Source organism: Megascapheus bottae, chromosome 11, assembly GCF_031878675.1.
Source record: "Megascapheus bottae isolate mThoBot1 chromosome 11, mThoBot2.hap1, whole genome shotgun sequence".
NCBI classification, from domain to species: Eukaryota; Metazoa; Chordata; class Mammalia; order Rodentia; family Geomyidae; genus Megascapheus; species Megascapheus bottae.
The window spans coordinates 45760095-45823282 of record NC_143519.1 but is presented as its reverse complement, the minus strand read 5'-3'; the positions used below and the strand labels follow the sequence as shown (position 1 = coordinate 45823282).

The 63188-nt window shown below is 38.3% G+C and overlaps 1 protein-coding gene across 1 annotated transcript; it reads right to left on the bottom strand.

The window, feature by feature from the left end:
* Nucleotides 1-11127: 11127 nt before the first annotated feature.
* Nucleotides 11128-55841, bottom strand: Rnaseh2b (ribonuclease H2 subunit B). The gene is made up of 11 exons (XM_090341732.1): nt 55498-55841; nt 41291-41362; nt 38569-38676; nt 34823-34899; nt 31568-31682; nt 21906-21970; nt 21403-21505; nt 20058-20139; nt 17779-17821; nt 13363-13443; nt 11128-11270 (listed from the first exon to the last, which is right to left on the bottom strand). Exons 1-11 carry the CDS (start codon nt 55559-55561, stop codon nt 11154-11156), a joined length of 927 nt encoding a protein of 308 aa, XP_090197858.1. The 5' UTR covers nt 55562-55841; the 3' UTR covers nt 11128-11153.
* Between the last annotated feature and the right edge of the window lie 7347 nt (nt 55842-63188).

Below are 63188 nucleotides of genomic sequence, written 5' to 3'. Positions count from 1 at the left end.
GGTATTTCTGAAGGACTCGAATAAGATTTGACCCTCAAATAAAATGATATGGTGAATTGTATAGTGACTATTGGCTGCTTGTTAGAAAGAGGATAGAAACTGGATTGTGTAAACTTAAGGCCAATTCAGAGCTAACAGTTAGTTGCCAAGAAGAACCTGTTTGGTGCTGGGGAGAACTGTTGTGAGCTGAGTGTGGGGGTCAGGCTGGCCCTTGAATCTGCATCACTAAGATAACCACACAAAGAAATGAGCTGTCATGTATGATGCCATGCCTATGAACTTTGAGCTACATCATCAGTATTGTGAACTTCCTGGCTTTATTGATTTATTGCTTTGTCACTTTCTGCTTAACTTATCTGAGACTTGATTATCATTTGGTACAAATGTAGCTCCTGCCAGTTTCTTGGTTTTAAGAGAGTATGTAAGACTGGAACTAGAAATAAATGGGGCTACAGTCTTAAGCTTACAGCCTTAGGCTACAGTCTTGGGCTGCTGACTTGGGCTGTAGACCTCTGGACCCCATCTGTTTCTTGTCTTTTTCTTTTGTAGTCCTCATCCCCTAAATCAGGAATCCCGCCTTGCTGCCGGCTGACTCCAGCAGAGAACTACATATTACTTTTGTTTTGGCTGGTTTTTTTGGGGGGTGGGAAGGGATAGTACGTTGGTTACTTACATAAAGGAATGCTGGTTTGTTGATTTTTTGGTGGGACAGTATGTTACTTACATAAAGGAATGAAGTGAGTTCTCATAGTTTTTGATGTGCTGCGCTTGACAATTCTTCAAAGATCACAGTAAGAGATCAGGCTTCTCAGAACAACTTGGACATATCCAGTGGTTTTGGCAGAGTGTGAAAGGGGAGAAAAAGGGGACCAAGGAAGACAGAAGAGGGAGGCACTGGGCTAAAGCTGGGAATACTATGTAGAGCCAGTGACAGAGCTATGCCAACCAGGCATACAATCTGGGGATCTTCACACACTGACCAGGGAAACCAATTTCAGAGTAAGTCTTTTGCAGGAGGGAGATAGAATGGTGGGGCTTCACAAGCCACTTTGCTAATAGGCTTTCCTGCTCAGAGACAAGCTAAGAAACATAACTATGAAGTCAAGGACTTAACACCTACTCAGCAGTAGCACTCTAGTGCTAGCAATTGCTTTGTTTTAAAAGTCTGTAACAATAACATGGGGAGTTGGGGTCTGGCTGGCACCATCTTGGCCACATAGTAGATGGTAGTGGGGAAAGGTGAGCACTGGCCTCCAGATGGTGGCTGTGCCTGATTCCCTGGAGGCTCAGGTGGGAACTTGGAAGATAGGTTACTAAACTTTTCAGCCCAGTGCCAGCACGATTTCCTGTGGCCCTGCCCCTGCCCGTCCTACTATTTAGGCCGAGACCAGCTCAGGCACTGTTCTGCTATGCCACATGTTGTGTCTCTTGGTCCTCCGGTCTACATGGCATCCCGCTTCAGCTCTCTATTGGAGCAGAGCTGATTTGTTGGTGTTGTTTTTGTTCTTTCCTCTCTGGCCCTCATGGCTGGGTTTCCTAAGTGTTAAATGTATTTGCTGGATGTTGTTCTTTGAGACAAGAATCCCCCATGCAGCTGCTGGGCCTTTTAATAAAGACTCCAAATTGGATCTCTGTTTTCTCCTGACTGAATGTGTATAACATACTGACTTAATAGAGCTGGGGTTTGGGAAAATAAGATACATCTCTCGACTTCAGTAAGCATAGAAATGTTTATATTTCTCTGAGTTTATAAAAAATACTTCTACATATAAAAGCAGGTCAGAACTAGGTTCAACTTGCTTAATGAATTAACAATTTAGGAACACAGTTCTTAAAGATAATGTTGGGGATACACATGATGCAGGCAGATCAGATGAACAGCAGCCACTCCACCCAGTCCTCCTGTAGGGCTTGTAGACAACTTTCGAATCCCAGGACATGTTTACAAAAACCCCCACTGGCTCCAACAACAGTCCCCACTAAGTTAATTACTTTTTGGCGCCTACTTTCAGCATTCTTTCACAGCCTACACTCCCCCCTCTAAAAATAACAATAACACATACACTGGACAACTCTATTATAAAGAAAATGAAGCAATGTTTATAACTCTGAGAGATCATAAAATGCACATGTTAATATCATGAGGTATTATAAGCTGCCAAATTGGAGGAAAGAAGGGTCAAGTTTTTGCTACGTATTTAAAATATGGGTTGAAACTGGGTTCAGCAGAGCCTTTAATGTTAATCAAGGTCTTATGTCACCATCTGTGTGCCTAAATCATGCTTGCTTTTACCCAAATGGGAAAGTTCAACCTGGTCAGGTTTGAGTGACCCGGATTTCTCAATGAGCCTCCTCCTCTTGGTATTTTGAAATGAGGCTTTCTACTGCAAATACTCACACTATGATGTGAGACTGGGATGGGGAAGAAGGTAAGTGAATCGAATTACTCAAATCCACAGTCCTAAAATGAAACTACCTTGCCAAAGACTCCCAGTGGAAATACTCATAATTAATCAAAAAAATAAGTGGTCTAGCACTGACTCTTCAAAATACACTTTGGCAGTTGATGGTTTTCTAGAAAGTAGAGAGCGCTTTAAACTTTTGCAGAGTTTGAAGTTACCCAGGAAGCAGCCAAGCCTGGTGTGGAGCTGTGTCATGTGTCATTTGCCTCTTTTCTGTCTTTGTGTTGCCATCTAGAGATGAAAGGAGAATAGTCACCTGAAAGCCCAAGTACCATCTGTAGCTTTTGGAACAGCAAGACAAGTCTGGCAGGCTTGTCTTGAGTGTGGGCAGCTGTGCATTTACATTTCTAAGGGAGAGAGGAGAGAGGACACTGGTGCCACCAGCTTTGGCCACCTCATTCCAAGGCTAATACCAGGCTTCTGGCCAGCTAGGCAAGAAATACAATTCTTGCAGTGTCAAAAAGCCTTCTAAAAGAGTTTTTCCAATGTCCAAAAGAATTACAAAAACATCCAAACTTATGGCATGGACACCATTATTTTAGGGGAAAACCCCCCATAAAACTACAAGAAATATATGAAGACAAGTTGCTGAGATAAATTCTTGAATAATTTTGTCTTACTCTACCATTTGTTTTTGCTCTTTTTTTCCTTTAATGCATATCTTATTTTATTTTTTAATTGTATTTTATTATTGGGATAATGTATAAAGGGGTTACAATTACATTTGTCAGGTAATGGCTACATTACTTCTCCCAGCTTGATAATGTAGATCTTTTTGTTAAAAACAGGTAGACTGTGATGTAAACAAATAAACAAACAAGCACAGACTTGTAGGTAGTAGTCCCTTAAATCCTCTGGGGGAGATGGGGGGGTGGGGAGGGTGGGAAGAAAAAATGTCATTGAACAAGTTGATTTCCTACTGGACATAAGGTTTAAAAGGCTTATAACAACAACAACAACGAACCCCCCCGCCAAGTTTCTATAAATCAGATTTCTTTGGTGGAAAGCAGTGAGAAGTGAAGGTGATGAAGGATTCTCTTGACTCTTCCTCCTCCAGAGCCTGTCTCCTCACTGCTCAGCCTTTCCCATAGCCTCTCACCCTGTCTTTCTATCATGGAATATCCAGGGCACAGATTTTAGTCTTCTACACTGTCAGTTTCACATCTAGTAGCTAAATCAATGTTTGAAACATGGTGAATGTTCAGAACATTCTTAAAGGACAAAAGAATCTAAGCATATTCTTTGGCTTCATTCTTTAAGAACATGACTTTGCTTTTATTTATTTTATTTTTTAATTTTGCCAGTTCTGGGGCTTGAACTCAGGGCCCGGGAACTGTCTTTAGGCTTTCTCAAGGCTAGTGTTCTGAGCCACAGAACCACTTCTGGAATTTCTGTGTATGTGGTACTGAGGAATCAAACCCAGAGCTTCATGCATGCTAGGCAAACACTCTACCACTAGACTAAACTCCCGGCCCATGCCTTCGCTTTTATACATATCCTAACTAAAACACACACACACACACACACACACACACACACACACACACACACACACACGTTAGCAATTCCTTTAGCATCTATAAAGATTTTAAACCCTCTGTAAATATCTGGTGCTTCCTCCCTCTCCAATAGGCTTGGTTAGTATGAGACAATCAAAATATATGAGATAATCAAACCATTTACTAGTAAGAATACAGTAAATGCTAAAGGGCTGACAGTTGATTAAAGATTTGACAGGCAAATGCAGAAGCAAGTGAAAGCTTTCCTTCAATTCTGGCTTGTCCTTCTGAGAATGTTCAAGAAGTAATGTAATCTATCCACTACCTGACAAGTGTAACAGTAACCCTTCTTACCCTGACAATAAAATACAATTAAACAAAGCACAATACATTTGACTTTTCCTTTCTTAAAATAAAACTTGTAATTATAACAGAGTAGCTCAGCCTTAGTGGTTAAAAGCTGCACAGACAACACAGGGGAAAGATCTATGAGAAGCCCAAGGAAAAGGCCTGAGCTTGGGTGTAGAAAGGAGGGCATCTAGGCACTGTCATCTAGTCTATAAAACAGGGAGGCCAAGCCCTCTGGTCTTGGAGAGTTAAAAAGACAAATTTCAATTATAGCTGGGCTCCTATGGCTCAGTTCTATAATCCTAGCTATTCAGGAGGCTAAAATCTCCAGTATTGCAGTTCATAATCCTGAGAGACTCTGGCTCCAATTAATCAGTAACTAAGCTAGACTGAAGTTGAGGCTCAAGTGGTAGAATGAGTGGGGGTGGGGGGGAGGAGAGTGAGAAACAAACAAGAGCACAAGCCCTGGTACTGGCACTAAGTAAATAAATGAATAAATAAATATTGCTATGTGATCAGTGGGAAACCTGTAAAGTGCTTTTACATACAGCTGGGAAACCTCCCAGTCACTCTGGTGGGCCCCAAAGATGGTATGTAAATTGACATAAATTGACGCACATAAACAAGGTGTAAAAACTGAATCACTTGGGCCTGAGAGTTTGGCCTAGTGGTAGAGTGCTTGCTTGGCATGCATAAAGACCTGGCTTTGATTCCTCCGCATCCAGAGAAAAGGCCAAATGTGGTTCAGTGACTGAAGTGGTAAGAGTGCTAGTCTTGAGAATGTCCAAGGACAGTGCTCAGGCCCTGAGTTCAAGGCCCAGGACTGGCAAAAAAAAAAAAAAAAAAAAAAAAAGAAAATTGAATCACTTCTTCTGGTTATTCCAAGACGGCAAAGACATTGGACATCTTCCAAGCACTAATCAGAAACCCTTCTATCACCTCCTTAACTTGTCTTAACTGAGGGGAGAGCTGGGCAAACAGAGCTTGGCCATAAATTTTCTGAAGTTCATGAAAAGTATAAACTCAAAATCCTTGCTTATTTGATCCCCAAGTAAGATGAACACAAATAAAATGAACATCAATATATAAATAACTTGTAAAAAGTATTATGAAAGAAAAAAATTTTAGAAAGATGCCAAGGAGAGAATGCATTTATACAATGTGGAAGGAATATTTATTACAGATGTCACATTAGGAAATTATACAAGCCAGGAGACAATGGTTCCTTGACTGGATAAAACGAATTGATAAACTCTGCTTGTGCTAATCAAGAAAACATGAAGATACAATGTTGGCTATGTAAACAAAAGGGGGAGTATCACTATAGGTGTTTGAATAGTAAGAAGATAATACAAATATGAAATCCTATGCCAAAGAACTTGAAAGTCTAGACAAAACACAGTTAAAGATTTAAAAAATCAAACTGATCCAAAACAAAGAAGAAAACTGAAATAGCTACACAGCTACCACAAACATTGAAATTGTAACATGAATTCCTAGTCCAAATAGCTTCACTGGTGATTTCTGTCTGACTTATTTGGAAGAAACAAGATCAATCTCACAAATTCCTTCAGAACACAAGCTGTTAGATGTGTTTCCCAAGTCATATTAAAAGACAAGCTTTATTCTGACACTGAAATCAGACCCCCAAAATGAAAAGGCAACATCCCTCATGAGTTGAGATATAAAAATCTGTAACAGAATGTTAAGAAATAAAGTTTAATGCTGTATATGAAAACAATAGTACATAATGTGAAAACAGGGTTTTTCCCAAAAATTTTGCAATGACAATTGAACAGTGACAAAGCAATCACTTAGACAGAAGTGAGAAGAGGGGAGAGGGAACCAGTGGGAGGAAGAAGTGAAAGAAAAGAAGGTAATAGAGGATAACCATGACCAAAGTACATAGCATTCAAAAATGCAAATGTCACATGAAAACTCATCATTTTATACAACAAAATTTTAAATGAAAGGAAATTCAATCACTATGACTGAAGTTTTTTTTTTTTTTTTTTTTTTTTTTTTCCCCAGCCCTGGGCTTGAGCTCAGGGCCTGAGCATTGTCCTTGGACTTTCTCAAGGCTAGAGCTCTACCACTTCAGCCTCAGCACCACTTCTGGCTTTTTTCTATGTATGTGGTACCAAGGAATTGAACCCGGGTCTTCGTGCTAGGCAAAACACTGTACCACTAGGCCAAACTCCCGGTCTGACTGAAGTATTAAAAGATTCCTTTATTGAAGGAAAACTATGGTCATCTCACTAGATACAAAAATTATTTACAAAATTCAGTATTCATGATAGTCTCCTGGTGTAAAAAGAACACAAGACTATTTCTTCAACCTAAATACTGACATGCAGGTTTAGAAATTCTGATGAATATACAGTGTGTAGCTCCCTTTTCCCCCTCTCATACACACACACACACACACACACACACACACACACACACACACACTCTTAGCTTTGGATAATACTAGGTAATAACATGCCCATAGCAATGAACAAAACTACTATCTAGTTAAGGCTTTACAAAGTAACAGGGCTTCCTGGGGAAAAGACTGATCAATCCAAATAGAAGACAGGGAAAGTAAAGGGCCTTTAATATCCTGCTGCAGAAGTACGGAAATACAGAAGCAAGCTTGTAAGGTCTCCCTCTTACTGGCCCTTCTAAAATCATATGTACATCAAAGTTAATAGAGACATTATATTATAATTCACTGGATAAACATCTACAAACCTACTCTGAGCTAAATTTATAAATGCTTAAGTAAGTAGAAAAGGGAAATCTGTTCCTTACAAAAGGATGCCAACTGATAGAGAAGATACAATGAAAAGTTATGAGTAGATCATAAAACTAATGGGTTGGAGATGGAACAGGATACTTACAAAGTCTTAGAAATTTTACTCACAAGTGAACTGTTAATTTCAAAGGCAGTCTATAGTAATGTACAGTAGACACTATTTTGGGTGACTGAGGTTAATCTGATTAGCATTGGGAATACTGATCTTAATAGGGTGCACTGAGAATGGCATCACTCCCAGGGTGTCCAAAGTGTACAACTTGAATTTAATCAAGAGAAAATATTAGACAAAAAGTGAGAATCACTCCTAACAGAGGATCAAACTAGCGTAAAAGCTATGTACATAAGGCCATATAGGAGGAGGCTAAGCAAAATGAACTCCAGGATATGGAAACAGGAGGTTTATCTTTGTGATTGTTGTTTTTAATGTACTACATGAAGCTATTTCTTTTCTCTTCTTTTCCCTTAAGGTTCATCTCATGCTGTTACTGTATCTGATTTTGGTACCTGGTCTATTGTATATGTCTATTTGGTTTTTTGAAAACGGGAAAATAAGGGAAAAACAATATGAGTGGGAGGGGTTTGGGGAGGGAAAGTGAGAGGAAAATATGAGGAGTAACAATGTTCAAGAAGTAATGTACCTGCAGAAATAACTACCCCCAGACCCACCCCCTTCAATAAATCTAGAGGCTGCACAAACAGGAACTTCTGAACCCCAGTGAGCCAATGTTCACATAGGTGTCCATAAGCTCCAGGAACTAACCCATTTTGTGTCAAAATTAGAAGCATTTGTTTCCCAAACCATAAAACTACTCTCTGACAGTTGAATGGGAGCCAGCTGGCGTGAGAACTTTCCATCAGTTTCCACCAGCCAGCGAAGCTCCCTAATCCCTATCTTATCTCACTGATTGGTGAAAACCTGCGATTTTTGCCTTTAAAAAGACTGTGTAAACCCTGATTAACAAATCCTCCTTCCACCTCACTGCGTTGGGTGCGCATGGCTTGTAACTCTTGCATTTTGGACGCCTCCAACTTGGTGGTTTTCTTTGGGGACGCCGTCTCAGGACATAACAGTACCTGATAAATGTAACTGTAACCCCTCTGTACATTACCCCAACAATAAAATTTTTAAAAAAGTGATAATCATTCTGACATTAAGTGGCCTGTACTCTTTGAAATTGACAAGTAAAAGAACAGAAAACAATCTTCTCAAGTACAGAAAAAATACATCAAAATTTCACCATTCTAAATATTCTAACACATATAAAAAGATATAAAAGACAAAAAATTAAGTATAGCTATTAGAATTACATATAATTTTTTAAGACATATAACCTATTTTGAGTTGAATATTCAGGATAAGTAAAAACAAATATTTTAGACTGAGTTTAGTTAATTGATCATCTAAATATGCATATAAAAATGTAAAAATTTACCATCAAACGACCAGTTAGTGGACCTAACGAAAAAAAAAGATTCTATTAAAATAGGAAAACTGCTAAGACATTCTCCTAAAAAGAAATATCTCTGTGAGATGAACAAAATGTTAATGAAAGGAATGGTTAGAATTTGAATAAATTTAGAGAAGGATGTATTTCTGAATGAAAACAATGAATTCTGTAAAGAAAATGTTTGATTTCCCCAGAACTTATGAGCCTAAAAAAGCCATAATAAAAGTCCCCATTAGAACTTACTCTTAGAACCCAAAAGGTTAATTCCACAGAACAAACATAAAACGAAAAATGGTAAGAAAAATAACCAATCACATGTGATTTAAGTAACTAAATACAAAATAAAAAACTATCAAAACACTGAATAAAATAAAAGCAACTCTTCACTTGAGCCACAGTGCCACTTCCGCTTTTCTGGTGGTTAATTGGAGATGAGTCTCATGGACTTTCATGTCCAGGCTGACTTTGAAGCATGATCCTCAGATCTAAGCCTCCTTAGTAGCTAGGATTACATACGTGAGACACTAGTGCCCAGCCTATCAACACCTTTCTAAGTGAACATATTTCAATATCATTACTCATCAAGTAAGAATTACTACTTGAATACAATTAATATCTTTCTACGAAACATATTTCCAAATATATATACACGTACCTTTATATTATTTATTCCAGGGGTTTGAACTCAAGAGTTTTGTGCTAGGTAAATGCCCAATGATTTCAGCCATGCTCCTAGGTCTTTTTTGCTTCAGTTTATTTTTCAGGTTGGGTCTTGAACTTCTGTCTATCCCAGCCTGGGACCATGATCCTCCTGACTCTAGTACCTATATGGCTGGATTATAGTTACATAGAAACCATAAGGCTACAAATATGTAGACAAAATATTTATATATAATCTGATTCTTCAAACACTGAGCATATGTAATGATTAGGAACATTATTTAGATAATCGGCTGTCTTAAACAACTGAAAATTATATTTACTTTTATTACTCAATTTTGGTGAAACTGGGATTGAACCCAAGGCCTTAAGCATGCTAGCCTAGCAACGGTGTTTCACTGAGCTGTATCCCACCAGCCCTGAAATATCTGTATGAAGAATACCTATTATTCCACCTCATTCGAGTTAGAATGGCCAAGATCAAGAAATCCAAAAACAACAGATGCTGGAGGGGATGTGGCCAGGAGGAATCACTACTACACTGTTGGTGGAAGTGCAAACTCGTTCAACCACTATGGAAAGCAGTATGGCAGTTCCTCCAAAGACTAAACATAGAACTCCCCTATGACCCAGCAATTCTACTACTGGGCATTTACCCAATCGTCCAGAAACAAGGACATACTAAATCCACTAGCACAACAGTGTTCATTGCAGCACTATTTACCATAGCAAAGATATGGAACCAACCCAAATGTCCCTCAGTTGATGAGTGGATCAACAAGATGTAGTATTTATGCACAATGGAATTCTATGCTGCAGTCAGAAAGAACGACATCGCCCCATTTGTAAGGACATGGAAAGACTTAGAAAAAACCATATTAAGTGAAGTAAGCCAGATTCAAAGGAACATAGGCTCAATGGTTTCCCTCATTTGTAATAATCAGTAGAAACCTTGGGCTCTCCTAGCAGAGATTTACAATAGAGCAAAACCTAGATACATAAGGCCATATAGTATGACGCTAAATGTAAGGATCTCCAGGATATAGAAACAAAGCCATATAATGAGTGATTTTGTTGTCCTTAAAGTACTATGTTATCTCTCATCTCTTTTGTTATCCCTTGGTTATCTCATATTGTTACAATACTTCACCTTGTTATCTGATATATTTTATATGTGCTTAATTGGTTATTTGAAATTAGGGTGGACATCAAGATGAGCGGCGAGGGGGGGAGGGAAATGGGGACCATGACATGAAAAAGGATATCAATGTTTGCGAAGTAGTGCACCTTCTATCTGGTGAATATAATGTAACCCCTCTGTTAATTACAATAAAAAATATGGAAAAAAAGAATACCTATTAGCCTAGGAAAATGCTCAGAAAATGATATGAAGGCTACTAAAACTGCATTATAATTCCTTTGATGATTTTTTTCAACTTTTTTTTGGTAAGAATATACATCAAATTATCTCTGGGCAATGAAAAGGTAGGGGATTACAATTTTGTTTTATTCTTTTCTCTATTTTCTGAAAAATGTATTTATAGAAACAAAAAAACCTTTTAAATATAAGCTTACTAAAATGTACAGTCTTGTTTTCTATTTCTTTCAGAACTCTGAAAACCACGCTTACCGTGTAAAGGGCAAGCCATCCTCTCAAACATCTAGTTTATGAGTGATATATCCAGTTTTATGTTACCTCAGTTCACAAGCTTGCTTTTCATTCTGGCAAAGACAATGAATGCCACAATCATGAAGCTATACAACGTATTTTGCTCAGAAATGCTAAATTTAAATCCAAAACTGAAGGATGAAAGTTTTTCCCTGCCAAAGAGGTGTTTAAAGATCAGGAGGTACAACAGGGAGGAAGAATGAAAATGGAACATGTGTGAAGCAAACAATTTGTTTTGCTTTATTAGATTTTATTTCCAAAGTTTCACATTTTCCCGATTTTTTTTTTACTTTTTGCCCCAAAAAAGGCTTCAATACTTTTCATTCCGCTCTTGTCAACTTTAGCCAAAGCCTTCTGAGCTGCAGTCATTTTGCTACTTTTCTGTTGTGAAGAGAGAAAAATTGTTACAAATGTATAAAATTTGTAAATCAAACATGCAAATCAGACAAGACTGTGCATGCCTCAAGGTCCACTCAGGGAGGTAAGCATCTGTTGCTAACAGCTTCGTAAGGGAGTGAAGCAAGTTCTGATATCTATTCAGAATTCAGACTTCAGAAATGGAATATGTTAAGACAAAACTGCCACCTTCTAAGTAGGAATGGTACAAGTGGTGGTTTACTTTGGGGGAATAATTCTGGAGGGTGCATTAAGTGTAATAACACAAACAATGGGACTGCCACAGGCGGCAATTGTCAGGGGGAGGAATTACAGACTTGTATTACCACATGATGAATAATTCACAGCAATTTACTATCTGATTTTATTCACTCACTCTATGGGAAACCAAGGACAGCCCTATCATATTCAAAAGATGACCTATATTGTCAATTATCCCAGGCCAGCAGGATAGCTGTCCTGTTTTGTTTTGTTTTCTTCTATAAAGAAAAGCTTTCCATAAAGCTGCCTTCAAATACTTCTGTCCTGTACATTTCTTTCTCTTCCTGGTCACTGGGAATGTTCTGTAAAATGAACTAGAGGATGATAAATAATAGCCAAGTTTATTAGGAAGTGTCACAACTTGCTTAGAAGAAGAATTAATAATGGGGATCAGAAAAAAAATTTAACATTTGTCTCCTTAGGAGCTGTAAGACCAGTTAGTTAGTCGTCCAAGCATCCTTTAAGGACACAGGGTATGATTCTGCCATTTTGCATCTCATTCTGCCACTTGTACCTTTGGTAGCCTTAATTTGTGACTAGATGGTGAAAAGTGACATTTTCTTTCAGAAAAATGGTCCCGTGCATTTAACTATAATTCTCATCCAACCCTCTTCTAGCACTGATGTCTGGGCAAACAGAAATACTGGGAAGTGTCACTTCTCCTGAAGGCAAGGCAGAAAGATTCTCTCTGAGAAATTCTCTACAGAGAAATGGCTATTTAGGTCAGTCTTAAATTGGCTTATTCTCAGATATCACATGTCCAGATAAAACTACGTATTAATAAAAGAATGAAATTTATGAAAACATTAAACTGTTTGAAATTTAAAAGGAAGTTATCTTGAAATGGGCAAAGCATAAACACAATTAAACACACACACACATACACTCACAAACAATTCCTATATTTAACCTCAGAAAGTTTAAAATTCTTTTTAAAAAATCAATTGAAAACGCTAAAAACACCAGAAAATTATTTGTACCATAAGCAGATACAAATAACTGGGAGTAAAAAACATTTTTAAAGTATGTCAATTTTCAAAATTGAATATATATATATATATATATATTTAAATTTTGTCAAAGTTCATGATCCCTAAGTTAGTTCTAAACTGTCTCTAATGAAATCATCAAGGATGCAGGCTGTAAAAATAAAAATGTCTATCCCTTCATTAAATAAAAAGAACAGTGCAGAAATAACCTGTATGTCTAAATGTAAAGGACTGATTAAATGTCATATTCCTTGTGATGGAATAAGGTCTCATGATTGGGCATCATGAAACTATGATTCAAATTTCAAAGAATGTGTAATGTTATGTGAACATTTTTACAATATACTGATAACTAAAAGGGTCAGAACCAAAAGCTGTGTAAGAATTGCAATGCCAACACTTGTTATTTTAAAGCATGTGTAACTCAGTAAGAAATGTTATTTAACTCATATTTGTAAGGTGAATTCTGAATAGTGGAATTATTATTAATAATTTTTATTATCAAATTTCTGGGGAGTTTTGGAACAGTTGGGGTAACAAAATAGTTACCTGCAGTGAAACTTCCCACCTATCAACCAACAAACACATGGCAAAACTTCAGGACACTGTTGCTAAGCACAATGTTTTTTTCTTTGGTGTATAAAAGGTCTTAATGCTTTCACTATCATACACTATTTTGAATGAACTATTAAACAGAACTATTAAACAGAAATACAAGTGAACAGTTTTTCCTATAATCAATCATGCAACTTTTCCTAGATACGTACATTTATCACTCACTGAGGGCTGAGACAGATGCAGCAGCTACTACACTTGGATAAACATACCTTTTCAGTCTTCAAATCTTTAGTGTTAAACTTAGTGTAATCTTCTTTTGCTTCTAAAGGCTCATCTGATAACTTTGGTTTCTGCAATGTTAGAGCAGTGAAGCAGCATCAAATATCACTCTGCCACTTACACCAATCCATTGAAACAACCAACTGAATGTGCAAATTCACTCCTACACAGGGAGCACAGATCTGGCAATGATTGTACTTTTTCTAAACTCCTTTTAATTTGGACACCTCTTTAGGGAAGGAAGCCACAAATCACTTCCAGAAAGAATCCTTATGGATGGTGGGATATGATACAACCTGGCCTCAGCCCCTTAACAGTTTATATATACTAGCTACAGTGGGCATATGGGTGCTGTAGACCTTAAGGATAGTCAAAGGGTTAAATGTAAATCATTCCCGGGCAGAGAGCCAGGTGTCCAGTTGCAATCCACTCTTCATTCACCTTTGGGGCTGATTTATGCCCAAAATGAAGACAGGGCAGCGTTATTCTATTATTACCATCTTTGAATAACTTCACATCCTTCCCTCTTTTTAAATTCAGCTATCTCAATTAATCTACATGAGAATGTCAATATACAACAACCAGCCAGTAAGAGGAAATCTAAATGAATAGCTCAGGTCACCTAGTAGAGGACTTGATTGAGAAATTAATTTTTATAAAAGTGTGGTCTCAGCTGGGTGCCAGTTGCTTACACCTGCAATCCTCAGGAGGCTGATATCTGAGGATCTCGGTTCAAAGCCAACCTGGGCACTAAAGTCTGTGTGCCTCTTATCTCCAATTAACCACCAGAAAACTGGAAGTGGAGTTGTGGCTCAAGGGATAGGGTACTAGCCTTGAGCCGAGGAGTTCAGGGACAGCGCGTAGGCCCAGAGTTCAAGCCCCACAAACTAGGACAAAAGAAAAAAAATGTGGTCTCCATTAGGCTCAACGTAGCTCAGTTGAATCTCTGTATTTGAACCTTCCACTAGCGTGTTTTGCACCAATGTATGTGAGAATCCTAGAAAGCACTAGACTATGGCCTTAATAGTTATAATATAGAATGATTACACTTCATGGAAAAGGTAAGACGCAAGGCAGATGAGTCTTGTTTGACACGGAGGATTAATGGTGATTATTATAACTAGGAGTCTTAAAGATCTTCAAGCTGTTAGTGGAAATACACATGAGCCAGAATGGATTATATCCTTAGGAAACAGATTTGTCCCCAGTTTTCTTCATGCCCCTGCCTTGTTAACCAAAGCACCAGTAGAGGTGGTGCTAACAGATGTCATAGCCTCCAAGACATGTGGAGATAAAACTTTATAAAAGATTTTCAAAAGCTTTGTCACAAAAACAAAACAATACAAACAAACAAAAAAAGAGGGAATTGTCACATAGCAATCTCTAGCAAATAAATCGTTAAAAGCAAAAGACTGGTTTACCACAAATGAACTGACCCACTAGCATCGAGTGAATGGATGTATTCAATTTTCTCATAAATGCATGTTCACGTTTAAATGAAGACAGAAAATGGCAGCTAGGAGACACCTATCTTTACTAGAAAGTTACTGTAAACTAGTGAAGTGGAACTCATAGCTCATAATGCTGAAGGCCACAAGTATTTCAGAACTTAGAGAGCATGAAGACATGAGGATGTGTTCAATGAACTGTATCTCACAGATAGGTCATTATAAACACTTGGACATTATTCACTTGAATAAAATTTCAAGCTGTAAAAGTTCATGGCTAGAGCTTAAGACAAAGGTCTTTCCATATGAATATAAAATGTTTAATAAGGGCAATGAGTTGGATCAGATGTTTAAATAACACACATTCAAACAAGATACCAGTTATGAATGCACTGTTGGAAATGTTGGAAAAATGGGGTTATAATATTTATTAAGATTCTTGTTATTTAAAAGAGTGAGTCCTTGGCTTGGGAGTGTGGCCTAGTGGTAGAGTGCTAGCCTTGAGAAAGCTCAAGGACAGTGCCCAGGCCCTGAGTTCAAGCCCCTGGGGGATGGGAGGAGGGGAAGAAAGAAAGAAAAGTGTCCCCCTCTTATGGTGTGGGGGACACTTCAGCAGAAAGAGATGAGTGTTTCAGAAGCCAGTACAAAGGATGTAACCAAAGGGATACAGTTCTAGAAGAGAAAAACAGAGCACCACAGGGATTAATGTCAGGCCTGTACTTATTATCTTACAAATAGTCTGCAAGAAAGAGAATGGGAATGTCTCCAGAGCTGAATGCATTCAGCTCTGCTAGTTGACAGTGACAAATTCAAAAGACTAAAGATGGGGAAGGAAGAAGTTCAGCGTCAGAACAGGCAGCTCTGTGATAGTAAGGGACAATGAGGCAAAACAGTAAGGACAATAGGCTCCATCCAGCCATTACAAGTAGAGGCAGAGATGCCCAACAGCTGCTGTCGGAAGGAAGTTCCTGAAGATAAGCATATTGCTGTAAGAAAAATCAATCAAATCCAGGGCACACACAGGTAAAACAGTAGAAAAGATAGCTTACACTTGCTTAACCTACAGTACAACATCCAATACAATATGTACTATGTATACCAGAATACCAGGAAAACACATAGAGAAGAAAGCCTTGAAAAGTAAGTAATATAACCTAAGAGATGAGGCTGAGGTCCAGTGATAAGATGCTGAGCCAAATCAAAGAAAAAAATAAATAAAAAAACAAACTATGCCCCCATTAGCCAAATCCAGCTGGTACAAATGTAATTACAATTGTAATTTTGTTGGATATCGCCATTCTAGTTCATCTATTATGTGTTGTCTGGGATGCTTTCTCACTCCAAAAATAAGAGTTTAGCAAAGACTTATGCTTTAGGGAGCCTAAATCTAAACATGACCATGAATCTGAGATATAAATGACAAAATACAAATGACTTAAAATCTTGGAAATTAAAATAACAGAAAATGGAAAAAAGAAAAATAAACTTATGGAATGCATTACTCCAGAAAGTAACAGATGCTAAAAATTTTCAAGAATAGGTTTAGATGAATCCATGGATGATCTTTAAGTTACTTATTTGGGGAGGGAAAGAAATATTCTTAACTTTTCTGATAGAGAGAAATAAGAAACAATTTCTTTCAGAGTGCCTACCTTCTTAGAGCAAAATAGTTGTTTTTCTGTTCCCTAAGCTATTCTTCAGAAGAGTAAAAGCCAAATCTGCTTTAATAGACTTACTGTTTAGTGGCTCAAAACTAACACTAACACATGCTCAATTTCCAAGTAAAATTCAAGATAATGCATGTTTTTGGAGCTCCTACCATTATCTTCAAACAGGACATGATACAAGAAAAAGAAGAAGAAAAATCCAGAGTGTGTTGGTTATCCTGAAGCCCAAGGAATGAAGGCATTTACAGTAAAGAAAAGTTGTTCAGCACCATCAACATGGGCACTGCATGCTCTCAAAGCATCAACTCCTCAACCCAGCGGCGAACAACCACACAGAGAGGAGGGATAAATGTGTATTATCCTGTCTTGAAGCAGTAGATGAGATGAAGCCTAATCTGAGATATGCTAAGATTGCCATCAAGCAGTTCATCAATGACTGGCTCCTCTAGTCTTCCTTCCTATCTGGGAAATGAGCACAATCTGTAGAAGAGCTGTGGGTGACAGTATAAAAGTCTGGAAGAGGAAATGGATTCCCACTAACAGATCAGATTTACATACAGCTTCATTTCAAATTCAGAATAAAAACCAGATTATTTTTCTTTTTTCTTTTGCCAGTCCTGGGCTTGGACTCAGGGCCTGAACACTGTCCTTCTTCTCAAGTTTAGAGCTCTACCACTTGAGCCTCAGTACCATTTTTGGCTTTTTTCTATGTATGTGGTACCGAGGAATCGAATCCGGGTCTTTGTGCATGCTAGGCAAGCACTCTACCACTAGGCTACCCTCCCGGCAAACAAGATTATTTTTCTTCAAAGAATGCTTTGTTACAAAAATCATGTTCTGTATACCTTTGTGTTAACAATTAGATTCAGCAAACTATGTTTACATTGTGTGTAGAGGATTCTGGGTGATTACTAAAATTAATTAAGTGATCTAGCTAACTTAAGAAGATTTCAGTTAGGTGTGATGATCCATACCTAGCATGCCAGTACCAGAAAGCAGAAACAGGAAAATCATGAGTTTAAGAGCCTATCTTTAGAAAAATAAAAATTTATCTGTAATACTTTTATAGAGGTATCTTGCTAAAACGAATCTAGTTTTCAGTATTCAGGTAAATTGTAAAAAAATAAACAATATTATTGGAGAACCCAGTACAGTCTACATTCCACATTGCAATACTCCATGCAAGATGGATTTTGTATGCTTTAAAATACAGAGAACAAGCTAAATTCATGTGGTAAAACATGTTATATTTTTCCAAGCCCCTAGAGATAGCTTGGCCACACTTTCTTACCTTTGATGGAGGGTTTGGCAGTGGAGTGGAAGGCTCTGGAAGCCTAAGGAAGTTAAAAAAAAAAAAAAAGAATCACAGTTATGGTTTTTCATAAAGAAACTGGGCCAATTTAAGACATAGGTAGTCCCTATTTTCTTATAGCTTTACCTCCATGTGTCTTTTCAGAGTGAAGAATGAAATCTGTCTGTTAGGTCCGACTGGAAGAAATGACTTCTTCCCTTGGCTCTCTCCCAATGCACCCTGGAAATCCCTGCCCAGCACCTATAACCCTGGCAACTGGCATGCCTCGGGGCAGTGGGAGGTTCCCACTGAGGTATTTCCCCGTCCTCTGTGATCACATCCTTTCCGCTGTGTCTATACCCCTATATAATCTCTCACTTCCCACCCTAAGTTTTCTTGCTCATCCGACTCCATCTTGGGCGGCAGGAATCTGCTCTTTCCTCATGCAATAAACCCTCTTCTCCTGAACTGTGTGGAGTTTCCTTTCGGCAGACCTTACAGTCTAAATGAATGAATCTTTATTTTGCTCCTTAATTCCATCTAGGGGAATTGTCTAAGAAATAGAACTCATTTGTTGAAATACAGTCTTTTCTTTGTCATCCATAATTTCTCATTTTGACAATGGAGTGTTTTGTCTTCATAAATAGTTCATTTACAAATACAAATTATTCTAGTTATACTGTTCAGAAAAGCCACACAACTCTATCCCTTCTGCTATTAAACAAAAATTCCATTGCTGTTCTCTCTGTCCCTCCAAGTCTTTAATCCAAATTAAAACATTTCAGTTAAAAAGATCTAAACAAGGGCTGAGAGTATGGCCTAATGGTAGAGTGTTTGCTTAGCAAGCATGAAGACCTGAGTTTGATTCCTTGGTATCACATACATAGAAAAACAGCCAGAAGTGATGCAATGGCTCAGGTGGTAGAGCTCTAACCTTGAGAAAGCCCAAGGACTATACTCAGGCCCTGAGTTCAAGCCCCAGGACTGACCAAAAAAAAAACCCCAAATCTAAACAAATAACAAAATACCCAAAGTTTCTTTCCAAGCAGCTAAGAAATCCAGGGAAACATTTCTTTTTGGAGAATGTCACCCCTTCCTTCCCTTTCCCCCAGTTTCCTTCCTCCATCCCTGACCACAAGATACATAGGCCATTTTCCACATAGTATATACTGAATAGTATGATTTCATTTGTTCACCTTTCCTTTCCCTCTCTGCACCCTCTTTCCCACCAAAGGGGGGAAAAACAGAAAGCAAAACCAAATACTACCACTAGTATCACCAACAATAACAACAAAACCCATACAATTCCATTTCCTGGAGTTTGTTTCAATGAATAGTATTTTAAATGTTAAGAGAAGTTACTTCTTTGGGTTCCTCCCCTAAGGGTATCCTCCATTAGTCTGTATGTGAATGCCAAGGTTATCGTGCTCAGTTATACGTTATATCTAGCTTCAACATATGAGAGAAAACATGTGCTGTTTGTGTCTCTGAACTTGGCTGACCTTATTTAGCATGATTTGCTCTAGGTCCATCCATTTCACAGCAAATGACATACTCTTATTCTTTTTAATGGATGAGTAAAATTCCATTCTGTATATTTACCACATTTTAGCAATCCACTCATCTGTTGTAGGGTATCTAGGCTGTTTCCATAATTTAGCTATTATGAATAGTTGTGCCGGTTATCTTTAAGAGTCTCGTTTTGTGTCCTCTACTTTTAGGCCGTCAGTCCTAGGTGGGATAACAGGCATGTGCTACTGTGTACAGTGAAATGGAAGCCTTGAATACTTTCCTGCCTTTGCTGACCTGAGACCTCAGTTCTCACAACCTCAGCTTCCCACATAGCTTAGGACGATAGGTACATGTCACCATGTATCCTTATCAGATGAGAAGGGGCTTCACAAACTTTTCTGCTAGGACTTGCCTCTAACTGAGATCCTTTCTTTCTCAACTAGGATTATAGGTATAAGTCATTGTGATTAGCTTCTCTTACTCTCACTTTAAATTAGTGGAGTCTCATTAAGGATTAAATTTTAATGAACTTTATTCTCCACAATCATACAAAGCAATGATTCCAATTGTAACACTCACTACTACAGATTTTTCCTAGTCAATTCATTCCAGTCAACTACTATGAACTTAGAAATCAACTCTGATCCATATGATATATGAATGGCCGAACAATAATCTATCACATCCTCCTAGGAAAGCAATTGCTGGGAAAAACAAGAGGCACAAAAACTTGTTAATTACAATTAAAGATGAAAAAACACACATACTTTAAGTGTTTAGATAAGCCATTACTTAATTCTTTAGGGATGTAATCAGAGATCAGACCATGGGCATAGCGAACATAATCCTCTGAAAGAGAAAAATGATGAAAAAATTAGTAAAATTATGATGGTATTATAGTCAAATTGACCTCAGTTAAAATTCTTCCTCTATCTGGATTTAGAAAATCCATGTAAGCTCTCACTTCAGTTTCCTCACTGGTAAACTAGGGATACTAATATTTATCTGTCAGGACAGAAGAAAGATATAAAACAATTCCAAAAACGTGACATATTGCATAGTGGATGCTCACCAAATGCCAGTAAACAAAAGGAAACAAAATTATAATTTAAGGTTGCTTTCTTAGTTGAATTCTCTGAATATGAAAAGCCAATTGTAATAATACAAGGTATTTATGTATCTTTTTTCTTTTTTCCTGTGCTGATCCTAGGGCTTGAACTCAGAGCTCAGGCACCGGCCTTGAGCTTTTGTGCACAAGAGTAGCCCTCTACCATTTGACCCATTGTCCCAATTCCAGGGTTTTGGTAGTTAATTGGAAAGAGTCTCACAGACTTTCCTGCCCGGGCTGAGTTCAAACCACGATTCTGAGATCTCAGATCTCTCCTGAATAACTAAGATTACAGGTATACATCATCAGCACCTAGCATGTGTCTTTCTTTTAGAAAAAATAAAAGGACACTACACTGAAAAAAAGGCAAAATAAAGTTCCTTAGTAACCAAAAGAAAAGAATTGTCAAAGTGAATCAATTTTCACCTAAGATCAAAACATTGAGAGCTACCTAAGGAAATATGCCTTATGGGAACAAAGTGAAGCCTATGTGCTGGTTCCCTATGCTGGGGGAACAGCCCAACAAGGTAAAGAGCAGAGACAGTGAGTGCCAAAATCCACCTGCATCTCAGCTCTGTCGTTTGCTAGCAAGGCAACTCCAGAATGAGCCTCAGCTTTCCTGAGTCTTCCTGTGAGGTCAGATGAGAAATATTTGTTATATAAGCCACTTAACCAAGGGCTGGCACATCTCACACACACTCAATAAATGATAGCAAGGGTCCCTAAGCGTGTTCTCACTAGTAGTGTAAAACAGCTATTTGCTGAATGAAAGGACACAAGTACCAAGTAATAACAGTCATGATGTGAGGGGGAAATACTCCTGGATTTTGAAGTAAGGCACACACTTGTCCCAAGGCCAATGAGAGTATTGGGAAGGATAGGAAGAGTGACAATATCTTAATTCTGCAACAGTGAGATTTTTAACTCCTTAGATAAGCATTTGAAAAAACAACAACAAAAAGAACTCCAGACAAAAACAATTTCAGATGAAACAATTTACTTACCTTCTTTGTCATTAGAAACCTGGTCACCAGAGAACAGAGCTGACTGGACCCGGGCACCGACAATGACATTATTGGCTTTTAAAGCTGCCACAGTTTGATGAACCTAGAAGCAGCCACAAGGGAATCAAGGTTCTTTCACGTCTCTCCCTCCGTTTGTCCCTCCCTCCCTTCTTCCTTCCTCTTGGAAGATGAGGACAAACAGCTCTGGAGATAGCTGGGAGTTAACTACAGCCAACAAAATCAGGCCTGGCATGATGGGGCTTAAGGACTTGAGTTTGCACTAACCAACAGAAATCCTTGCATTCCATGGTAGGACCAAGGAAAAAGGAGGGTAAGGTTAAATCAACTTTCTCCTTAGTCTTAGATCTCTCTATACAGCTCTTCTCTTTTCACGGGGATATACATGGCCTTTGGACCCAGTCTTACTGCCTTAGCTAAAGATTTTGTCTAGAAACAACATTAATATTTCTTCTAATTGAAAGGCAGCAAAAGAGGTACTATACCTTTTTCTCTAGCCACTTTAATGTCTTTTCTTCACTATACTTGTAATACTTCTTCTTGTCTATTTCTAAATTAAAAGAAATACAGTGTGAGTTAAACAAAAAAAACTACATAAGATTACATTAATTATAAGTTAACAATTTAAAAATATTTTATACTGCTATGGTTCTAAAAACACTCATAAATCTGAGAAACATCATGAGACATTTAAAAAATGTCAGAAGTCATTCTACCATTAAATGAACGGGAGTGTAAGAAAACCCTCAAATTATACAAACAACTCTGTAGAAGAGGTAATTTTGAAAACTCAGCCAACTAACACACTAAGCAATCTATTTCTTCTGGAGAACTTAAGTTCACCTTAAAGTTTTCAATGAAAGACTACCTTTCTAAAATAAAAACGGAAGTCACAAGGGGGGAAAAGAAATAAAACAAAGCAGGTGCCTATGAAGTTCACTGCATATATTCAGGGGTAAAGAAATCTTATTAACTACTCAATGCTGCCCTGGTGGGATTAGTGGAGTATAAAAGATGAGATACAGCTGTCTTTTAATGTATTACCAATATAAGCATAGCTATTTCAGGGGAATTTAGATTTATGGTGGGCTCAACTGAGCCCTTTAAAGGGATTAAAGGTCCACCTCTTATAAATTATACTTCCTCTCCTCACAATGCATATAGCTTTATATGCCATGTGATTAAGCCAGGATTTCCTCTGCAATGCTTTTCATGGAGTTTCTTTTTCTTTTACTTAGCAAGGGCCATATCCCACTTTAGCTTCCTTTATGACCACATAGGAGTCACCCCTTTATGACCACTGAAAGCCAAAGGCAAATGCAATCTAACCATCTATGAAGTACACAGGACAGTACTTTCCCTTCCTCCCCTCTGTATCTTGGGAAATGGACATTACTTACTCAGGAGTAGTTTTTTGCAATCCCAAGAAAGGGACTAAAGGTCCTCAATCTTAGTTTTGGTGTATTTTGCACACACACCCTATCTCATTTGAGCCAAAGGCTGACAACAGTGGACAGGAGTAGACAGGACAGAGTGGGAACAGGACCCTAGTTCCCATCTCCTGAGGATGCTGGAGTAATGAGGAAGGATGGCTGCATACGACATCCCATTAGAAGTCTGAGAACAGCTCTTCTTTCTATAGTCAGATAGAGCAAATAGCTTACTGTAGAACCAAGGCCCAGAAGACTGGACTCCATTTCTCTGGAAACAGTGTCCCACTGTATGAATAAGTCAGAAATTTTATGGGCACAAAGCAGTCATTCAATACTTGTATACTGTTGAAAGACTTACAAGTTCCATTCCCCATCAGACTTTCCAAAAATGTCCAGAGCTTGTCTCTTTCAAGAAATCCTTCTCTATTGTTCACCTCTCTAGCACCTACCTCCAAATTTTCTGATAGAACTCCCACTCCCTGAATCTTCTGGGGGGGGGAGGGGAAGGGACTCTCCTGTCTCTCTTGGAGATGTTGTTGTTGAGGTATGAACAACAAAATGAACTATCTGCCTGAGCCTATGTGCACCCTAGCATGCATCTCCTCCAAGGGGAAGCACCCTCTTAAAACCTGTTTCCAGTTGTGTGAAGGCTCTTTTATACATGAAATGAATGGATAATCTACATAAATCCTATAGCACAGTGCCTACTACACAGAAAATACTTCATATTAACTAAGAAAAAAATGAGGACACTGCTACTTGCTAATTGCACCAGAAACTAATGCTTATTCAGGCTCTTTACATACATCTTATCTTTGAGAGTAAATCTCAAGTGAAAACCAGCTTAGAAATCCCATGTTGAACTGGCTCTGTGGCGCAATGGATAGTGCATTGGACTTCTAGAAAGAAATCCCATGTTGGAGGACTGAGTTTCTGTGACATTATAAATTGTACAGAGACAATGGCAAGTAGGCAAGAGCCTCAGCTTTTTTGCCCAAGCTGACTTCCTAGCAATGGATCTGCTGTTCATTTAAACAAGAGTAAAAAGATCTACACCTAGGTATCTCTGCCCACTCTAATCTCAATGCCACTCTTGGCTTTCTATGGTTCTGACAACTTCTCTGATTCTTTTGCCAGCTCTGATCCTCCATAACTGAACCTTTTTTTTTCCTGGGATGATAGTGTCCTGCCTCAGAATTATAAAACAAACCCAATCAGGAGTGACAAAAACATGAACTGAGGCTCTGTGTCTGTCATTAAACCACTCACCTTTATTTTGAACTAAAATCTCAGCCAGAGCTCTACACTCCCTTGCCTCAATCACTCTATAACTCAGTCCTATGGAAAACAGAATGTGTGATGAGAAAAGAAGCCCACACCATTGGCTTCCATTTTCACATATGCATATTTAATATTATTACTACCTAGAAAATCTATTACCTCCCCCCATCCCCAAAAATAACACAAAAGGCCGCATTCTTACATAATATTTGAATGGATGTGTATTTTTGTGTCTGGAAGTAGAATTACTGAATGATGAAAAAACTTGCCACATCTACCATCTTTCAGTGTCATTAGTCAGGTACATGGGTTCCACAACTTCTAATTTCCCTTCATTCTTAACAATGTCTTTCAAAAATAGCTATTTGACACTGAAAACTTTACAAGAAAAAATAGGATACACTATGTCTCCTTGCCACAGGTCAAAATTTTCTTAATAAAGACCAAGAAACACAACAAATCAGAGAAAGTCTGGATAAGTGGGACTGCATTAAACTGCAGAGCTTCTGTATGGCAAAGGACATAGCTAGCAAATTAACTAGAAAGCCTACAGAGTGGGAGAAGATCTTCACTAACTAGACAATGGACAAAGGCCTCATATCTAAAATATATCAGCAGCTCAAAAAATTGAATCACTACAAAACTAATCTCCAAAGAAACAACCAAAGACTTAAAGAGAGTCTTCTCTGAAGAAGAAATAAGAATGGCCTATAGGCACATGAAGAAATGCTCAACATCTCTGGCCATAAAAGAAATGCAAATCAAAACAACTCTAAGATTCCACCTCACTCCAGTTAGAATGGCCAGGATCAAGAAATTTAATAACAACAGATGCTGGAGGGGATGCGGCCAGAAGGAATCACTACTACACTGTTGGTGGTAGTGCAAACTCATTCAACCACTATGGAAAGCAGTATGGCAGTTCCTCAAAACACTAAACATAGAACTCCCCTATGACCCAGCAATTCCACTACTGGGCATTTACCCAATCGTCCAGAAACAAGGACATACTAAAGCCACTAGCACAACGATGTTCACTGCAGCACTATTTACCATAGCAAAGATATGGAACCAACCCAAATGCCCCTCAGTTGATGAGTGGACCAACAAGATGTGGTATTTATACACAATGGAATTCTATGCTGCAGTCAGAAAGAACGATATTGCCCCATTTGTAAGGAAATGGAAAGACTCAGAAAAAATCGTATTAAGTGAAGTAAGCCAGACTCAAAGGAACATAGGCTCAATGGTTTCTCTCATTTGTCATAATCAGTAGAAACCTTGGGCTCTCCTAGCAGAGATTTACAATAGAGCAAAACCTAGATACATAAGGCCATATAGTATGACACTAAATGAAAGGACCTCCAGGATATAGAGACAAAAGCCATGTAAGAGTGATTGTTGTCCTTAATGTACTATGTTATCTCTCATCTCTTTTGCTGTCTCTTGCTTATCCCATATTGTTACAATACTTCACCTTGTTATCTGATATATTTTATATATGCTTAATTGGTTATTTGAAATTGGATAGGGAAGGGAGGAAAAAAGATGAGGGGTAGGGGTGGGGGGAGGGAAATGGGGACAAAGACATGAGAAAGGGTATCAATGTATGTGAAGTAATGCACCTTCTATCTGGTGAATATAATGTAACCCTTCTATTAATTATAATAAAAATATATGAAAAATGAAAAAAAACAAAAATAGCTATTTGGATAAATTCAGCCGATGGTTTTTTTTAATGGACATTTTTGTCTTAGAAATTTTTGAGAGAACATTAAGAAATATTCCAAAGATTATAAAGATTTTATCCTACATTTCCTACTAGAATTTTAGAAGTTTTCGTTTAAGGGAAAGATTAATTTTGAGTTAATTTCTCTGAGAGTGAGTGTAGGGTCAATGTTCATTAGATTCCTTTTCCTTCTTCCTTACTTTTCCCTATCTATCTACCTATCTACCTACCTACTTACTTATCTATCTATCTATCTATCTATCTATCTATCTATCTATCTATCTATCTATCTATCTATCTATTTGAGTTAGGATCTTGTTATATAGCCAATGCTAGCCTCAAACTCAAAATCATCTTGCCTTGTGCATTTTTAGTACTAAGATAACCATACTTGATGGATATCCAGTTTTTCATTAACATCTGTAACAAAAATGATCCTTTTCCCACTGAATTATTTTGACAACTTTGGAAAAGGTCAATTGACTATATAAGTGTAGATCACTTCTAGATTCTCCATTCTGCTTCATTTTATATATTTATGTATTTATTTTTGTCAGTCGTGGGGCTTGAACTCTGGGCCTGGGCACTGTCCCTAAACTTTTCAGCTCAAGGCTATCACTCTACCATTGTGCCACAGTGCCATTTCTGGTTTTCTGGTGGTTACTTAGAGTTAAGAGTCTCATGAACTTTCATGCTGGTCTGGCTCTGAAGTGCAATCCTCAGATCTCAGCCTCCTGAGCAGCTAGGATTATAGGTGCTAGCCACCAGCACCTGGTTACTGCTTCATTTATTTATTTAAATTGGTTATTACAACTTTATAATAAGACTTAAAAATAGTTCATGTAAGTTCTTTATATTCATTATTTTTCTAAAGTGTTAAGCCTATATAGGTCCTTTCAAGAGTCATATAAACTGTAGAGTTAGTTTATCAATTTCTACCAAAGAAAGTCTGCTAAACATTGAATCTACTGAACAATTTGGAATCTTTCAATCTATGAATGTGTTATATTTCTCTACCTATTTAATTTTTTATTAATTTCCCTTGGCAATGTTTTGTAGTTTTCCTTATACTGATCTTACATATATACTGGGTCACATTTATTCCTTGATACTTCATAATTTTTGAAGATCATATAAATGGTATATTTTTGTTCTACCATCCAGCTGTTCACAGCTAGTAGTCATATACTGTAGAACAACATTTTAGATTATATATAAAATAATGGTCCTGTAAGATTCTAATAGAGCTGTATCATCTAATGTTCTAGGCATTATAATATAGGAATGCAAAGAATCACTCATGTCTTTCTATTAGTACTATTGTGAACAAACCTACTACACTGTTAACTGTATAAAAGTCTGGCCCACACAATTATGTACAGTAAAATGACTTAACAATGTTAAAAAAAAAAAGCAATGACATGATTGGCTTACGTCCTAAGCACACTACTTTTATTGTTATTTCAGACTGTACTCAGTGAAATAGCCTCCAGGAAGTGTTCTGTTGGGAAGCTACAGTTATCACAGGAGATAACCACACATGTGTTACACTGCCCCTGTAGTCCTTCCAGTATGCAAGTGGCACACAGTGAGTGGGATGATCCTGATTCAGTATAGGCTTGAGCTGATGAGTGTGTTTGTTAACCAACCTTTAAAGAATAAAAAAAAAGAAGAGGAAAAGTTTACAGAATAAGGATATAAAGAAATCATTTCTACATAACAGGACAATATGTTTATATTAAGTCATTTACAAGAAAGATGACATTAGGAGCTTGCCATGGATGTCCTTTAGCATATTAGAAGAGTTGTCTTCTGTTGCTGAGAATTTACTTCAAGAATGAATATTGTCTACTGCCTTTTCTATGCTATTGGATGTGACTAACTAGTTTTCTTTTGGTAATGTGTAAATTTATGAATTACTCTAATTTTCTAAGGTTCAAGCAACCTTGCATTCCTATAATAAATCCCAATAGAGCTTATATATTTAATTTTTGTAGACATGATTTTTTGTTTTGTTTTGTTCATTATTCATTTAACACACATTTAAGGTATCATGGTCTACTTTTAGTTAACACATTGGTTCAGGAAGAGTATATGAACTTTGTGACAACAAACTTCCATATATTTTTCCTGGCTTTTACTGTGAGTTGAGAAATAAGAAACTATACACTTTCTTTTCTAAAAAGAAAAGGTATTATTATTAAATCTAATAATGCCTTGCTAAGAATGTTTCAGTCTATGATAGCATAAGATATTGGCCTAGTTGACTTATTAGTAGGGCAATTCTAGTCTCATAAAATTAGTTTTACAAAATTCCTTCCTCCTCTATTTGCCAAAAGAATTAGAACAAGAACTACTGCTTTGAGTATTATTTATTCCTTAAGGTAGAATAGAATTCACTAATGAAGTCATCTGGTCCTGGAGTTTTCTTTCTAGAAAAACTTAAAATTATAACTTATCTTTAAATTAAACAGGGTCTAAATAAAGTGCTAACTGTAATCCAGAGTACTACATGAGATCCAGTGCATAAACTACAGGTTCATTTTGAAATTTATAAATTATAAATTAAAATATTCATGAGAGTACAAATTATGAAAAACACAACAGTACAGCATGTTCTAAACTTTGTACTGTAAGAGTCAGTGAGTTAGACATTATGTGTGTATTCTAGAGGGTTTTCTCCTTATGTGTCCGGTGCCTATAAAACTAGCCTCAAGCATCTGGAAAGACTGGACTTACAGAATAAAGATGAAATAAAAGTGAGTCCACAATTAAATTGCGCGTTCAGCAATTGAGTAATAGGTTCACAAACTTGAATTTCCCCAATGTATTGTTGAATAAACTGCCTAGAGCAGTTTTTCACTTCTACTTTCTCAGTGTTTTCCATAACTGAGAAACTCATATGGTCTCTTGTTTCTCTGTCTCCTGGGACAAATCTTGGCAACTGTAGTAGGGTAATTTTAATCAGGTAAGTTTTCTGGCTCTTCCTGTTAATCACATCAGACAGTTTGGTATAGCTTTGGCTTGCACCATGAAGCAGACTATTACAGGCAAGGCAAAGTTCATGACTCTTTACTAGTCTCTTCCCTGGTCACAGATTCACTAAATGTGAACTTTCTTGGCCAGAAATGTACTCTAAGCCCCAGAGTAAGCAAACTGAAGACTTTATTTATTAGTGCCCTTTCAGCACTAATAAAGAAGGCAGGGCTAAGGTCATAGCCACATTCATTCAGGTCATCCAGTGATGGTGGCTGGGCTTGTATCAGGGCGAACACAGAGAAGGCTTACACACACCTAGAGATCAGGACAGCACCCAAATTTATTGCCTTTGATGCCTTTATTGGGCTGCCTTTTATCATGGTAATTATTACAAAACTGGAGAGGGGAGGGGAAGAGTATTTCAAGTTTTACTTTTATCTGCTCAAGGGCCCATGGGAAGAAAGTTTCCCTCCCTCCAAAAAAATCCATCAGCTTTTCTTTTTATACCTTTGCTCCCTCATGGATGTATTCTGGGGCTTTTTACTGGTTAACTAAAGAGTCTCAGCAGACTTTCCTGCCTAGGCTAACTTCAAACTACAAATTCAGTTCTCCATCTCCTGAATAGGTAGGATTATTTTCAAACCCTTCTTTACTTAAACTTTATAGACTACAGTTCTTTCATGGAAATAATTTATTCTGAGAAAATTGCCAAAACTCCTAGGGCACGTTATCTTTTGCTGAATAACACTTATTCTGAATGATTTTTCTTTCACTATCATTCAAACAAAACAAAGAAAAACATCAGGCTTAGGGTTTTAGAAACCTCATTCTCTCTCTCTCTCTCTCTCTCTCTCTCTCTCTCTCTCTCTCTCTCTCTCTCACACACACACACACACACACACACACACACACACACACACAATACAACATGATACAACACACATAAAAGTTGGCAACAGCTACTTTCAAAAAGAAAGTGCAGATCTTCCAAAAGTTAGGTAATGTGGAAAAGTAAAGTAAAGGAGACCGGGACAGAAATTCACATAATGACACAACAGCTGGCTGGAAGAAAGGAAGGAATGGGAGAGAGAAGGCCTGTTCTAAGACACAGACTTGAAGCAAGCAAGCAGTGAGGCATTAGTCCTGTTTTTGGCATCTGGGTTTCTGAGTTTTATTTTAAGATGACTGTTTTTATATGGCTAATGGCAGAATTCTGGATAAGTTAACTGCATTTTCAACTCATGTTAAGTTGACAGAAATTAAAATGACTTGTAATTATTCTTCATTACTATAGCTTTCAAATGTGGTTATGGGCTATTTCATTTGTCACCCACAAAAAGATTCCTGTCTCCTAAAAACTCAGCATCAGGGAATGCCTTTAATGGGACTGCTTTGATAAGATCTTGGCGCCACGCATGCCCTAGATCCAAAGTGGAGTCCTAAGCGTGGCCAAGAAAGGATTAGTAGAGGTGAAATGCAACCAGCAAAGTTTTCCCTTTCCCACTGTAAACTTACATTTATTGGAGTCACTGCTTTGTTAGTCTCAGAACTGTCAGTTGGCCAGGCTATCTATGACCCCAAAACTACAGCTTATTGGCCTGTTCTCATTCCCATTATCCAAATTAACCCTAAAACTATTCGGGTGTTTTGGTTTTTTTTAATGATACTGATGTTGAGTTTTTTCAGGGATTCTAACCTGTCAAAATACATCCACTCACAGTGCCTCACTTCCTCCTTTCAAAATTCATACAAATAAATGCTACAATCTACTCTCCGTGACCTGTTTTTCCATGCCATTATGGGTCAAGGAGCTAACCTCTAGGTCAAGGAGCTCCTCCGGATCAAGGAGATAACCTAGAAATCACTCTTGTTCCTTGACCACATTTAACCATGCATATGGTTCATTCTGGGTCTAAACTACAGCTTGCTTCTAGCTCCATCTCTTAAGCTCAGGTCAGATCACTATAACAGTTCTCTGCTCCTGGTCCTGGCTTTTCTAGTACATTCTCTACATTGTCACATTGTCCTTATGAAACTTTCACAGGCATTCCATGACTCTTAGTCAAGACCAGACACAGTCCCCTCTCTTCTGAACCTTTGCCCAATTTTCTGGCCTCAATCCAGTGCAATCCTCTACCACCCTGTATGACATTCCTTCAAACTTCCCTTCAGGAGCACATTTGCACATGCCCATTTCTTTGTTGTGTTGTTCTGACTCATTCTTCTAGGCTCTACTCAGAGGTCATTTCTCACCAGAAAGCAACATAATACCCACCCACGCCCAGCTCAAGTCAGCCCTAGAAACACAGGGCTCACTTGTACCTGTCATGCCTGTGTCACTTGTCCCAATCAGACTCAAAGCAAAGTGAGTGAATGGATTTACTTATTCCCAAAGCCTAGACCTCAGAAGGATTTTGATACATGAAAAAACTGAGGAATAAAGCAATAAAGTCACTTGTCTAAAGTCAAAGAACTAGCCAAAGAAATACTGAAGCTAAATCCATGTTCTTTGACTCCTTTCCTGTAGATGAATAGCAGATTTCACTGTGTGCTATTCTAGAGTAGGCATTCCAAGAGGATCCACACACAGTACTGACGAGTAGAGCCACCCTGCGTGACAGCTTTCCCTACCACCAGTGAAGAATAAGCATCCTCAGGCAGCCTTCTGAAGCTGCTGTGTAATGATCTCCTAACCAGCCTCCTCTCAGAGGCCAACATACCATACCTTTTTCCTCTGTCACATGGTGAAGTGACTTCTCAAGTTCTGGCAGTTTCAGCAACAAAATGCAATTGGGAAATACATCATCCACCACAACCTGATCTAGAGGCTGAAACTTGCCCTGGAAAAAACACATCAGTCAGAATGCAAGCACTCTCATCAATTAATGACACACAGGAAAGAAAGACACATCACTTTATGGCTAGTCCCTTAAACTTAGGTCAGAGACCGCCGCGCCCCCCCCCCCCACCAGCACCACCACTTGTTCCATCCAATCATTAAAAGGGGATGAGCTTCGAAATACATTCACTCTCAACTCCTTTTAGGAAGTTCTTATAAGCAAGAGGTTGGGGTGCTAAGCAATAGGCACCAAATGAAGAAGGGAACAAAATCCCAGGTAAGCATAGGAAGCCACAAGATCTTGAGATTGCCTAGAGTGACCCAACTTTTCAATCTGAAAAAGAGCCCACTGTGGTCACAGGGGAGAAATCTTGATCAGCACAAGTCTGAGAAAACTAGGCAAGCTAAAGCAGCTTCTTCTAGGTAGGACTATAAGGCCTAGCTGTGCAAAGATGAGGTAGGTAGATCACAGAATTCATAACCATATTCTTCTCAGCATTAGCTTTTCTTAATCTTAAAAACTGCAGAGGAAACAAAGTTTGACTAAGTAAAGACATTAGTCTCCTGATTTGGTGGTGCCAGCTTGCATGATTTTGCCCAGGTTTTACTGTGATCATTGATTCCCATGACCAAACTTAGGAGACAGAAAATCGGATCCGCTTTCTTTCTGCAAGAGCTGATTTTAAGGGTGAAATCTTTTTTTTTGGTACTTATCTTAGGCTATATTTATTTATTCATGTGTGATAAACTTGATAGTAAACAGCAATCATAAGTCTTGTTGCCAATATTTTAAGGGTGAAATCTGATTCATTCAGTAGTGTGTTTGACAGCTTGCCACACTATCAGGTAAACAGGTGATAAGAAAAGTTCTCATTTTTCCTCCAATCACAGATTCCCCCAAATTTTGCTATCTATAGATTTCTACCTTAAATCTATTGTCTTCCATATCAGCCAATATCTTAAGTATTTAAGTATTCCAAGGTAATTCATATAATGGATTACCACACAATCATAATCATAGCTTCATAAGTAGTATTTCTGATTTTCTTTACTATACAACTACACACACACATACACACACGAATGCATGCATGCACACATACATACACACTGAAAATATAGTAAGCAGTTTGCAAAACTATATTGCTTTTGAACTTTTTTTGTACTGCTACTAGGGCTTTAACTCTGAGCCTAAACACTGTGCTTTAGCTTTTTTGCTCAAGGCTTTCACTATACCACTTGAGCTACAGCTCCACTTCAGCTTTTTGCTAATTAATACAAGTTAAGAGTCTCATGGACTTTCCTAACTCAGCTGTCTCCGAACTATGATCTGCAAATCTCAGACTCCTGAATAGTTAGGATTACAAGTATGAGCCACTGGTACCTAGCAAGACTGTCACCTTTTTTTTCTTTCTTTTTTAAAATGGTAATTAATAGAAGGGTTACATTATATTCACCAGATAGAAGCTGCATTACTTAACAATCATTGCTACCCCTTCTCATGTTTTTGTCCCCATTTCCCTCCTGCACCCCCCCTTATTTTGTTTCCCCCCTTCCCTATCCTATTTCAAATAAAAAAGTTTATATACAATATATCAGATAACAAGGTAAGATACTGTAACAATATGAGATAACCAAGGGACAACAAAAAGAGATGAGAAATAACATGGTACATTAAAAACAGTCACACACACAGGCTCTTGTTTTTATAACTTGAAGGTCTTTTCATTTATCCTCATCCTATACGGCCTTATGTATCTGGGTTTTGCCCTATTGTGAACATCTGCTAGGAGAGTCCACGATTTGCAGTAATTATGACAAATGAGGGAAACCATTGAACCTATGTTCCTTTGAATCTTGCTTACTTCACTTAATATGATCTTTTCTAAGTCGTTCTATTTTTACAAATGGGGCAATGTTGTTCTTTCTGATGGCAGCATAGAATTCCATTGTGTATAAATACGTCTTGTTGATCCAATCATCAACTGAGGAGCATCTGGGTTGGTTCCATATCTTTGCTATGGTAAATAGTGCTGCAATGAACATCGTTGTGCTAGTGGATTTAGTATGTCCTTGTTTCTGGATGATTGGTAAATGCCAAGTAGTGGAATTGCTGGGTCATAGGGAACTCTATGTTGAGTCATTTGAGGAACTGCCATATCAAGAAATCTAATAACAACAGATGCTGGCAGGGATGTGGCCAGAAGGGATCACTACTATACTGTTGGTGGGAGTGTAAACTTGTTCAACCACTATGGAAAACTGTTACCTTTTAAACTTCAAATACATGGTGGTAGAAAATACAGTGGCAGCTAGAACAGTTGGTGTCACTGCCCTGACCAGCTGAGGAGATAGCAGTTTAATTCTCCACAGTTTCTGAATGGTTTGTGTCACATCAACAGTCGAGATGCCACCAGTATCTTAGCATTATTTATAATAATAATAATGTTTTGAGATTGGGAATCCCAGGAAAGGGAATTAGGAACCCTCAGGGATTCATCAACACAGTATGGAATCCTTTATGTTAGCAACTGTGAATAAAAGAATTATTTGAAGTTCTTATGAGATATGATATGTTTTTTGATTGTCAAGGTTGTATATAAATACTTTTTTTTTTAATTCGAAACTATATTCTGTATCTTGTATGGGGGGCTGTTTTATTTTGTTTGGTACAGGGTTTGAACTCAAGGCCATATACTTGCTAGATAGGTACCCTACCACTTGAGTCATGACTCCAGAACTATTTGCTTTGGTTGGTTAATTTTCAAATAGGGTCTCACTTTTTGAGTGGGCCAGTTTGGACCAAGTTCCTTTTATTGGTGCTTCTTACATAGCTAGGATTACAGGTACTTGACATCATCTCAGACATGAATAGAGAAGGGAGGTCAAGCAAGATTGTTTCCTCTTATACCTCACAGGCATATATGAAAACAGAATAGTGAAGCCTGGTAAAAATTGTTTAAAAAGGATGAGAAAGAGTAATAGAGGGAGTAAATTTAATTAAAGTACATTATACGCATGTGTAGAAATATCACAATGAAACTGTTTTGTCTAGTTAGTACACACAAATAAAACAAAACAAAAATAAAAAGCAATGTCTTTTGTCACTTCATTGCCAATGCATCAAGCTGCACAGCTTACCTGTTTGTCAGCCTTTATGAGGTAATGGAGAAGCAGAAATAGAGGGTCCATAGGAGTTGCAAAGTGAAGAAGGCCTCCTGTGAATGAAAAAGAAAGAAAACTGTGATTAGAAGGAAAATTTGGCTACTGTACCTTAATCTCATTTTAACAATCATTTATTGAAAATACATGTGAAATATCAAACTGAGAAGCTCTTATACAGACCTAAGAAAATCTCATTCTATGGTTTGAGTGACAGTCTGTCACACTTCCATTAGGTTAACAAGTGGCAAAGTATTACTTCATTTAAATGCTCTCACTTTTTTTCCCCCCCAGTCCTGGGACTGCCACTTCTGGCATTTACTGTGTATGTAGTACTGAGATATGGAACCCAGGGTTTTGTGCATGCTAGGCAAGCACTCTACCACTAGGCCACTCTTCTGGCCCCTAAATGCTCTCATTTTCTTTCAAATCAGATACCTCAGGTCTCACTGTCTTTAGGTATGATAAAAATCTAGGTTCTCTCATGATCAGTAAATCTCTCTCAAAAACAACTGTGTGCTTTCTGGGATGTTACCCAAACTCATGTGGGAAAAAAGAGAACTAAAACACTAGAATACAGTTTTAACTTTCCATTTCTTCTTTAGAAATCATTTTTATAACCTCTCTTTCCCTCATTCTCCTCTAAAAAAATAAGAGGTTGGGAGAAGCAGAGAAAGAAAAATGTGAGCCACGGAACAAGAGGAATCTGTGTTAGTCTACCTAAAGTTACAGAATAATGCAACTTCATGTACCTTTGGGAATGAAGCTGACCTGGCTTTTTGTCCTATGGCCTGAGAGTCATCATTCAGTCTACTGCCTCAGCCCCCCCATCACTGTGCCTCAGCCTCTGCTCAGGAGGAAAAGGGCAAATGAGCAGTGTCTAACCACACAAACTGAGAACTCTGCTCTCTGGTCAGAAGGGAAAAAGGTGATCACAAAAACAGACTCCCAGCTCTCCTGCCTCAACCACAATCCGGGCTCCTCTCTATAGAGCTGAACCAGAGGAGGTATTTTCATTAATGAAACAATAAAAATTCATTTGCCTCAAATAGAAGATGCCCATAGAGCTGGAATCTTATTCTAGATTTGTCATTATGTAAGAATAACGGTCTCTAAGCTTCCTTGTCTATCTCAGAATTCTTGGTTGTTACTGTCATTAGAATAAATTAAATACAACGAATTTAGAGAGTGAAGAATTATAAAGTACAAGTTAAAGGTAAAAATCTTGAAAATTTGCACAACTTGTTTATGGTTTACTCTAAATCACATAAAACTTATGATATGGAAGAGGAAAAACTTAGGTCCAAGCTACCTTTCCATATAAAGTTGTATGATATTTTAAAAACTTAAAAGTAGTTCAAATTAGACCACTCTTCTGTGGTCTTTTCCTTCAAATAGTATCAATGAATTTCTTAAGCTCTGATCCAAGAATTCTGTGAGAATTCTGTCTTTATGGCATTAAGACGATCAATTACTTCTGTTTATTATTGAGTTAATAAAAACCAAATATCAATTTAAAAAATTCATTTTCCTCATCCAAACTTTATTTTGGTTTCAGGAGACACACTTATTTATTTTCTATTCTTGACCAACCTACATACACAAGTTGCCATCCTAACTCTAAATTGTTATATATGTGTACCAAGGGGGGAAAAATAACTAATTTTATATTATGATGTCTTTAAAGTATTTTTAAACATATGAACTTCATAAAAGTAATCTACCAAGAACTTTTCAAACTAATTTTACAGGAAGCATTAATATATGTAGAAATTAGGAAGATGTTTTTAGATATAACAATAATACTGTGGTGGTTATCCTTTTTTAAAATATAATTTTATCCTTATTATTAAGGTGTTATTGCACAGGGGGCTGCCATTTCATAAGCTGGGTAATGAGTACATTTCTCTTTTGAACAATACTATCCTTTCCTTCACTTTCCCCCTCCTTTCATTCTTGCCCACGAGTTCCACAGTTCATTTTTCCCATTTTGTCTATTAAATACCATGACTACATTTGTTCACCTTTGTGGTGGTGATTCTTTAAAACAGCTCTTTCTTTAGAATTAAGTTTGCCAGTGTTGTGGTTTGAATCCAGAACCTCATGCTTGCCCAGCTTGCTCTACTGTTTGAGCCACGGCACAGAACTGTGGCATGAAACCTACAACAGAAGAGAAATTAAGGTCTAAGCATGAACCTGGGCAGGAATATCTTCAAAATAATCAGTACAAAAAAGGCCTAGATATGGATCAGTGGTAGTAGACCTGCTTGGCAAGCATGAGGCCAGAGTTCACAAACCTAACACCACTAAAATATATTAATTAATTAATAAGTAATTACAAAAACAAAACTTCTCACAAGCAGTAACCCTTCATCCAGAGACAATCCAAGTGGTCTTGGTAACTTAGCATTACACATGGAGCCAACAGAGGACACAGAAAGAATTCTGCAGATGTGTTCTGCACTTGATTATATCTAAAAAGTTGAAAAACGATAGCAGACACTTTCTGACAATGCAGTGGAATAGGCAGAGGGAATGAACACTGCTTCAGATATCCACTGGCTACACAGCCCAAACCACTTCAAACATGGATAAAAACATGGCTCTCTTGATGCCCTTTCCCCCATTCACCTAGAATTTTAGAGGTGGTGGTGTTTGTGTATGGGTGTTTGTGTATATGGATGGGTAGGAGTACCATATTTTGAATCTAGAATGGCCCCTGAAGCTTTGGAATAAACCTTTAATATATAAGGATATATGGGGATATATATAGGGAATATCCCCATATAATATATATAATAATTATATATAATGGTATATTATATATATAATTATATGTATAATAATTATATATATTATATGGGGATATATTAAAGGTTTATTCCAGAGCTGTATTATAAGAAATTGTAGAACCTTTCAGAGGTAAGGGTTGGTGGGAGGTCTTCATTTATGAGGTGTGCTCTCAAAGTTGACTGTGCAGCCCCAATCTCTTTCTGTTCTTCTCTGTCTTTCATTCCTGGCCATGAGATAAGAGCAGTTTCATCACTCATTGCTAACATGACACATTGTATAATGTCATGTTACCACAGGTGGAATGAACCTTTCTAAACTGAGAACCTACCTAAATATTCTTTCTTGTATGGGTTGGTATTGTCAAGTATTTATTATCATAGTGGAAATCTGTCTAACAGAGGGGACAGTAATTTATATAACAGAGAATGTTAAATTAGTATATATTTTAGAAGCCACATTAGGATGCTTAAGGAAATATATTAAAAACTTGAAGATCTTCAGGAGAAAGAATTTCCTGTCAACTCAATATATATTCCATGGCTCAAAGGTAATCTTAGTTCTGCCTAAGGATGTATTGATGTGTTAGGAAACAAATCAAACTTGTTAAAGTTTCCTATCTGAGACACATATTGAGGCACAATGAAGACCCAAGCCCCAGTAAACAGGGATGAATTTTTCCATTTCTTTCTTTCTGTGTGTGTGATGACACTGGGGGTTGAACCCAGGGTCTTATGTTCTACTTGGCTTTTTTGCTTAATACTGGTGTTGTCTTTCATTTTTCCTGGACTAACCTCTTTTTGATGCCACTGAAAGCTCTATCATTGACCATAACCCCATGTAAGAAGCATAAAAAAGTTAAAGTATGCATTTAGTTAATGAGTATACACACATATACATATATTTATATATGTATATATGCGCCAGTCACTTACCTGATTGAACTGACTGATTTATAAACCAAGAATGATGTTTTTCCTTGAAAACTTTGATTTCAAACAGCTGCTGTAGACACATATTGAACAAGTAAATGGCTCCTTCCCCTGTAAGACAAATCTGTTTTTTATTTGTAAGCTTTCTCACACATATACACACACATCAAAAGCCTAGCCATAGTTCTGAAGAATGTTCCTAATATAAACATAAACATATATAGATATTCTCTATACAAACTGACTCCACAGAAAGCTTATGGCTATTATACCCAGATGCTTATTTTCCAGCTCCATAAACTCCACTGAACTCAAGCCATAAAAGTAAAAAGGTGCAAGTCATTTATGTTAACTGCTATAAAATCTCTCATTGAATCTGCCATCAGATCAAGAGAGAAAAATCAGACCTAAACTCCCAAACCCTAGTGGTTCAGCCAGATGTTCTGAACTGGCATATGGGTTCCTGTCTCCAGATCAACATGTGGTTTCCCCCACCCTCCACACACACATACAGGGACTATGCCAAGGACCAAGCTCTAAGATCCCAAGGTCCAAACAGGATATAGCAAGTGAGTAAGCCCCAGTAAAGACAGAGCACTTGCCTAGCATGCATGAAGCTTCAGAAGCCTCAATAAGTACCACACACACACACAAAAAGTCAGAAGTGGTACTGTGGCTCAAGTGGTAAGAGTCCGAGCCTTGAGAAAGCCCGAAGACAGTGCCCAGGTCCGTAGTTCAAGCCCCAGGACTAGCAAAAAATAAAAAATAAAATAAAATAAAAATGTGGGAAGGGATGGATTTTTCCCTTCCTCCCTCCTCCTTTCTCATCCCTCCTTTCTTTCCGTTCTTTTTTTTTGCATTGACACTGGGGCTTGAACTCAGGGTTTTACATTCTCCTTGGCTTTTTCACTCAAAGATGGTATTCTATCACTTGAGTCATATATCCATTCCTCCATTTTTTTTTAAATAAAAGGAAAGGGTAGAAGGAAGGAAGCCTGTGAACATCTTCCATTTAACCACCTCAACTCAGGAATTTTTTTCCTCAGTTATAGCACAATGTCTGGAATCAAAGCCCTAAGTTCACATCTATGTCCATCACTTGCTGAGTATGTATCACTGGGGAAGTTATATAACCTTTATGTGCCTCTGCTGCTACATTTGTATATGGGACAATATCAGACATTTTACATAGATTGATAAACTATATCCAGGTAAATTTCTTTAAAATAGTAAGTGCTTAGCTTACCCTTATGTTTTTATTAGTACAGCAAATAAAAACACACCTGTTCATGTGTTGCCTCTTCACCTCTAGATAAAACAGGAACTTTGGAAGAAGGCTTGCTTTCTTTTACACCTATATTTTTATTAAATGCTTTGGAATCTTTGCTGTTACCTAAAACTTTTCTTTCTTTCTTTCTTTTTTTAATTGTCAGGATAATGTATAGAGGAATTATAGTTACATTCGTCAGGCAGTAGGTGCATTACTTCCCACACATTGACACCTCTTCTCATGTTTTTGTCCCCATTTTCCTCTGTCCACCCTCTCCCAATCATCTTGTTTTCCCTGCTTCCCTGTTCTGTTTCAAATAAACAAATAAACTTATATACAATATACTAGGTAACAAAGTCAGATACAGTAACAATATGAGATTAACCATAAGGGCAAAAAAAGAGAAGAGAAATAACATAGTACATTAAGAAAAACAATCACTCAAGATAAAGCTCTTGTTTCCATATCCTAGAGTTCCTTTCATTTAGTTCCATCCTATGACTAAAACTTTTCTTGAAGAAATATTTCTCACCTTAATATACACTCAGACATAACTAAGAATTTCAAATAATACAAGTAAGCAATTACATTCAACTTAATTTTGGAGCAAAGAGTACTAGAGAAAGTCATGAAATTTTCTTCTCTCACTGTTTCTATTTACAGTCTTTCCAAAGGTTCCACCCATTGCTTTCTTTCACCTTCACTATTCAGTTATGTGGTCATTAAGAAACTAGAATACTTGTTAAGTATCCGGTGTCTACTCAAAACCTTATGAATTAATAGAAAAACAATTCCACATAGAAATGAATAACAACAGTAATATCACTATATAGCTCAGTACCATTTTTCTAAGAAATTAAAAGATAAAATTGAATATATACTGAATATAAAGTTAAAATTCTTTCCCAATAAACTGTAAGTCTCCTCTGTATATAATGCTTTTTGTTTTTCTTAAAAATCATTCCTAATTGGGGAAAAATGTACCCCTTTTTGGTCAGAATGAAAGGAGGCAAGTACAGCTAAAAATGAAACTAATCAAAATCTTGGCATGCCAAATAAAAACCTTCTGCTTTTATTCTAGTTGTCTATTTTACTTCCTAACATAAAGTGAACTAAGTTTAAAAAAACTACTTTAAGGAAAGCTAAAGTAGAAAAGCCAAAGAAAAGTCGATCTGTTTTCAGGGAGAATTCAAACATGCTACTTTTTTTGTTATGCCAACACTCTGATGACTGAAAAGCTCTATTAAGTAAAATTATAAGAATTTTTTTTTATAAGTTTAAGTCAATGAATAATCTGGGGATAGTATTAATGCCATTAGCTTTCATTACCTCAGGATGATACCTTAACTTTTAAACAAAGAAGAAACAGGCAAATCATATGTGTGCATTGCATAATGTTAAAAACATAACAAGAAAAAAAGGAGATGGGAAGGGACACCATGGAGGGAGACTTACCTGAACATGGGTTAATCAATTTTACAAACATAAGGCCACTTTTCATTTTCTTTGAAGAATCTTTTAAGTATTCTGAGTAAAAAAAAAAAAAGGTTGATTTGTAAAAATTAAAAGCATTTTCTTTGTTGTTCACTTTATTTACCATATTTTTATTCTCTTTCTTCAATATAACTCAATATACCACTTATAGGCTATGTAATGTGGAAGAAATGATCGGTTTCTTTGCAAATCTGCAGTGGAATTTCAAGTTGTTTTAATTTGTTTCTTTGAGAAGTGATGAAGAGCAGGGCTCTAGATTCTGATAGCTTATAATCTGTCACCCTAAACAAAGGTCATAGTCTCTTGACTCAATTGCCAGATATAAGATAGTGATAATAATAGCACATTAGGAAGGGAGCTGGGGGCTCACACCTGTAATCCTAGCTACGCAGGAGGCTGAGGTCTAAGGATCGTGGTTCAAAGCTAGCCTAGGCACAAAAGTCCACGAGACTCTTATCTCCAATTAATTACCCACAAACCAAAAGTGGCACTGTGGCTCAAAGTGGTAGAACAACTTGAGCTGAAGAGCTCAGGGACAGCACCTAGGCCTAGAGTTCAAGCTCCTCGATTGACCAAAAATGATAATAATAATTGCACATTGGCTTCATAAAGAATCGAGCAAGTTAATTTGTTGAGCACTTAGATAATCAGACAAAAAAAACTCATACATGATAGGTATCTTGAGTATTAATATTACCACTACTATTATGACATAAAACATTTTAAAAATATACACATAGGAGATACTTATATTTTTTAACCTTGGAATGTGCTGTTAACCATACTCATTGCCCCTTAATACCCCAAATAAACCCCAATTAAATATATAAAACTGCTGGTCTCAAGACTGGGCATGGAATCCCTGAAGGATGGGAATATACAAGGTGAGGCCTAGTACTCCCTAGCTTACTATCTTGACACCCATTCCAATTCAGAGCATATAGGGAACAGGGCCTGGAATCTGCTATTTATAAGAAACATGTTTAACATAAAGACACAAGTAGAGGGGAGTAAAATGAAAGGAACTTCTAAACAGTGATCAAAGGGAAGATTTAAGAGGCTCTACTCATCGCAAAGAATATCACCAGTGATAAAAGGTCATTTCATACTGATAAAAGTGAATTTACTAAGGACATACAACACTCCTAAATATTTATGCAACAAATAGAGAGCTTCAAAACATACAAAGCAAAATCTGGTTCTTATTGTCCTTCTATCTGCCCCATCCTTCACTCTGGCTATCACTAATCTGGTCTCCAAATCTATACTTCTGCCATTTTGCTAATTTTGAAAAACTTTGGATCCAATGATTCTTACACATTATCCTTCAGCCTTTCCATTATTCCAGAGCCTAAAGGAATTAAACTATTTAAATATCAGAAGTCAAAAGAATATCTATCTATAGCTATACTAGCTCTCCAAGGAAAGAAATGTTTTCATTTTTCCTATGGAAAGTAGTAAGTCCAGAGGATGAGCTGCTACTAAGTACATCAATGTATTACATTGCAAACGCCACTATTCTGTAAAACATGCTTTGGGAGATACAAATGTAGACAGAAAATGTCTATTTTGTGGGACACTGTCTCTCAGCTTTTTTGCTAAGGCCAGCTACAGTGCTACTTATCGTTTTCTGATGGTTAACTGGAGAAAAGAATGTCATGGACTTTCCTGCCCAGGCTGGCTTTAAGCAATGATCCTCAGATCTCAGCTTCTTCAGTAGCTAGTTTACAGGAGTAAGCCATCAGTGCCTGGCAGAAATCTTTCTTTATATTGTGAGGACAGGACAACTTGCTGAATGTTTCAACACATAGCTTCAAATGAGATGCTGGAATCAGGCTGTTTTCCCTCTTTACTCTGGAATATAGTTCAAGATTACTTTGTCTTTTTCACTTATTCATAAAGTATTGACTAGTAAAAATAGATCTAGCATTGTTCATATGGAGTTCATGGAAACTCCACAGAGGAGACAGATTTTAAACATTCACAAATTCATTCTGTATTCACAATGTGGAGTCAAAAAAAAGAAGTAAGTCTTATAGGATATGAAACCTTACAGTAGAAGGTGTAAACAAGGAGGTTTGGCAAAGCTTCCTAAGCCTAGAATTGCTAAGTTGTCTATTTTGATGGCTAAGAAGGTAAGGAAATATATAGTTATGGGGTATAGTATGATGTACAACATGTGACTGTATATCTGTCACCTCAAACATTTCTCTTCTATTTGGAAAAATACTGTAAATTATTAACACTAGTAACTCCACTGTGAGACATTAGAGCTTCCTTCTATCTAATTAAAATTTGTACTCCATTAATCAACCTCTCCCTTACCTCTTTCTACTCTTTCCAGCCTCTTGTAACCACACTTCTACTCTATTTCCATGAGATCATCTGTTTTAGCATCCACAGAAGTGTATCAGGCAGCCAACTGACTTGACGAGGGTGTCAAAAACATTTGTCAGAAAGGGGATAATCTTTTCAATAAATAGTGCTGGGAAAATTGAATATGCTCAAGAATATTCAGAGTGAAACTAAACTGCTATCTTTCATCATATACTAACAACAACTAAAAATAAAGACGTTAAGTGAAAAACTTGAAACTATGAACTTATCAGAAGAAAATTCAGGGGCTTGGTCTGGCTAAAGGTGATTTTTTTTTTAAAACAAAAACAAAAATAGACAAATGGGATTACATTAACTGAAGTTTCTCTGCAGGAAAGGAAACAGAATGAAGACAAAGTCTGTAGAATGGGTGGAAGGTTTTGATATGCTTATTTAAAATGTTTTCAGTTAGATGCTGATATCTGAAAGCCAAGTCATTTTACATACAGCATAAACTTCAAATATAAATATTTCCCTTATATAAAAATGTTATTGGGTAAAGATTTTGACTTTTATGATTAAAAACCTGTCAACAACAAACTCACACTAACAAGTAGCAACCACCAGAATCTAGTTCTTTTTCATTCCCTTCAGTATCTTGTGTACCCATCTTATGATTAGACTATCAAATGCCATGTCTGCCCTCCCTATGATGCCATGATTCTATGCATTCACAGTAGGACTGGTTAAATATTCAACATTAGGTGGATAAACAACTACTCAGACATAAACATCACTACCTCTTGTTGAACCTTTTTATATTACTAATTTTATGCTGACAGTTTCAGGAACTAGACTTACGTTGTGAACAAAACAAAGCTCGATGCAGGTAGAAATGGATCTCCTTTATTTTACCCTGTTTACAACTTGTTTTACTTATTTACTGTATAGATTTTTTAAATAATCACATTGTGTAAGTGTTGACCATTAGTTCTCAAAATAGTCCCCATTCTTAAGGGAAATTCCGATTGTGCATACACTGTTAGGCTTGATGGAGTCCTACAAAACTAAGCCTAGATTCAGTTTTCTCTGTTCTATTTTCTTTCTGTTCCTCATGCTACATAATCTCAATTTATTTATTTTCAGATTTTCTGAATCTTTCCTCTACCAGCTCTACCAATCCATAACTGCTGCTGGGTGCACTGGGGAATTTTTCATTTCTGATATACTTTTCAATTTCAGAATCTATATGTTCTTTGAAATTGACATTTTCTATTTTATTTCACTGTCATACTTTCGACACAGGTAGAGTCCAGAGAAAGATATAGCTCTATGGATATATTCCTAGTAGTGTATATCATCCTGCAAAGTTTCGCATCTTAAAGATTCCAGCCCTTCTGCACTACCTGGGGACAAAACATTCAACATATGAGATTACGGGGGATATTTCTTTTTTTAAAAATTTTATTGTTGGGATAATGTATAGAGGGGTTATAGTTACATTTATCAGGTAGTAGGTGCATTACTTCTCTAACATTAATACCCCTTCTCATGTTTTTGTCCTCATTTCCCTCCCCTACCTCCTCCCAATCATCTTGTTTTCCACCTTCAATGAGGAATATTTCTGTGGCAAATATGAAATGAGATTCTCCTCCCCTTAACTCACCAGAACCCTGGGATTTTTGCTTGTTTTGACAATATATTCCCTCTTATACTTCCATTATTTTTCAGATTTGGTCTTATATTTATGCCCAGGCCAGCATGGACTGTGATCCTGCTATTTATATTTCCTGCCCAGTTGTGGTTACAGACACATGCTACCACATTCAGTTTTTTTATTGGTTGAAATGAGGGATCTCAAAAACTTTGTGCTTCATGCTAGCCTCAAATCACATTACTCCTATGGCCACCTCTCAAGTAACTAGGACTATAGTCATGGGCCACCATACATGATTTGGAGGTTTTGTTGTTTTCTATTTATTTATTTGTTTGTTTGTTTGTCATTGGTCATGGGGCTCAAACTAGGTCAGGGCTTGGGCACCATCTCTAAGCTCTTTCACTCAAGGTTCATGCTCAATCACTTTGAGTCACAGTAACCACTTTCAATTTTGGAGTGATTAAATGGAGATGGGAGTGTCATGGGAATTTTTCTGCAAGAGGTGGCTCTGAACCTTGATCCTCAGATCTTAGCCTTCTGGGTAGCTAGGTTTACCGGCGTGATCCACTGGCACCCAGCCTGTTTTTTCCCTTTTTAATGTCACTGTAATTGTTGTTATTTGCTTTTTTTAGTGACTTTTCTAAACTGATTCTATAAAGTTTATATTCTCTATATTGTGGAGTCAATGATACCTACCTCTGTTCAATTATCTTTGTGGCTAACTAACGCTCCAATTGAAGTCTCTCAGCCTTTGCTAAGGAGTTAGAACATGTCTTCCATACTTACATACTTAAAACTTCCACCTTAGCTTTTATGTGCTGCTTCCCCAGAGCCTCAACATCAGTCAGCAGTGAAAGACTGAGGCTTTCACAGGTCTTTCCTGAGCATGCCCACATCCCTCCATATACATGTAGCCTACTAGCTCCCTGGGAATTTTTCAGTTTTCCAAAGACCCCTATAAGTCATTTTGTTTCACAGTATCTTTCCTTTAAGTTTCTGCCATATTATGATCTGCTAAAATGGTGTTGCTCCTCAGAAGCTGCAGTGTTAAACAATTGCCATTGTTTTTGACAATGCCCTGGGGAAAGCACTTTTCTCAAAGAGTAAGCTTTTGGCTCCAACTAAGGTCAAAAAACAACAGTGCCTTGTATGTGGGATTTTTCCAGGGAGTTGGAAGACAGGTCAAATAAGGACAATTATGTGAGAAAGGGAGTTGTTTTTTGTTTGTTTGTTTGTTTTGTTTTTTAAGAGCATCAAACCAGTCTGTCCTGTCCAGCACTTGCAAGACTGCTGGTTTTCATATGCATCAACTTTGCAAAACTGCTAAGTTTCAAGGCTACTACAGAATGGTGCAGAGGGAGACCAGAATAGTTCAAGTTACAATGCCACAAACCCTGCTGTTCCTAATGAGATTCAGCAGCTTTCCTTCAATAAACACCCTTCAGACTGTTGGAAGTCTTTGGCTAATTTCAAGAGTTGACTGTCTTGTCAGTGTTTTCATTGTGTGTATGGTTTGCCCTTGTTGCATTTTGAAAGTTTAGCATGAAAAATAAGAATTGTACTGCTATAATACCACTGATATGTTTTTTAATCTGTACCTGGTATTATTCAAACTAAAATGAGAGGTGGTCCATTTTTAAGACAAGACATTTGATTTTTGAGTGGAAAATTACTGTTAGATTGCTTGCATAGCGATTTTCAGATGCACTGGAAAGCCTGTACATAACAGACCCAATTAGAAGAGGGCCCCCACTGATTAGCCAAGGGAATAAAATGAGAAAACGGATGAAACTATAGATGCCAGAAAACACACAAGAATTCCCACCACAAAAGAATGAAGGTGAGTAAAGACAGCCAAAAGCTCCTTTCTAAATTTTAACCAAACTCACAGGAACATGTTGTATATCAAATTTTCCAGATAGAAAGTGATGCAACTTAGGAAACATCAGAGAAAGAATGTGAACCTCATATTTCTCAGGCCAATTGGGGGAAGGGACCTCTAGGCATTTGGTATAAAATTGCTGTTGTAACCTTGGAGCACACTCTGCCATCAGACAGACACTCAGTCTTGCAAGGCTACCACTTAAGTCTTTTGTTGTACTTCTTCTCATGGAGTCAGTCCTTTGAGCTTGGACAGGTGAGTATGTTTTTCACATTAGGATACAATATTACATAGAGCTTTTATTCTTTAGAAAAAGTTAAGAGTTTGATTCTTTAGAATAAGTTAACGTTTTTCACTTAAATTTAGAAAATCCTGAATTACTCCATAGGCTAGCCCTTCCACCAGCTTGGAAGCAAGCCTGGAAGCAAGCAGGCAAGCATAGAAGTAAGCAAGAAAGCAAGCAAACAAGTAAGAAGCCAGGTCAACAGGTAGCTGTTCATGCCTGTAATCCTAGCTACTTAAGGGCTGGATCTGTGCCACCCACAGGTGAGAAAGCTGAACAAGAATGAATATAAGACCTTCCCGGGTTGGAACCCCAGTATGGGGTAGCAGACAGAACACAATGGGTAAAACCAAGATAATATGTGGTGAAATTCACAGTAGAGCTCCATGGGGTATGTTCAAAAAATGAACATGTGTACTTCAATTCTAGAAAAAGCTCAATTAGAAATGATGACCAAGGCTAATCAGGAGGCTGAGATCTGGGGATCATGGTTCAAAGCCAGCCCAGGCAGGAAAGTACATGTAACACTTATCTCCAATGAACTACTCAAAAAAGCAAGAAGAGGTGCTGTGGCTCAAGTGGTACCGTGCTATCCTTGGGCACAAAGAGGCTCAGGGACAGTATGCAGACACTGAGTTCAAGCCCCAGGGCCAGACAGAAAAAAAGGAAAAAAAAAAAAAAAAGGAAAGAAATGAGAACAAATTTTGATCCTTAAAATGTCAAACTTCACTATACAGAAATTTTACTCACAAAATTGAAAATTTCTCCAAAATTGTACTAAAACTCTAGACTTCATGTTCTATTTTAAAAAGATTCAGCTTTACAATTTCTCCTTCTGACTCTTCTCTTATGTAAAAGATGACAAAAATGTTGTCAAAAGTAATATTTTTTTGGAAAAACAGAAAAAGAATTCAGCTAAATTTGAAGTAGCTATCAGCTTTATTGACCATTTCATATTCAATAAATAGTATGTTAGATGTTCCAGTTATCCCAAGCAAAGCATTCTGGTTCCTAATATGTAGCTAACTGATTTAACAGAAGTCTGCCTGTGATCTCTGCAAAGGCCAACTAAATGCTCCACTGGGTCACTAATGACTGGTAGCAAATCCTTCTAATCTATTTACTCCCTGATCTAAGTACCACAAACGAGGAAACTGCTTCTTTCCAGACATTTTAACTTGAACAAACACATACCAGTGACAAAGCAACAACTGTGTCCAAAGAATATACAATCTAAAAAAAGGGAGATAGGTAAGATGTCCTTTACCGTCTGCTAGGTACTATGTAAGTCCTCTGTATAGATTACATAATGCAATCCTCACAACATCTCTAAGAAGTAGGTACTATATTAAATTTCACTTTTTATAGGAAAGGCTTGTAGCAAAGTCACAGTGCTAGTCAAATGGAGAACCAGGACTGAAACTTAGGCAAGTATTATTGCAGAGACAACATTTTAAACTATAATACTCTAGAGATTCTCTTCATTTTAAAAAACACAAATTGCACAATGTGACTTTCTCCTATGATGCAAATGTCTCAAACTACCTCTCCTCCCCAAGTCCTTCTCAGGGAACATCTTAATCAGCTGCCCTGTTGTGACCCAGCCAGTAGAACTCAGTGCCAGGGACAGCAAAGGAAGGAAGGAGAGGGAGCCAGAAAAGGCAAGGAGAGCAAAAGAGGCAAGATCAAAAACAATGCATAAAAGGAGTAACAGAAATTTATTGTGAGATATGCAAAACAGCTGAATACAGATTGATTGAGCCCAGGGTGATTAATGCAAAGAAAACTGATCTTTCCATTTGGTATTATAATATTGCTGTATATACTCTTTAATAGTTTGTGACTTTTAACATTTAAAACATATGATTACACAACATGTATAAATGCACAGATGTAATGACTCTGGAATTGTGAAAACTTCATTACAAAGTAGTATACAAATCATACTAATACATTACCTTTAATCTGCAGACTATATGTCCTGATTACTGCATATAACATTGATAAGAAATTACTTATCAACCAGTTCTTTAAAGTTGGCAGCTCTTCTTTATCCCTCTCTTGGTTAAGATATGTTTCTTCCTACTATTTAAACTTCAAAGATAGGAGATAGAGCTACCTTTTTGCCAAGTATTCTTTTTTGGGGGGGGAGGGGGGATGGAGTGGGAGGGGTCATGGGGCTTGAACTCTCAGCCTAGGCACTGTACCTGAGCTCTTCAGCTCAAGGCTACCACCCTACCCCTAGAGCCATAGCCCACTTCCTGTTTTCTAGAGGGTTAATTGAAGATAAGAATCTGGCTTTGAAGCTTGATCCTCACATCTCAGCCTCCATAGCAGCTAGGATTACACCCAGCAGCCAAACATTCTTATGACTTAGAAGCAGTGGATATTTGTTCAGGACACTCTGATTTTTTTTGTCCCAAATGAGATAAGCTCTGAAAAATACTTCCATTACAAGAAGAGACAGACATCAAAGCACAATTCACTTTATTTTTAGATACTACGTGAAGACTATTCAGGTTTCTTAAGGAAAAGGATAAGATTAGCTCTCCCATCCTCATGGAACACTGCATCCTACACAGGCTCCAAGTTCATGTTCTTTAAGCTTCCTCTTGCCTGATAGATCTCCTGGGAGACACTTTGCTAGGACACAAATATAAGGCACACAAGAAATAGGCCTTCACTTTTCAAGATGTTAGCATCACCATCAAGACATCTGGTTCACTTACTTAATTTTGAAGAGAGAGAGAGAGAAAGAGAGAGACAGAGACAGAGACAGAGAGACAGACACAGAGAGAGAGAGAGAGAGAGAGAGAGAGAGAGAGAGAGAGAGAGAGAGAGAGAGAGAGAGAGAGAGAGACAGACAGAGACAGGGACAGAGAGACAGAGAGACAGAGAGACAGAGACAGAGAGAGACAGAGAGAGAGGAGGGGGGTATACACTAGAAAATGATTTCCAAGTGACTGACTGGTTCCTCTAAATGCAACTTTCTTTTGAAGTGTTAGAAGAAAACTAAACACTGGCCTTCGAGCCTTCACCAAGACCATCAAAAACAGTCTCCACTCTTTTAGCAGCCAAGCTTTTAGAAATGGCTAGTCACTGGGAAAGTAGCTCTGGAAAACTTCAGGGTCCCACTCAGCCCAGAGCCATAAAGACCAGCAACAGAGATGTAGCAGGAAACATCCTGCTACTCAAATTAAAAATTGGGAACAATAATAGCATTCCTTTTATGAATACTTTTCTGCCCTAAAGGATAAATACATAGGAATCCCTGAATCTTACTTGTTCCAGGTCTTTTGGAACAATTACTGATCAGGTTCCAGATACAGCCTGATCACACCAACTGGCAAAGGATTTGGTCCATCAGTGCTGAGCAGATCCAGGGGGCATCTGAGAAAGGTTGGCCCAGCTCCCCCAAAAAACATTCTGTTGGGCCAGGAGTTTGGCTTAGTGGTAGAGTGCTTGCCTAGCATGCAGGAATACCTGGGTTCGATTCCTTGGTACCACATACATAGAAAAAAGCTGGAAGTGGTGCTGAGGCTCAAGTGGTAGAGCTCTAGCCTTGAGAAAACCCAAGGACAGTGCTCAAGCCCAGGACTGGCAAAAAAAAAAAAAACCAAAACATTCTGTTAAGACAAAGCCAGGTTCAGGATTCATGTGGAAAATGTTAAACAAAAAAAAAAAAACACGTCACGTGTCGGACAACTCAAGAAACTGCCTGCAGGAAACCAATGAGTAAATGGCCTATCTTCCAAGCTCAGCCAAACTCTACACAGGATGTCTCAACTCTGCGCTTCGATTGGCTAGGTTGCCAACAGAAGAGCAGCTCCTCCCATCTGAATAAGCTTTTCTTAAAGTAAAGGAAGATTTAGCTTTGAGGAATATTTCTAAACACAAATATACAAATACATATGCAAACAGTTTGGATGAAGTCTAAGAAACCTGCTTCAACTTTGCATCTGAGATTACTCCACATGCCTGATCCTCAAATTAAAGAGGGAAAAAGGTTGTGTTTGTGTTTTAGGGTCACTGAGAAGTCAGGGGTGTCTACAGTAGTCTTCTTTTGTTCTATATTTTACACATTTCCTTCCTTTTTAAAAGTTCCCTCCCAAAACAAGAGATGCTTCTTTCAGGTTTGTACTAAAAGCAACAAGACTACGATCAGAACAACAATATAAATGTCCTTCATCATTACACAGGAAAAATGTTAATTTTATTGTTTAAATGTTTTATGTGTGTATGCATGCATGCATATATGTATGTGTGTATGTACTTAGGAAACTTTTAGAACCTGAAAGAACTCAGTATGGAAAAGTGAGTGCATTACCCAACTTTATTCACAAGCCAATAAAGCTAGCTCTGTGAGAATTTATCCACTATCTATGAGACTGTCAAAACCACATGGTTTGGTGACCATATAAATGTATATATGTGCAGTTGGAGAAGCAACTCTGAAATTAGTAGTTGCGATTATCAAGATGTCCCATCTAAAAACCTGCCATTGACTTTCAAATGTCTCTGGTACTCAGGCCTGGGAGCCTTATCTATCCCCCCAAAACTATTCCTGTAGAAAATGGGAAGTTTTCCACCCACAAGAAACTGATTATCACTTATGCTCCCTGTAGAGAAATAAGCAACAAGGATGGTCTTTTCTAAGGTACCTTTTTTGAAATAAAGAAAGATAATTTTATAAATGAACATGCCAACTGAAAGTCCAGTTGTTTCCAGGGACTTTTTTACTCTTGCTTTGGGGACATTTTATGGTCAGACTCAATGGACTCAAATCAGGATGCCGGGTTTCACAATGATCTTGAGATCATTTCCATTCTTTCTCTTTTTCCTTGAATAACATTCCCAGTGTATTTGCTAAAAGTGACTCCTGCTAGTAGTTCAGCCCAGATAGCTGTTAAAGATTCAGCTTGCGATCCCCACAATCTCCTGTCCTACACTCAATGTGTTCCCAGATGACCTTCATGTCCAAGTCCATACCAACTTTGCAGAGTTGACACAAAACTTAGTATACAGAACTCCACCCAGAAAAAATTATAAAAAAAGATGACTCAAATATTTCCTTTTAGGTCAAGAGAGAGGGATGGAAACTTCTAACATGTTCCAAAAAGTAGAGATGTCAAAGGCCTCTAAAATAAAACAACTACATACAGCCTAATATTTCCAAGCCATGTTGGAAACATAGAAGACCATTCCAAAGAAAAAGAAGTGCTTATTTTGCTGAAACAGTAAGTAGTTCTGTCTCCACATGCCTATGAAAATTAAGGTCCTAAGTCTGAATATCATACAGCCTCCTTCCTAAGTTCCAGTTTTGGTTTAACTGGAATACTCAAAACAAAAATGCAAATAAGAGGCAAACAGAGTTAAACCTAACATCCTTCATGATAATACACAATACTGTGATAGGCAACTCAATAAATATGAATTAAATGTAGGGGATAAAGATAATCACCAGGCCAAATGATTTTGACAGTCTCATGGATAAATCCTCACAGAGCTCTATTGGCTTATGGATAATGTTGGATAACGCACTCACTTTTCCATACTGAGTTCTTTCAGATCTAAGTTTTCTAACTGAGTACAGACTACCTCCATCAAATCTTCTTGAAATGCTTATATAGCCTTTATTACAGCTCAGTTTCATTGTAGCTATTATACTTGCTCAGCGAGCAGTTTCCTGCCTTTCAAACGATCTGGGATAAATTTCTATTTGCTGGTGGTAGAAATAAACAATAAATATTGTGAAAGCCAGCCTCATACTCCCTACTGCCATGTACTTCTTGGCTACGCAAACTTTGGTCCACCATGAGACAAGTCCAACTTGGGATCTTTGGGATGCCTGTTGAGATGCCTACTTCCCAATCTGTCTCCCAAGGCTGGTTCTTTCTACACTGATTCCCAGGAATGAGTTCCAGGACTTTCACAGCAGCAGCATCTGGGAACTCATTTAAGAAGTCCATTCTTGAGTTCCAGCTCAGGACCTACACACTCTTCTGGGAGGAGGGGGAAAGGGGTGACTCCCAGGTGACTGATGCCTTCAAGTTTGGAAACCCACTGTCATACTGTCATAGCTACCAAACCATGTTTGTATCCTGAGAGCCTGCAGGTGGCACTAAAGGCCAGTTCGAAGAACAGACGGAAGCTCAAGTTTTAACTGTTATAACACACTCACACTCCTCCCTGACCACAGCTTGCTATCCATTCTTCAACTGCCACTTGGCCACCCTAATGTGATAGTAGGTGACAATATGGCTCAGCTTTACACCAAAACTACCTAAAATCCTTAATGCTGGTAAAACAGACATATTAAACTCACTGTTTCCAGGGACATACTCAACATTTAACTTGTATTTAACATTATGACCATAGGAAACACTTTAAAAATGCACTTATCAATACTGATAAAAATCAGATACCAAAATTAGAATCTCAAATTATCATCAGGTATCCTATACATATGAATAAAGTAATGTACTTGATTCCAAAGGCTCAGCTTCCTACTCTGAGAATCTAACTGCACTGATATGACAAAGAGAGTATATTATTTTTTCTTATTGAAAAGCAGTGATATAGCAGGCCCTTTGCTAGAGTCTGTCAAAAACCCTCGGTTTTGTAGCTGTTTTTCCATCCAAACACCTTCATTGAGGATGTGGAGCCACAGAAATTCTCTTACTCTTCCAGCAAGAGTGTGCATCATTATAACCACTCTGAAAAACCATTCTGGAGTAGCTTCCAGAACTAGATAAACAAGCCATTCCATTCCAGGGTAGCTACATCCTAGAGAAATAGGTCAATATTCATAATCACAAATCTGAAACCATCCAAACAGATCGACATTCATAATGAATTCCATGCAGCAATGACAAAAAACTTAACCAATCAACCAAACTACTGCTGCACACAACATGGATGAATATGACAGACATGATAGTGAGGGGAAGTACCTGAATTCAAAGAAATAGACTCAAACAAGCAAAATGAATCTCTGGGCCCAGGAGCGTGGCCTACTGGAAAAGTGCCTGCCTAGCATGCACAAAGCCCTGGGTTTGGTTCCTCAGTACAGGTACCATGTACACTGAAAAAGCCAAAGGTGGTGCTGTGGCTTAAGTAGTAGAGTGCTAGCCTTGAGAAAGCCCAAGGACAGTGCTCAGACTCTGAGTTCAAGCCCTGGGACTGGCAAAAACAAAACAAAACCAAAAACCTAATCCCTGGTACTAGAGGTCAACATAGAAGGACAAAAATGCTTCCGGGTCAAGTTCTGTCTTTTAACATGGGACATGACATATGAAAAGTTGGGAGGGTTTAAGTAATTGATCTTTTGTTTTTCTTATATATTGTTAACTATAAAGTGTGAGAGGATGTTAAACATACAAAATGCATGACGATCATGCAACAATTTTCACTATACAGAGATTTAGGGAATTGGGCAGTTTTGTCATAGCTGAGTCTACTTCATATAATACTCACAAAATTGAATATGTGATTCCACCAACTACCTCATCTAAAAGACTCTACAGTCCAAACTTCTTGTTCTCTGTAATGGTACTGGACTGCCCCACATTCCCTGGATGACTGCTCATCACTTACAAGTTGGCCCAAGAGCCTGGCTCTAGTGGTTTTGACCCTCAGGAATTATTTTGACCTACCCTTAGCCTAACATTCAGGTCTATCCCAGACCTGGGCACCGTTAAAGCAACAAAGCACTTTCTTGGTGGATCCAATATGGTCAGACCCCTTCAAGTGGGCCACCAAGTTATCCAAGAGTAGTTAGCCAAGCACTGGTGGCTAAGACCTGTAGTAATCCTAGCTACTAGGGACACAGATCTGAAGATCGCGGCTATGAACGGGTGTCACTGCAGCGGACCAGAAACTTGGACCAGCCAACCAGATCCCTAGGGAATCCAGAGTCCCCCAGTGCACTTCCGGGTTGGAAGCCGCGCAGCTGGGTAAGCCAGGCGACCCAGACGTCCCGGGGAGGCCGCGCGGATCGTCCCCCCTCCATCCCGCGCTGCAGGACTGACCTGGAAGCAGGAACACGTGCTGCCGGGCACCGGCCGGGCCCCCGCAGCCCACGCCCGCGGCCATGCCGCCCTCCTCCTCTGGCTCCCGGGCGGCGCGCGCGCGTCCCGCGGAAGATGGCGGGAAGGGTGTCCCCGGAGGCGCGGGGCGCTGAGGGACCGGCCGCACCAGGGAGGCGGCTCGCCGCGGGGCGGATTTGGTTTCGCTTCCCGGCCGCGTCTGTGCTCGGGTTTTGGTTTCAAATTTAGCGCCGAGCTTCGGCAGCGGCGCAGGGCCAGCCGGCAGCGGGGCGGGTCCCGACCTCCCTCTCCCCGGCGTTTTCCCGCCAATGGCACGAGCTGCACGCCCGTCCCCCGGGCCCGGAGTGACGGGAGACGCGGCGCGGGGCATTGTGGGGGGACCTGGGGACGCGCAGGCCCAGGCGTGCGGCCTAGCGCCGGGGGACGCTCCGGCAGCATGGGGTGCGCTGGAGTCTGAGACCGGGGAGGTCAGCAGGACGTTAAGTCGGGTCGGGTGTAGAGCACGCGCCGCGGCCACACCCCAAACCTGGAATAAAGGCGGCGTACGCCCCATTCGTTGTGACTGTGGTCTTGAACCCTCTGTATGGACTTCACCACGAAAAAGAGGGGCGCAGCCGGGAGTCGCAGACCTAGGCCGGAGGCTGAGCTCCGAGGATCGCGGCTCAAAGCCAGCCCTGGCGCCGGGCGGGAAAACCGGAGACTCCAGGGATAGCGGGCCAGCCTGGAGCACAAAGGGGCGCAGGGACAACACCCCGGGACCCGGTTCAACACAAACAAACTGAAAATGACAACCACAACAAAAGAGGTGCACAGATTAGAGCTCCAGGCGGAAATGTACTATTTTGGAGAACTCATTCTAATAGGTGAACAGGCTATTTTAAAGGTGATGTTTAAAGTGTAGGGCTGTGCATTTGGAGGAGTTTGGGGTTTGAACTCTGCGCCTGGGTGCTGTCCCTGAGCTCTTCAGCTCAAGGCTCAAGGCCCTACCCTTGAGCCAAGCCCCACTTCTCCTTTTTTTTAAGAAGGTTAATTGGAGATAAAGAATCCCAGGTCCTTTTGTGCTTTTGGGGGGCTGGCTTTGAACCTTGATCCTCAGATCTAAGCCTCCTGAGTAGCTAGGATTACAAGCGTGAGACACCGCACCGGTGAGTTTTAAACTTTTGAAAAATAAATTTTAATTAAATTTAATGCTTGGAACATGGTTTTTAGAAATAATTTACTTTATACTTTACATAGTATACCCCTTCTCACACACACACACACATCTCAGTGAAGGGACCCTTTTCTTGACTTCCCGAAATCCATCCACTCTAGGCATTTCCCATCTTTATGACAAAGGACTTGACCTGAGGCAGGGGCTGCAGAATCTCTGATAACAGCTCAGATTATAAGAGCTGCTAAACCAGGTGGAGTTACCAGAATTCCTCCCCATCCCACCCCCCTTGGCCTGCCAGGGAATTCCCTCCCCTTCCTTTGTCATCAGAGCAGTGCGCCAGAAGCCCACCGAAATGATAGGTCAGTTCAAACAGCAAAGGTGTCAGTGGTTGCCCCAGCCATCAATCAACCATGCTGAATTCCATTGGCCACCTGTATATGGCCAGCCCAACCACATGGCTGGGGCCTATAAAAGTAGCCTGTAAGATCAGGCGGCGTTGCTCTCACTCACATCTTAGAGGTGGCCCTGACCCGTCAGTATGATTCTCGATGCTAGGCGCGGAATAAAACTCTGTTTAACTTAACTTCTAAATTCCGCTTTTGTGTCAGACTTGTTCCTTTGATCACGGACCCTAACACTCAGATCCCCAGTTCCCACATTTAATGGTAACATTTCTTACCTGTTTTTTCCCCAGAATTTTCCCATACAGATACAAGTCGTGTGTCATCTGTTGCACAGAGAGCAATATACATAATTCTCAGAGCAATGTACATAATTCTTAGGCACTCTGCTTTTCTTGTTTCATCTTGAAGATTTCTATAGCTCTCCATTTAAGTAAATTAACTGTTTCCTATGGGTTGACTTAAGGAGTTCTAAAACTATAGATACCCTCCTTCTTCCCCCCCCCCAAAAAAAAGCAATGCTGAGCTATAATCCTAGCTATTTAGGTGGTTGAGAACTGGAAGATTACAGTTCAAAGCCAGCCCAGGCAAGGGAAAAAAAAATCAATGATACTCCATCTCCAATTAACAAACAAAATTTAGGTTGGAGCTTTAGCTCAAATTAGAGCACCATCCAATAAACAAGAAAGCTGTGCAAGATTGTTAGCCACCATGCTGGCACCAATAAACAAACAACAACTTAGCAAAAAAAAAAAAAAAGCCAGATTTTGAAGACAGAAATTATTTAAATCCATCCTCACATGCTATTGTCCTGAGGTTCAGGTATAAATAGGGGGGAACTTGAGGTGAGGCAAAAAGTATTCATAATTAAGCAGTTCTGGTCAAAGATTGTTTAGCTAATATTTTTAATTTGGCAAGGGAGATAGTATTCATTTATCATTTTGTTCTGCCCAGACCAAATGAGTATTTCTTATTTCTTTTTTTGAAAATTTCTTTTTATAATTTTAAATTAGCTTTAAATAGTGGTATAAGGGGGTGTCAATTGCTTGTTTCTGAGGAGGCTGAGATCTGAGGATTAAGGTTAGAACATAGTCTTACCTCCAGTTAACCAGCAAATAGCTGAAAGTGGAGGTATGGCTTAAATGACAGAGTGCTAGTCTTGAATGAAAAAGCCAGGAGAAAGTCTTGCTGGGTGCCAGTGGCTATTGCCTATAACACCAGCTACTCAGGAAGCTGAGATCTTAGGATCATATTTCAAAACCAGCCTAGGCAGGAAAGTTATGAAATTCTTGTCTCCAATAAACTACCAAAAAAGGCAGAAGTGGAACTGTTGTTCAATTGATAGTGTTCCATAAGCAAAAGAAGCACCCAGGCCCCGTGTTCAAACCCTAGGACTGTCATATACACACACAAAAAAGTGTAAAGTCTTAAGTTCATCTAGCCCCTAAGAGAAAGAAAATAGTAATTATACCAGGGTGAAGAGTTTGTAATAAGTACTACATTCTTTGTTTTAGACTTGGAAACAAACTAAGATTTTGAAAACTACAATATTTGTTCTATACCTTTGCAATTGGTAGACTGAATTGTGACTACATTGAGGACACAGACTTTTTCATCTTCATTGTGGATGGGAACACTGCAGACCTGTTTCTATATATTTAAAAATTGTCTTAAGATTGAGGAAAAGAAGTATGAGTAAGGCATGGTACAATATTTCAGACTTCACTGTTACACACTGAGCTAAAAAGCTCAGTGGTTGAATTGCTTAGATTGCAAATATGTTGGGAAAAGAAGCTGTAAGTTTGGAAATAAAAGGAAAATATTAAACACCCTTGCTGAGTTTTTGTGAGGTTTGTTTGATATGCCTGTCTATTTAAAATTATATCCTTTTTGTTGTTTTTTGTTTGGTTTTGGGGGGTGTTTTTTTATTTGTTTGTTTTTCTGGTGCCTGTCTTGGAGCTTGAACTCAGGACCGGGGTGCTATTCCTGAACTTTTGTGATCAAAGCTAGTTTTCTACCACTTGAGGCACAGCTCTGCATTTGCAGATTTTTTTTTAAATAATTGGAGATAAGAATCACAGTCCTTTCTGTCTGAGTTGGCTTTGAACCATGATCCTCAGATCTCAGATTTGAGACTCTTGAGTAGCTAGGATTACAGTCATGAGCCACTAGCAGCAGGCTATCTTTGTTATTTTTATTATCAGATGTGTACCCCGTAGTCCAACATAAAATAATATGTTTACAAAAACTGAATACAACTCATAAATTATTTCTACCATTTTCAAAAATAAATTGTGCTAATGCTCTATTTCTTTAAAAAGTGACACTAGTTTATAGTAATGATCCTTATAATAATATCTAGCTCCCGCTATCTTTTGGTTTTTTTTTTTTAGTTGGTTTTTGGTGCCAATGCTAGGGGCTTGAACTCAGGGCCTTGTACTTTTACTTAACTTTTCCACTCAGACACTACTGCTTCAGCCACACCTCCACTTCTGGACTTTTTTGCCGGTTAATTGGAAGTAAGAGTCTCACATACTTAACTTCCCAGGCTGGCTTTGAACTGCTGGCTTTACATTTCCTCCTGAGTAGCTAGGATTACAGACATGAGCCACTAGCTCCAGTTATAATTCTGGAGGATACACAAAGGCATTACAGACATCATTTGATATAAGTGATGCCTTCTCCAGCCATTTCAGAAAATGTCAGACAGCAAATGAAGGAGATGTCCCAAGCACATAACCCTCCTATCTCAGTTAAAGAGCCAACTTTTTAGTTTACTCCCCAAACTTGGGTGGCTTCAAGAAAAAGAGAGTATACAGGAGGGGATTCAGGGCCCATTACATATATCTTGTTACTTCCCCCCTCCCCTTTAGTTTTCTGTCGCAAACGAACCAAGCTCAAGATTTATCCTCTGACCTCCTTTATCATTTCATGTCTCATGTTGGATAGCTAAGTTAGCAGAAGCACATATGTTGCTGATTTGGCCTAGATTTTCTGTAGAGTTACTATAAATCTAACCAGAGGGTCATTTTTTAACTTTTTATACTTTCCTTGAAGATGAATTCCAGGGAGTTAACAGAAGCTCTTACTGTAATCTTATAGAGCCAGATAAGGAATAGGCTTAGAAAAAGAAAAATCAATTATAATAGCTGCTTCAGAAGTGTTTTTTTTTAAATAAAAGACAAGATTTTAATGAAAAATAGCCTAATAATTCAATATCAAATTCACATTTGATTCTCTCTCTCTGTGTATACCCTGTCTCTGTCTCTCTGTCTCTGTCTCTCTCTCTCTCTCTGTCTGGCTCTGACTGTGACTCTGATTCTCTTAATATCTAGTCAATCTGAGTTAATTCAACAATATTTATTAATACTTTTCTGATTGTGTGGATTTTATCAGTAAGCAATACATGTAAAAAGTACTTACCGTCTGGAAGATTGCCCCCAGAGGGAGTCAGACAAGCAATCCACAGAGAAGATAAGCTTGAGTGCTTGGTATGAACTGGCCAATGCTACAAGAGGGAAGAAATGCAGCAGGGCCAGGGGCTCAAAAGGGTATGAAGATGATCATTTTAAATATCATAAAGTGAGCAAGGTGAGCCTCACAAAGTAGGTAAGGCTTGAACAAAGACTTGAATGAAGGGAATTCACTGTGGGAGTATCTAAGGGAATAGTCTTGAAAGCAGACTCTATATACTGACTAGTATATAGGCTCTTCAGATTTAATTCTCAGTTCATGTTCAGAGTCAGCTAAGAAATGAGTGTGAGGTGGGGGAAAGACAATGGGAGATGAGATTGGGGAAGACAGCCACTTACACAGAACCAACAGAGATAAAAATGGGATCCAACCAAGGGCTGGCCAAGGAAGGCATGTTAAAGGAGCACACACGTAGTCAAGCACCAGTAGCTCAAGCCTATAATCTTAATTGCTTAGGAGGCTGAGATCTGGAGGATCATGGTTTGAAAGCAGCACAGGTAGAAAAATCTGAGAGACAACAACCAGAAAGCTTAAGTGGCTATGTGGTAAGATGCCAGCTAAAGAAGCAAGCTGAATAATAACAAGAGGTATTGTGTTTGAGTCCCCCCACATTCAAAAGTAAATTAAAGTGAAAGGGGCTGGAGGCAGGGCTGAAGTGGTAAGGGACCCACGTAGCAAATCCCAGTACTACCAAAATATAAACAAATCATAAAGAAATACATCTTACAGCATGACTCATCCGTTATACAAAAAAAAAAAAAACAGACCTAGTTAAAGGTTTTACCAATCAGAACCTACATATGTTGTGTACTGTATTATGTTTCTTTATACAACACTAATAAAAGTGAGTATGTTGACTTCACAATTTAGCAGTGGGTTGCCATCTGCAATAGAAAAAGCATTCCCATTTGGCACTGGGATCATTTTGGTTACACCCTAACAGGAGGAGAATATAATCAAAAATCATGGCCAGCGCTGAGCATGCTTTGGATAAAAATTAGATCAGGACCAATGATTTTAAACATGAACCAATATGAGATCATTAATCAAAATTTCATATGCATGAATATATATGCATATATACACATACATACACATACATAAGTGATTCTGTCCTCTTATGACAGCCATCAGTATATACAAATATTGTGGGGGCTAGTCAATACTAGGAAATGTAAAACATGAAATCTGGGTGCTTCATTTCTGAAAGGCAGCCAATATTTATGGTAATTGGCTAAAGAGACTTTACTTCAGATAAACAAATGTTTAGCATTTCTATAAAAGAATGGATGTGCCTCTAATTAGTGAATTTGTGAGTAGATTTTCTTTATTATCTCCAGACTGATCTTTAGACTTGTTTTTAGGAAACAGTGACAATTTTGGAGCTGAATCTCAAAATGTTTGGAGAGGTTTCTTTCTTTCTTTCTTTCTTTCTTTCTTTCTTTCTTTCTTTCTTTCTTTCTTTCTTTCTTTCATGTCTGAGAACAGCATGATTTTATGAGTATATAAACACTAATATTGTGCTAAATTGTTAAATTGTTCTCTCAAAACTCAATATTCATTTTCAATCACATTACAGTTTTAAGGATCGTTTATTTTCCCACAGCCAAATGCTTGTGGGTTTCCTACTGGGTGTGTTGGACTGTTAGAACATGCTAACATCCTTTCCCTTCAGCCCATCTACCACAACGCAGAGCCCAATATTGTCAGGTGGAACTTCCTCTGGCTTTTTGCAGTGGTGAAAAGACTCCATATTTGTGCTGTCACTTGAGCTGGCCATTAGACATACTGGCTTTGAAGCAGTTCAAATGTTCATGATGTGACAAAGAGACAAAATAGTTCATTTTAGGAGTTTTTGTGGGTTTGTTTTATTTTTATGCCAGAGTAAGGACTTGTACTCAACGCTCCAATTTTCTTTAGTCTGGCACCCTACTACTTGAGCCATGCCTCCACTCCTGGCTTTTTGCTAGTTAACTGGATATGAGTCTCTTCAATTTATCTGCCTGAACTGGCTCCAAACTGTGATGCTCAGATCTCAATCTCCTGAGTATCTGGGTTTACAGGTATAAGTCACCAGCACCTGGATTGTATGTGTGTGTGTAATTATTTATAAAATCTAGTTATATTATATTTTGATTAATTTAAATAGCTATGTGGAACTGGTTGCTATCATATTGGAGAATACAGTTTAAAAAAAATGAACGAACAGTATTTTGAAATCCTTAGCCTGGCTCTCTCTACTATCATGAGTTGACCTGTGCAGCCACTGTGCTCTACGTCTTCTACCTATTCCTCTAGCAGGCCAGGCCACTTCTGCCTGCAAGTATTTAGCAAGTGTTCCTGGGAAAGTTCTTTGTACTTTTATTCAGCATTCCTCTCATTCTCTTCTCCCGACACCTGACGAATGCCTGATCAATGCCTACACTTTCTCTCATTGGTCTAACTCATTCGTTGAGTCCAATATTTGTTGAATTCCTGCTCTGAGTCAGTCACTGTGCTAGATGCTGAGGAATAACTGCAAAGACAACAGACGGGATATTATAGACAGTCCCAATGTACTATGGACTTTATAGTTTAGTTGCAATTACAGTGTCTATAAAAGTAAATACATATTTTGGTGGGAATCTTTGCTATTCTTCCAG

What these genes read in the sequence shown, in the direction of transcription:
- Rnaseh2b (XM_090341732.1), bottom strand. Translation starts at nt 55,561, where the DNA reads ATGGCCGCGGGCGTGGGCTGCGGGGGCCCGGCCGGTGCCCGGCAGCAC. An exon ending in GGCTTATCTAAACACTTAAA is followed by an intron (nt 17,822 to 20,057) that starts GTATGTGTGTTT and finishes TAACTTCCTTAG; the next exon opens with GCTTCCAGAGCCTTCCACTC. An exon ending in TGCCAAACCCTCCATCAAAG is followed by an intron (nt 13,444 to 17,778) that starts GTAAGAAAGTGT and finishes CTAACATTGCAG; the next exon opens with AAACCAAAGTTATCAGATGA.